Source organism: Cibotium barometz, chromosome 29 (assembly GCF_041138505.1).
Source record: "Cibotium barometz isolate CiBa-2024 chromosome 29, ASM4113850v1, whole genome shotgun sequence".
Lineage (NCBI taxonomy): Eukaryota > Viridiplantae > Streptophyta > Polypodiopsida > Cyatheales > Cibotiaceae > Cibotium > Cibotium barometz.
Window position 1 is genome coordinate 7,257,206 of NC_141074.1, and position 72,089 is coordinate 7,329,294.

Sequence of the window (72,089 nt, forward strand, 5' to 3'; positions counted from 1 at the left end):
ATGGTCCTGTTCATCCTCTCTGCTGTCCCGTTTTGTGGAGGATCATAAGGAGTAGAGAGCTCCCTCTTGATGCCTTTAGCATCACAAAAGTTCTGAAACTGTTTGGACATATACTCTCCACCATTTTCGGAACGCAAAGCCTTCAGTGTTTTGCCAGTTTGATTCTCAACAAGAGCAACAAACTTCTGAAACACTGAGAATGTATCACTCTTCAAACGAAGAGGATAAACCCACACCTTGCGTGTGGCATCATCACTCAATAAAAGACACAAAATGTTTTGCCCCTCCCAAAGAAAGCTGAGGCATCTCACATACATCTATATGCACAAGCTCTAACAGAGCATCTTTCTGTCCAAGAGCTTTCTTGTGGGGGCACTGGAGTTGCCTGCCATAAATACAATGCTCACAAAACTGAAAACTTGAAAACTTTAGAGAAGGCAAGTAACCCAAACGAGACAATTGCTCCATTCCCTTGACACTCATGTGTCCCAACCGGCTATGCCACATAGAAATTTCTGGCAGCTCGGTTGCATTTACATTAGCATGGTGACAAACACCTGCATGCATGAAGTAAAGAGTGTCCACCTTAGAGCCTCTGGCACTAATTTTTCACTTTCCACGACCAAATGTGGTAACATAATCAGCATCATCAAGCTGTCCAGTAGAAAGCAGGTTCTTCTTGATCTCAGGCACATGCCTGACATCATGGAGCATAAGCTGTGAGCCATCTGAAAACACAAGCCTCACATCACCTCTGCCAAGAATCTTGCATGCATGGTTATCACCTAAATAAACCACTCCTTCATTGCCAGCAGTATACCTGACAAACAAGTCTCTGTAACCTGTGACATGAAAGGAGGCACCTGAATCAATGATCCATGAGTGCATACCATGACCACCTGTAATAAGAAGTGAATGGGCATCAAGTGAAGACGTAAATAGGACCTCATCCTCACTGCCACCTGCATGTGACACATTGATTTCTTCAATCTTGACTCCACTTTTGCCCTTTGGCTTTACACCTTTGGCTTCATCTTTCTCTTTGTCTTTGCCTTTTCCCTTTTCCTTTTGATCATTTTTCCATTTGTAGCATTGCTTTTTAATGTGTCCCTTCTTGCCACAATAATGGCATTCCAAATCCTTTTTGGAGCGAGACTTGCTCCTTCCCCGTTCTTGGCTTTTTCCCCTTTGTTGGGATCTCCCATGTGCATTCATTGCATTGGACTTTCCAACACAGTTGTTTTTCCTGTTCATCTCTTCTTGAAGAAGAGCACCCTCAACATCTACATATGACAGCATAGCATTCGAATTGCTAGTGGCTGTCCTGAATGTGTCCCAACTCTCTGGCAAAGTGCATAAGAGAAAAGTGGCTTTGAACTCATCGTCCATTGCCAACTTTTGATTTATAACTTGGCTGACAATACCATTAAACTCATTTAGATGGGCTGTCATAGACGCCCCTTCCTTCATCTGAAGACCTATGAGTTTCTTCAACCAATACACTTTGCTTGAGGCACTTTGCTAGGCATACAAGTCCTGCAATCTCTGCCACATTCCCCAAGCTGTCTTCTCTTCACGAATGCTGAAAAGTAAAGAGTCTGACTTAGACAACATGATAGTAGATCTTGCCAGCTCATCCATATCTTCCCACTCTTCAGCAGTAAGAGAAGCGGGCATTACACCCCTTTCTTTGATAGGCTTGTGCTGCTTCTTCTGGAGCAACACATTATAGCACTGGGTTTGCCAAATATCATAGTTATGTGAGCCTTCAAGCTTCTTGATGTGAAGCAATGAAGAGCTCTCACCTGTGGTTGCCATAGCAATATGCAACTTGTCAATGCCTGACTCCCTGCAAGTGTGCAAACACTGCACCAAAAGCACACAAAGTGCTCACAGTTGTTCTCCCAAGCTTTATCTCCCACTGCGGAAGCAAGAATGCAACTTTTCTCCCACTTTATGTGATGAAATCACCAAAATCTGGTTACTGCAGATTTAGGACAGCACCTTAAATGTGCTCTGTTGCCCTTCCAAAGTATTGTACAACAGTACCAAGTGCTCACCTGTGATGTACCAAACCTGTACCGGCAAGTACAGCAGCTGAAATTGAACCTTTTCCTCACTCAAATCAATGTACAGCCATGCCAAAACTTGCACAAAGCTGTGCCAAATCTGTACCAGCAGGTACAGTAGCAATAAATGCTCTCCTGGCTGTCCAAATGAGTGAAAATCAGACTTTTACAGTCCCGAACACTGCATACAATAGTCCCGAACAGAAATTGGGCAAAAGCCCCTTGACTGCAAGGTGATTTTTGAGGATTCAAGGCATAAAAGTCTTGCCTGCTGCTTTGCCGAGCTCAACAAGCATAAAATCTTGAAAAGCCCCTTGATTTAAGATCAATTGCTGATCATACATGGTACATTGACGCACATGAAGGCATCCAGAGTCTTTGCGATGCTTCCCCTGGCCACATATACATCAAATACATGAAACCCCCTTGATTTACAGGCACATTGAGTGCTTGTCAGCAGGCATCAACACATTGCCCAAAGCATCAACTGCGAGTGCCTGCATGCAAATCAACCAAATCGGCACAAAAGCCCCTTGATTTGCACTGCGATTTGCACTGCAATTTGCTGCAATTTTGCCCAAATGTGCGATTTCTCACATCATACAGCATGTATGACTGCTTAATTGCACAATTACATCAAAAGTCCCAAATTTCGACATCCAATTTCCTGCAAATTGATCCTGATTGTGACCAATGTCACCCAATTTTGCCAATTTTGCTCAAAAATTGAGCAATTCGGCACCTGACCTGCTCAATTGATGATTGTACCTGCTCAATTGCAAATTGGACATGCAAATTCCAAAAGATTGAAGCAAATACCTCAGGTAATTTTCTGATTTTTTGTTGCAGGAAAGGGGGGAGGGCTTCGTATTTGCTGCTGTGCAGGTGGGCAATTTTGATCCAGGTGCTTGTCTGTAAAGATGAAAGACGAACACTTCTCCAGCCACGTTATGGCGTTCAAGAATTAAGTCAGTAAAACCACTCTCCAAGTCCACGAGATCCCCAGAAACGAATGAGAAATTTTGTAGGGGAACACCACCTTCTTCCGAGAAGTCTTATGCAACACTGCCAGGAAAACCCCAGCAAGCTGGAAAATGCCTGTTTTTTCCCATTGAGACAATAAACGCCTCTGAATCAGAATACTCCAGAGCACATGCAGCTGGAAAGTCGACGCCTTTAAAAAAAAGAGAACGCTTTCGCCAACAAGCTTAAGAGACACACCATGCCAAGCGTGGCGATCTTTCGCAGACTTCTTCAGCTAGCAAGAAGGCAAGGTGTCTGCCCAAGTGGCTAACGGTTGCCAGCCTGCACCACGCATGCGCTTATGCGCCCGGTGGTTTTACGCCGTCTAACGCCCATGGGAGTGATAATTACGCCTTCGCCTGGTAGCGCTACACACTTCGCTGCTCTTCCTCACACTGCCTTATGCCTGGTGGCCACCAACGCACATAGGCGACTTCCACTATCTTGCAGCGCCCAACACTTTGCTGCCACTGTCGTGTCCTTGCGCTTCTTCTCCAGGACTCAACTCGTCTAACGCCAGCAATAGTTCTACACACGCAGCACTGCTGCCGTGTGTCTGGATGGCGACCAGCAGAGAAATCAGGGTACGACCAGCAGAATGGCTTTTAAACCAGTAGAGAAAAATCAGCACCAAGAGGGAGAGGATCAAGCCAGCTACCTAAGCTCTGATACCAGTTGAATGGGAGAAGAAGAATTAGGGTAAGGTTAGAGTTCATGTGGGAGACATACACAGAGAGAACAAGGGAGAGAGAGAGAGAGAGAGTTGTGGGGATAAGTCAACTCATCAAGATGTGAGTGTGTGACTCCCCTATCACACATGTATATTGCACTAGTACACATAGTGCACTTAGTACATTAAAAGTACTAAGTGTACTATGTACTATAACTTATGGGCTTGTACACACTATAAGGGTGGGCATAATGCCTTTACCCCAACAGCCTAGGCCTTTCAAGGGTGAGGGGGAAAACTTGGGCGAGGATGTGGAGAAGTGGATCGAAGCAACGGAAGAGTACTTTGATGTCACCAAGTACAACGAGAAGAGCAAAATGGCTCTTGCAAGGCTGAAAGATAGTAGAAACAGCCAGAGTGGCATGGAGAAACCACTGCGAGACTGTCTAGATCGGAATATCCAGACATGGAATGATCTCAAAATTTACCTAAGGACGAGGTTCTGTCCTCCCGGCTTTTTGGAAACAAAGATGAATCAATTCTTAGAGCTAACCCAGAGGAGCAGAACTATTGAAGTATATCACTAAGCGTTCGCTCTCCTTCTCAAATACTCGCCATCTCTGAATGAAGGCTGATGGCCAGGTTCATTCGGGGACTGAACGAACCTTTGAATATTTTGGTGAAGAAAGCCAAGCCAGTTTCCATGGCCGAAGCAGTGCGGATGGCAAAGGATTTCTCCAAGGCCTTTGATGTCAAGGTCCCACACCAAAGCCAACACCATCACCTTTCAAAAGGTTTTTAGTTCCAAAAGGTGATTCCAACCTTCCACCGCCTAAGAGATATCAGGGTCAAGCCCAGGATATGGAAAGTTCTAGAATGGAAGAAATATCCTTTTCCCAAAACTCAATCCACTAGAATTCAACTTCACAAGTTACACCCTTGAACAAGGGAGTGAAATGCTATTACTGTCAAGGATTTGGACATCGCATTATGGATTGTCCAACTCCTTTTTTTGGATCAAGGTTTTCAGGGCGGCAGAGAAATCAAGGATCAAGATTCCAGACTCCAGCTCCTTCCTTCCAGAGTAATCAGGTTTCTATCTGCCAAAATCAGGGAAATCCCAGAGGTAGACCCTCTAACTAACCCGCAGTTTCAAACCAAAGTAATGCAAGACCTCTACCTCAGAATAGGGGAAGTCAAAGAGATTTGTTTCCAAATCGGTCGTCCACTTCCAAGGTAGTAACGCTGGAAGTGATTGAAGAAGAAGAAGATGATGATGAAAGAGATCATACTCCACCTGCGAGATGAGGATATCTCGCGTTTTTTAAGTGGGGTAGGATGTAAGATTCCTCCCCCAGCCCCTCAAGATGTCCAGTTTCTCCCCCAGCCCCTCAAGATGTCCAGTTTCTCCCCTTGTAATCAATTCCCTTTTCAGAATAATAACAGATCTTATTTCTATCTGAGAGAGAAAATGTTCTAGAGAGAGGTAATTCAGTTTCTAGATATCTTTAGATGGAAAAATATCCCTTCTTATTAAAATGATTTCCCCTGAAACAGAAATTCAAAAAGAACTTTCCAGTGTGCAATTGGAATAAATTGAAAGTAGGTAAAAAGGACCTTAGCCTGAGGGTCCAGATTTTCTAAAAAATTTGGATTAACGTTTCTATGGACCAATAAGATTAATCCAAATGTAGGGAGGAGATAAATTAAAGAATAAAAGAAAATCTCCCAAAAATGAGTAAATACTCACATAAGATGAAGAGTTGACTAAGGATAAGGTTTATTAGTTAAAAAAGAAGAGATATTTAGAGGAAATGATGCATTTTTGACACCTCAGTGTGGTGAATTCCCCTCATGAAGAAGACGCCTATTTCACATGTGTGGATGAGTTTTAAACTCACAAATAATGAGATATTTTCATCTCTCCTCTCTCCTATTTCAACTAGATCCAAAAAGTAAGCTAAACTGACCTAAAAATGGTCAAAAAGTGACCAAACTGATCTGAAAAATTCTAGAATCAGTTTGCTTGGTTAGAGGCTCACTTTTTCCTATAAATAGAAGCCTCCCCCTTTGTAAAAGGTTAATAGTGATTATGCACTGTTACTCTACTCCTCCACAGAGTCAAATACATTGAATTCACTTGATAATTCAATTGTTTTTCACTAAATCCTCTCCCACTCTTGCTGCAAAGAAGAGTAGAACCCTCAATCCCTCAAGCCAAAGGAAAGCTTACAAACTCCATGTAATCTTAATTCTTACTTATTGTGAATTTTAAATCTATGGTTTTCTTAAATTTTTTGATTTGAAAATGTTTGAATTAACATCTGATGTTATGCCTTGATGGAAAGGCCACCCCCTTCTCTTCTTTACAATTCAACCCTTCTTAATCCTAGAAAGTTTAATTAAATGATTGATTAAACTCTTTTCATTGTTTACTCTCTTGATTTTTAAAAAATGGAGTAGATTAGAGATATTAGAATTCAAATTAGATTAATTCAAGTCATAAATTGAATATTAAAATTGAGAAATGGTCAACCATACAAAGGAGGTTATGGCAAAATTTTCTTAAATTTTGTGGAACTAAAGTTTATCATTAGGTTATTCTAAAAGAGTAATTCCTTCCGTTTGTGCATTCTAAAAGAATTATTTTTATTTCAAAAGTGTTATTCCCATTAAAATCGAATTTATGCATAGAAAGATGCATAAAGGAATTTATTTTTATTTCAAAAGAGTTATTCTCATTAATTTTGATTTTATGCATAGAAATATGCATAAAGAAATTTTTTTTATTTCAAAAGAGTTATTCTCATTAATTTTGATTTTATGCATAGAAAGATGCATAAAGGAATTTATTTTTATTTCAAAAGAGTTATTCTCATTAATTTTGATTTTATGTATAGAAAGACGCATAAAGGAATTTATTTTTATTTCAAAAGTGTTATTCTCATTAAAATCGAATTTATGTATAGAAAGATGCATAAAGCATTTAATTTTATTTCAAAAGTGTTATTTTTCTTAAATTTGAATTATGCATAAATAGATGCGTAAAGAATCCTTATAAAAAAAATTAGGATCTTCTTAAATTCTATGTTTAAATTCTATGAATAGAGGTGATAAGATGTGAGATGAATAGATGTGATGAGATAAGATGTGAATCAGATATAGATGATTGGATAGATGTGATGAGATAAGATGTGAATCAGATATAGATGATTGGATAGATGTGATGTGAATAGAAGTGATGAGAATATGAGATGAATAGATGTGATGAGATGTAATGCAAATCAGATAGATGATTGGATAGATGTGATGTGAATAGAAGTGATGAGAATATGAGATGAATAGATGTGATGCGAATCAGATAGATGATTGGATAGATGTGATGTGAATAGAAGTGATGAGAATATGAGATGAATAGATGTGATGGGATGTGATGCGAATCAAATAAATGTGAATGAATGGATGAGATGTGATGTCATGTCATGTGAATCAGAATGTAAATGAATGATATGAGATGTGAGATGAATGGATGAGATGTCATGTCATGTGAATCAGAATGTAAATGAATGATATGAGATGTGAGTGAATGTATGTGATGATAAAGGATGTGAATCTGTATGTGAGGAATGGATGTGAATGTGTATGCGAAGAATGGATGTGAATGAATATGTGAAAGAATGGATGTGGATGTATGTGAAAGAATGGATATATGGAACTTCCGTGGACTCTTCAACATTAGGTAGTTTGGTAGAAGTGCTCCACCTTGTGATTGAATGAGCGCTAGGACCACCATGGAGAATTATTGGCATGGGGAAACGGTAGTCTGGATCTTCATGGCGGCTAGACATGAGAGTACATTCCAAGCTCACTACTGCATAGGCTTCTTTGTGGTGAAAATGTCAGCTAGGGCGGCAGGGGCATGTTGGTGATGCATTGGAGTTGAAGCAGAGAGTACATGCATGGAAGCTCTTTGGAGGTGCCTACAATTACCATGAGCTAGGGTGAGGGTGTGTTTGTGATGAATTATATTTGAAATTGAAGAAGAGGATAGATGCATGGAAGCTCTTTGGAGGTACTTGCATGGTCAAGGAGATGGGCCATACTATGAGCGAGGCTTACGCATGACATGATTCCCCATGATCTAGAGGTGTACCTAGAGGGTTGGTGAGGTTAGTTACAATAGTAGGTGCATGTGTTTGTGCATGTCGAGAGAGGCGAGAAGTGAAAATTTGTGATGGCCCATAGTGAAATATGTAGGTGATGTGTATGCATAATGGGAGGGAGGCACGGTCGTGTGTGTACTTCTCTAATACAAGGGAAGCATACTTGTGTGTGCACTTCTCCACAACATGAAGATTTCTCCAACTTAACTCCTTTCTTCGACTCTCTTTGCTAATTTCTTTGAAATTTACTTGACATCCCTATTCTTTGGGATTCAAGATTATTAGATTATTTGAGGCACAGTAATAGATTTTACACATGGATGTGCCCACATTTGCAATGGGGCTAGTCAGTATCTATCACTTGATGGATTTACTATTGGAAAACATTAGACTAAGTGTGGATCACTTGGTGGTGTGGTTGAAGAACAGGCCACAAAAGATTCTTGCAGATTTGAGAAAGGTCTAGGCGGTAATGGGTTATACCATGGGCCAGGCTTATGGCCACTATGGTCACCCCATCTATCACTTGATGGATTTACTATTGGAAAACATTTGGGATAGACTAAGTGTGGATCACTTGGTGGTGTGGTTGAAGAATAGGCCACAAAAGATTCTTGCAGATTTGAGAAAGGTCTAGGCGGCAATGGGTTATACCATGGGCCAGGCTTATGGCCACTATGGTCACCCCATCCAGAGATGTACTTGGGTGGTTGTTGCTAGTGATGAATCTCAATGTAGGTTTGTGAAAAAACAATGCTTATGTGTCTATTACATGCAAGACCCATGGATATATTGTAAGGGCATAGGGAAACGATGGGCCCTAAAACTCCAACACATTGCTTTCTTTGACTCTTTTTTTCAGGTAACTTATGTGCAGTACCTCAGGACAAGGGTTTTGTACCGAATATGGGCCCATACAAGATTGGAAATGGATTGGTGAGGCACCGTCGGGGGGGAGGCTCTTTATCAAGGGCATGGCATAAGATCTAAGTGAGAATATGTACACAATGTACCTTGCCTACTGGGTTTTTGCAAGAGCTTTCGAGTGCAGTGATGATGAAGGCTTCGGCCCAATTTGTCAGTTGGCCAAAATGCAGCTTCGCGTTGTGAGGATGGCAAGAGACACCCCCTGTTGTGGTAGTCCTGAGCAAGGAAGGTGAGAAAACAGGCCCGTTGTACCCATTCTAAGATGCCTATATGTTGTCCATTGGCCATCGTTTGGGATTAGGTGTTGAACCTCGGCCATGGCTCTCTTTCCACTATGGAATTTGGATGCATGTACTAGGATATATAAGCCTCTATGCATAATATCCTCGATGAGTGGGATCCAATGAAGTGACCATCTAACATCTCAACCTCCCTTGAATTGTCTGTATTATGGTAGGACTCAATGTAGTGTAGGGTAAGAGGGAGATCCCTACCCCATGGGGATTGGTTGCAAAAGGTTGCAACCTTGTGGAGGTAATGTAAACTTCATGTAAATGGAAGACAGCATGACATTCTGTTGATGTGAGGAAACCTTAAAGAGATTTTTGAGGGGGATTTTGGCATGAAGTACAGATGGTGTGCAGTATTTCAAGGTTGAGGGAGCAAGAGTTGTGTTGAATGGTGAGGGACATCTTGGCGAGTGGATCCAAAAGATTCAAAGGCCACTTTCTAGGCTTCCTAAACAAAGGTGATGATGTGGATGTGGTGTTATACATGGAGAAAATGTATACCATCTCCTTATGGCTGAGGAGGACGACCAGTTCTCCTCAAAATCGAGAATTTTCTTTTGAACTCCAAAGGAGGTCTGAAATTGAGTGTATTCCTACCAAGACCATTCAAGGTCACTAATCCTATATCATTGTTATCTACTTGTGATCCAATAGAATCAAGGGCATCTGCACTAAGTAATCATTTAACAGCTTCCCTGTTGTCACATTATGCAGCTTCTGTAGCTACATCTTTCGAGCTTGAGTTTGTACATCTTCACCAAGGTGTCCCAAGCCTCCTTAGGTGTTTATGCATCCTATATATGCATAATTATGGAGTTTGTCACACTATAACAGACAACTAGTACATCACCTTTGTGGCTCTTTTATGCTATGCTTTATATGTATGCACTTGCTATGGGGTGAGATTTTCTTTAGCAATCTCTTGCTCCTTTCCATCACCTATGATGAACTCCCAATATCCTTTTTCCATTAGGAAACTAGTCATCCTGAACTTCCATGCTTGGAAGTTATACTTATCTAGCTTCTTACTCACAACTTGGGATAGATTGTCAAGCATGATTACCAACATCTTACCAACTAGTGCTTCTAAATACTTGTACACTTGTAGCAAACTTGCGATCTCCAATAGAGCAGCAACATACACCTATTATACTGCAATTGCAACAGTCACACAAACATACATCCACCAACAACCTGTAAATCTCACATTCTTTGAACCAAATTTCCTTTGTAACTTTGATCTGACCAAAACTTGGGCATACATAGTCAAAATCAACACTTTCAAGCATGAGTATTTATACTATACATCTTCAATCACCAAGGTGTCCCAGGAATTTTTGTATCATGTATATACATAATCATAGAATCTGTCACACTAATAAATAATGAGTACATCACCTTTCTTGCTCTTTCATGCTATGCTTTATATACTTGCACTTGTTGTGGGGTAGGATTTTCTTCAGCAAACTCTAGATCCTTTTCATCATTTGTATATAATGAACTCCCAATAGCCTTTTCCCATTAGGAAACTTCCATGCTTGGAAGTTAGACTTATCCAGCTTCTCGCTTACAGTCTAGGATAGACTATCAAATGCACCAACTTACCTAAATAGTGCTTATAAATACTTTTGCACTTATAGCAAACTTGCGATCTCTAGAACAGAGCGATAGAGTCGTACCGCACACCTATTATACTACAATTGTATATGAAACATTCACATAAACATACATCCACCAACAACTTATAAATCTCAGATTCTCTGCACAAACTATTCTACAACCAAATTTCTTTCACAACTTTGCTCTAACCAAAAATTGGGCATACATAATCAAAATTAACACTTTTGAGCTTGAGTGTTTATACTTGTACATCTTCACCAAGGTGTCCCAAGGCTACTTAGGTATTTTTGCATCCTGTTTATGTATAATCATAGAGTGTATCACACTAACAGACAGTACAACACCTTTCTGGATCTTTCATGTTATGCTTTATATGCCTACACTTACTCTAGGGTGGGATTTTCTTTAGCAATATTTGGCTTCTTTTCATCACCTATGATGCACCCCCAATATCCTTTTCCCATTAGGAAACTAGTCATTTTGAATTTGCATGTTTGGAAGTTATACTTATCTAGCTTCGCTATAACAATCTGGGATAGAGTGTTAGACAACTTACCAAATAGTGCTTGTAAATACGTCTACACTTAAGCAAACTTGTGATCTCCAACAGAGCAGTATCGTACACCTATCAACATTCGTTCGCTAACATCCTCCAAATGTTAAATTCTCTACACAAACTTTTCCACAACCAAATTTCTCCACAACTTTTCTCCAACCGAAAATCGGGCATACATAGTCAAAATCGACACTTTCATGGGATGCCAACTATGGAAATCTTACAAAGCCAAAACAGGCCCGAAACGCTTTGAAATTCTCATTGTGTCTCCTAATCATTGTTCTCTAGCTTAGATGCTATGTGTCTCTAATATTTTATGAGAAAAATTCAAGATGCATTCAATTTCTGGGAGGTCATGACTTGATGTGAAGATGTCTTAAGCTTTGCTTTGGTTGGGTCTCATTGTGTCTCCTAATTGTTGTTCTCTAGTTTAGCATCACTACGTGACATTACAAGGATAAAGACAGAACCATGTTTAGCCATGGTCCTCTCATCCTCTTCTACCGTTTTTCATCTCATTATATTTCCCCTATGTCTTTGTATTTTGACGCTTATGCAAGAAAAGTTCTTGTAATATGTTGGGTGGCATCAAAGAATGGCATGCTTTTGAGTCTCAATCTCATGCATGTTACATACTTTGGCTTCCTGTAAATCTCAATGATTTTGCATGGGTGCTACATCTCTGCAAACCTCGTTGACAAGTCAATACAATGATGTATCCAAGCATTTTCATATGGCTTATGAAAATGTTAAATGCATGAGATTAATGATTCCCAATGTATCCTAGCCTCTAGATAAGCTTGGGTGCTACCTCTCTCCAAGCCTCGTAGCATTTTGATATGGCATATGAAAATCCAATTCTGATGCCTTTCTACCATGCTCCAATCAATTGATTGGCCTAAATAGTGCGCTATATGATTGATCTAACTAATAAATAAAAGACAATAGACTTTGTGTGTACATGCCAAAAAATGTGTATAGAAGCTTTCCTCTAAGCATGCTAAAGATGCATATCTCTTGCCTCTTTACTAATTTCATATGGAATTTGGTCCAAAGAGTGTCAATGTTCTTGCAGAAGAATGTAAACATTTTATGGCTTTGATTTCCTTGCCTTCTATGATGTCTCTTCACAATGTATCTTTACGACTAGACCCTCTAAAAAGGCATTGAAAATAGTTTATGGGTTTGATGGTGTTCTTTAACCAAATAATTGGGCAAATGCACTCACTGAATAGTTGGGCAAGAGTCAATGTAGTAGTTAGAGAATCATAAGTGCAATTGTAGGCTCTCAATGGCCTGGTTAACCAACTCAAGCTCAGCATATGTTCATATATCTCCATATATAAAAGAGAGTAAATTTGGTGGGTCAATCTCGAATATAATAATGGTTAATTTTCTCTCCCAAAAAGAGGGCTCCAAAAGATCGCCAAGTCAATGAGTGAGGAGCTTAATTTCCTTACTTACCCCCACTTTTGAATGAGTCTATGTCTACTAGGAGAGTCGTGAAGGTAAATAGAGTTCAATGAGGTGTCTTTTGTCCATTGGCTAAAATTATGTCATAAAATTAGAGTGAGTGTGTAAATTTTCTTGAGGTTGCTGTATCACTATTTTAGGGGTACATACTTTTAATAGTTGAAATTGTGATTTTTACAAAGTAGAGCTAAAAATAGTATCGCTCCAATGTGGTCAAGCATATGCATCAAAATCATTGAAAAATGTTGATGTTAAAGTGCCCTAACGAAGGCTTGTAGTGAGAATTCCTTAGGTGTCACTAATATGGCTACCTAGCTCAATTGCTCTCCTTCCTTTTGTCTAACAGAGTGTCTACACTCCATCTCCATGGGATGAACTTGTAGATGACACTACTGGATTTCACTATTTTGCTTTCAACACTATGCCTTGACATTCCTCATTGCACAACCCATTGTAAGAGGTAGTGTCCTCTCGGGGTTTACCATTCACTTTGAGGGTTTGGGAGGAGTTGGAGGACTCCCTAAAAGCAAGAGATATATAAAAAGTAGCCTTACGTGTGATTAGCCAAGAGCTATTGGGTTTTACTCAAATAACTTGTGTTTAGAGGATACTACAAGTAGTATTGAAATGACTTTATAGCATAGTACACTCGTTCTGGAGATCTCCAAATGGTGAAGACACTGCCTTGACGGCCCTGTACTTGGCCATGTTCTTCAAGTGCTCATTCTCCAAACTGCACGCAGTCCAAGAGGGGTAAGTAATGATGATCACATTCAAGTTTTAAACAACAACAATTTTTGGACACCAGCCAGCCAAATCTTTTAACTAAACATGTCAACCCCTCATGATTCATCAACTATGGAATTGATAGATATATGTCCAATGATTATCAAGTCATAATTATAGCGTAGTCATGCCTCTATGAAAAAAGATTTCTTTCATGGATTACAGGGTTGATATCCTTATGGGTTAATATGGCAGGTTCTCTCTTATGGGACCCAGCTTGAAAGCTGGCAACTCGACACTCGACAGTTTCTAGGGGTTCTAGAGAGCTAGTAAGTTAAATTGGCGATTCAGGAGATGGTACTCCTGCTTGCACTGATTGCGCTTGCCATGGTTTGTGGATATTGCAAACTCAGAGTCTAGCAGCTTCTCCTGAGAGGAGGAGGCAATGGGTGTGTAGCCTAGCGGAGTGGGTTTGGGCCCGAGTTTAAATCCCCACAGGCTCCCGGACGACATCTAGGTCATTTGCCGACATAATTGTACCGTCTTCGGGGAGGAGACCAAGCCGCCTTTGGTCAAGTTGCTACCAAAGATGGATCTACTCTAAGGTGGGGTGGGTGGGGGGGGGGAGAGAGAGAGAGAGAGAAAGAAAGAAAAGAAAGAAAGATATATTAACGTCTCCTAAAGGCCAAAATGGCCCATGAGACCAAAACAAGGTACAACTGATGATGATGATGTCTCATCATGACAAATCTGAAAGAAAGAATGAAAATAGTAACATCCTAAGAGAGCTAAGAGCTGAAAGCTGAACCGCTGAATCGTTCGCGGTAAACTCCTCTGGTGGCGGTAATGATGGCTCGAATCTGCCGATGGTGAGAGAGAGAGAGAGAGAGAGAGGGGGGGGGGGGGGGGGGGGGGGAAGTCAAGAGAGGACAGTGGTCTCACCGAAAGAAGTTCCATAAACCACGACGGAAGACTTCCATTGATGCAAACAAGAAGTCAACCATGTTGTGATCAATCCAGTTATCCTGCAGGTGCAGCACTGAGAAGAGCCAAGCTAGCCGCAAAATGGTATTGATACCCTAAACATAAGCAACATGAAGCTCCATTAAACCCTTCCCCCACCTGCTGCTAACTCGCTCACACAGAAAAAAACATTGATTAAAGGTCTGTTTTATACCACAGATACGAAGTAAATATATCTTTGTCTCAAGATTAACTTGTCTCGAAGCCAACGGTTAACTGACTTGTGCTGAAGTAAACCCCAGTCAACGATTATGTCCCAATAAAGCTGATAGCATGTCGCAAATGCTGATGAGACCACAAATACTGTAAGCCACTTTCTAGAGTTATTGTTTTTGAAGGTAACCCTGGTTACAATTGCCACTAAGGCTGATAGATATTTTCCCCCATTTGCAATTTGTGACAGATCACCCTCATCTAGCCATGTTCTCAGGCACTGTTTATTCATAAGCACAACAGCATGTTTTAGCCTTAGTTGTATGACCACTCTCATCTGCCCTAGCTATGCTGTGCACAAGAGATATTTTTTTAACTACCTGCATTAGCCTCCACCAGTATGGTAAAACAGACACGAAATACGACAAATTTTGGAACAGCATGTTTTCCTTGCAAGCCACACTCTCCTGTATCTTCAAGTGCCTACAGATGTAGTAGCACAAAATCCATGCAAAATTTTGAAAGGCTGTGATCTGCAAAATATGACTCCAAAGCTTCATTTAATCTTTTACGAGTAATTTTGCAAATCTCATACCATCTTTGGCTGCACTTTCAAGCGTACCTGGCTTGTAAGTTGATCAGCAAGAAAAAAATCAGAAAATGTAACCTGCATATGTTTATATAAATGTGTATTTATGTTTGCCCATATCAGGATTAAAATAATTAATATAGGAGAAGAAAACAAAATTTTCATTGATCGATAGGCTCTCAACAAAGTCACCGTTAGTCACCGTTACGAGCAAGTATCCTTTGCCAACGATGGATACCCTCAGAGATGGACTCCATGGTACAAGTATTCCACCAAGATTGATGTTAGAATGGGATACCATCAATTTGGATTAGGGAGGAGAATGTTCCCAAAACAGTGTTTCATACAAGAGATTCTGGGTTCTTGGTTTTACCATTTGTTATCACTAATGTTGTGATAAATTGGTTGTCATATAGTGGTCCATATTGAAAACTATACACAAAGGTGAAGTCTTTTTTAGGCTTCATACAAATCTTTCAAACATTTGTCTATAATTATACAAAACTAGCATTTGTCTATAATTATACAAAACTAGCATTGACTCTATTTAATCTTTTGAAAGAAATAGGAATAGATGACTTCTATAAGGTAGTTATATATAGACATGTTAACTGGACAAAGTAAATGGACATAAGCTTTAAGGATTTGCAGCATCATGACCATTGCCTCTATGTTGCATATAACGTTTCCGAGTAATCCACTTGTGGTTAAAACCGATGCTAGCAAGTATGCAATTGGTAGTGCTGTGTTTCCGAAACAACATTCTTTAGATTTTGTGCTGGAAAGTCTACAACATTGGCAAAGATCCCTTAAGAATTAACCCCTGCCAACTTCCAATACGCTCAAGGGATTCATCACGTTACTAATCATTTGACATTCTAATTTATTCTAAAGAATCGAGCTCTAAAAACCAATTATGAACTCAAAGAAAGTGACCACACCCTTGAGTCTAACCCTCTCAATAAAATTCTTACAAATAATCATCTAACACAAAAGATTTCCTTAGAACTTTTTACGCTCGATCAAACGATGGCTTGCTAGATCAGCTTGCAGGTGCCAAGTGGTTCAATTAGTTGGATCTTAAGTCTCACGATCATCACATGCAGATTTCACCCAACGACATTCGAAAGACCGCATTTTAAATGTCATTTGGGTTGTGTAAGCTCCTCCTCGTGTCCTTTGGGTAGACCAATAGCCTAGCACCTTCAACAAGATAAAAACTTTCAGCCGTATTTGGAATACTCTGTCATTGTGTTCTCGGACGACATTCTAGACTTCACCGAGTCCAAGGAGGAACATCATGGCATTTGGAGTTGGCCATGCAGTTCAGCTTCATCCAAAGGAGGAGTTTTATGTATCAAAGGTCACTTTTCTCGGCCATGTCATGTCCTCAGATGGGATTTTGATGGATCCCTACCACAAGCTTCGTATTTGTGGGCTTGACTATGTTTTATTGGTATTTTCTGGAGCAATATGCTCGAGAGGCGAATTCTCTTACAAACGTTATGAAGGAGGATTAAGGGTTTTGTTGGACCCCAATGGAATAGGGTTTTTTCAAAAAGCTCGAGGTACTCATGTAATCAGCTCTCGTTCTTCGACTTCCAAATTTGAACAAACCATTCACCATATTCTATGCTGCCACTGGTGGTGGACTTGGAGCCATATTGCAGCAACACGGGCACCCGGTTAACCACCTATGAAAGTTAAAAGCTCCGTGGGCCAAGTTGGGATTTCCACATATGACCAAGAGCTTTTGTGGTGCACGCCCTTTGTTGATGCCCTTCGCACAAGGCCATACCCTGCACAACAATTACTTTGTACCTATGAAGGTTATATACGGGGAGGATATTGATTAAAGCACCGTATAGCAACTGCATGCACAGCATTGCTTCAAAGTATGTAATTTGCTATAAATGGTTGTACTATAAGGACTTCCTTAGTGTGGTCAAGGACAGCCATTTCCAGTAGAGGCTTCTACAAGCAGCCCTTGGAATTGTTGTTTCAGGACATAAGAACTTGACTAGACTCTTATTCTCGCCCCAAACGAAGCAAGACATGCATAAGTATTTGCAATTCTATCAGGTCTGTCAGACATCCAAACCTAACACCAAGAAACCGGTCAGAAAGCTTCATCCGTTGCCAGTCCCCAAGCCGCCATGAGAGGACATTTCTATGGATTTCGTAGTTGGGCTACAAAAGAGCCAGAGATTTCAAAATGATTGTATTTCGAATGTGGTGGATCAAATGCCTCATCTCATGGAATCAAATGTGGATGCCCAAGAGGTGGCCAGGTTGCTCATCCGTGAGGTGTTCGGTTGCATGGACCTTCTAAGAGGACTCAAATAGGGTTCCAAAGTTCACAAATGCATTTTGGAATGCTGTGTTCTATGGTATGGGGATGAAGTACAGTTCAGTGTCGCTTTCCACACCCCGGCAGATGATCAGACAAAGAGCATGAACAAGACTATGATTGCTATGCTTCGATGTTATTGTCAAGAGCATTAATGTACGGCCCAATTAATGTCTTTCAAGATCTATAAAACCTTTTCAATATCCTTCTCATGATGTTCCTCTATAGCTGAAAATACCAATATGTCATCAAGGAATATGAAAACACATTGGCCAACCAATGGTTTAAAAACAAGCATATTATCCGATTGAACGTGCATCTGCATTAGTGAAACCAAAAGGCCTAACCACAAACTCATAGTGGGCACGTTCCGTTTGGACGGCGGTCTTAGAAATGTTCCCCCTAAAATTATCACAACTAGTGATACCCAATCTTTAGGTATCTTAGCACAATTTAGCCCTTCTATAGAACACTCATGCCTATGTGGTAGGGTTTAGAGAGAGAAGTAGTGAATAGATACACGTAGCACATATAAGAGTCCTAAACTATTGTCTATATTATGTACAAGAAAGAAGTGTAACAACTGTACTTCAAGTACAAGTGATGATTGTGAATGAAGACGTCAATACACACCCACATTGTGCTATAGACCTCCTTGGCTAACCCTCCTTATGCCACAGAAACATTATGTAGGCTCACTGGTGGTGCCTGCCCTATTGAAGAACCATTGGTGGTGCCTGCCCGATAAAAGAAGAATCCAGGGATAAATTCAGAAAAAAGACTTTTTTGAAGCCACAACGTTTTACAGCTTGTATATCAAGAACTCCTTCCTGATACATAATTAACAGCGGGGTGGGGTGGGGGAGGGGGGCATTATTCCAGCCCAAACGTGTACACAATTTTTATGTCCATCTTTATAGCGTTGTGAATGTTGTTGTTGTCATTCCGTTTTCGTTCATTGTATCAATAGTGATTTGGTTCCAAGATCCTTGCTCCCGTGTTTCATAGCCTCTGAAATGTGACATTGAGCTGCCCCATTGAGATCCTAAGTGCATGTGACATGCATGTTCTCAAGTAACCTTGCATCTGTGAAGAACTGGCTAGGGTGCATGGCTATTCTAGATGGGAGCATCTCTGAATGTTCTTTTTTTTTTCCCTGACTGGCCTTAGGCCCAAGATCCTCCCGTAGTTACCAATTTTTCACCACCCATAGGCGCTTTTTTTCCGCCCATAGGTAATGCCTCCAAGGAAGCACGATGTGGGGTTTCGAACCCAGGACCTACTGGTGGTCCTAGACAAAAATCTCTACCACTTAAGCTATCACCTCATTGGCAATTGATCAATGTTCTGTGGCCATATCTGATAGTTTTGTTTCATTTCCTATGGGAGTGATTTATGACATACTCCATTTCTGTATGAAGAGAGATGATTCTTTTGACATCCTATTGAGAGGAGGAGAGGGAGGGGGTGGGGAGGAAGGGAGGGGGGGGGGGGGCGCGGGGGGGAGTGGGATGTGAGGGGGGAGGAAGAAAGATTTTATGAACATCTTCAAAAAGATCCAAAGGGTCTTTAAGACCATGAAATGGTACATGTGATCCATGTATGAACTGTAACTCAGAGAGAGAGAGAGAGAACCTTGTATAGAGGAGAACATATAATGTGCCATAAATGTTGAAGGAATGTAAACCGAATTGATTTGCAGCAAACATCAATGGGAAGAACAAGAAATAGACAACAAAGTACCTGCAGTTTGGAGTTCACGTGAACAACTAAGTAATGTAATACAAAGACCAGATGTGAGATCAAAACTATGGGGAGACCGCCGGGCTTGAGAGGAAAGTTGAACCACTATGCATGAACAAACTGACATACTGACAACGCCCTTCCTTTCAATAACAAGCAGATAGGTGCACGTAAGTGCCCAAGTTAGTAATATGGGAGAAACTCACGAGCATAATGGTGAGTGGAAGCGCTGAAGTCTTAGCAGCACTGCTATAGAAGACAAGCTGCATAACCATACCACCCAGCAGTATAGTCGTAAATGCTGTGCTCAACAGTAGAATATCACATGACCCAAGTTTCTTCCCTGGTGCAGACTCCAAGATGACTGCATGATTGATGTGAACCCGTTTCCAAATAAACACATTGAAGCCATACATGTACAAGTGGAGAAAGAGCAGACCGAGTGTGCTGCATATGTATAAAAACAATCAAAGTCAGAGTCTTGTTATAGACTTGATTCACTAGGGTCTTTAATGAGCTATCCATGCAAAGATTCTCTTGAGTAGATATACTTGTTTCATATTTGACATTTAACAGAAAGTTTACCTAGTAGTGCAAAAATCAAATTGTGGGTAGGTCAATCCAGCAGGCAGCTTCCTTTGGTGCTGTATGGTGATAAGAAGAACAAATATCACAAGAAGAATGATTGAAGATCCAGAGAAGAGCCCTGCAGATATAAGACAGTCTCTTTGAAATTCTTGTAAATGTCATGACTGACATATAACCAAGATTATAGGTCAGGATCCAGTTGAAGCTGATTTATAATCATAGTCATGCTTCACTCTAGTAAAGGGCTGGACACAAAAAACTTGTATCTGAACAATCTACCTAAGAGAAACATCAATTTGTGACTGTTGCTTTGTCGTGTCGGCTTCAGGTAAGCAAGAGCTTCACGGCGGTTATTCTTAGTGAAATGTTGTGTAAACAGGGACTCCACCTTGTCCATTACCTTCATCACCTGCAAAGTATGAGGATCACAAGTCACATACAATGACAATTCATGATCATAAAAAATAGCAATAATATAGATTGGTTGAAAGAGATTTGGCACTAGCCCATAAGCTTTTGTGTTAATATGTGCAGTGTGATCATTACAACCACTGAAAGATCTTAAAGCTACACTCGCAATAGGCACAATACCTGTTCAATACGAGAAAGTACTGATAAGATAAGGTGTGTTAAGTACGCAACTTTTTATAGTATAAATACACATTATGGTAGATTGAAAACATTTGTGTAAACATAATACATGTGCAGGTTACATGGGAGAGTATATGGCATGCATGGTTGAGGCATAGGGGCCACCTGAAGGTCTAAGACAAATAAGAACTTCAAAGTTTATATAGAAGCTTGCACGGTTTGTACGGCATATGGAACGCCCCGTACAGTATGCGTATGGTATGCAAAGTATTGTACAGATCAAGAGGATGAGTGTGAGTACGGAATGCAACTATGCTGGGTTTTTACCATGATAAACTTGTGTACATGGTTCTATAGGATATGAAACCTGAAAGCTGAAAATGAACAATAATCTGAGAGTCTAAACACCTCCATAGAAAGAGAAACTGAAGCAGTAAGTTTGGCTTATTGCAAAGCAACTCAAGTGAACTCAGAGTGGCTAGTGTGCATGTGCCCAATCACCATTGCCCTTATAAGAAGTTGAGAGAGTGGATTCATCATGCATGTGTTATGATGGTCCGTTCACCAGAAGCTGGATGATGACAGACGTTTCAAGTAAGTTGGCAGAGTTGCACTATGGAGCCAGGGTTTCAAGTACCTGACCAGAAGTTAGATGAAATTACCAGTGCTTGGAATAAAGCATTAGGCCATGAATTTCCTTTCTGGTTTTTTTTCAAATTAAACCTGCTTTTGGGTTGTTTTAGAACCTAAGTCGTTAATCATATTCCAATTGACTGCTCTTTTAATCTTTTGAGATACTGAGTGGCAGGATAATCGGTAAAAATCGTTTACATAAGATGCCTGAAGCGACTTCCGCATCATGAAGAGTCTGAACATGATTGTGGGGATCCGTAGGGCGGTGAACCTAATGAGGATTGGTCCACCAATTCTCCTCCCAGGGTGTGCTCCTCCTTATAATGAGAAGTTTGATCTTCTAGATCCAATGCATCTTTGTCTGTCCATGACAATCCTTCCACCAACAGGAAAAAGTCTGGGCCTGGAAACAAAGCAAAGTCTGAATTCTTCTCCTCCAAGATGCAAGTGCTACTATAGGATGAAGGCCCTGAAGATCTTTTGCACCTTTTCTGAGCTGTCGGGGCTAAATCTATAATGTCTGGCTGCTAAATTTATCTCCAAAGGTGGCTGTATGGATGCTGAAAGAATACGCTCACATGAGAGAGAAGTGGGCTTTATCAATAAAATTTATTTTACAGAGCAGAGTAACACCTTCCCAGTTTCTCACTCAGGAGAATGCTGGCCATTGTGGGCATGGAGAAAGGCCAGAAGCGACTGTGAGATTTAGGGATGCACACAGGTAGATCAGGTGCATGCATGTGAAGGGTTTCAAGTTCTTGATGTACATGGCCTATGAAAGTATCAGGCTGGAAATTGGAAGTTTGGTTCTGTTGGAACTCCATAGCAACCAATGACAATCATGATTCATGATTGAAGATTTAAACCCTTCATCGAACTCTGAGTCTGAACATGCCTTTTTCTTTTATAGTTTCAGCAGCGTGCATGTTCCTTTACCTTGTGACAAGAAGCATCTGACCTCTAGGCTCTAGAGACTGGGCTGGGCCATGACCGATAACCCAAACAGGACAATATGCTCTATGTGATGTAGCCATGTGGCCGAAAGTCTGGCATCATCACGACACATTAATTATACAGCAACAATTTTTGTGATGAAAAGTGGTGATTTCACATTAGTATATGATTAGTCCAAGAGATAGGGCCCTAACAATGAGTACATAAACCTTAATCCCCTTGGTAGTCACAACACAGGCATCTGAGGATGCCTGTGTTGGAGAGATTACTAGGCATCCCATCATGTGGAATGATTTGATCCAAGATGAGCATGAATAATCACCATATCTCTAGGGCTATATAGGTCTTCTACTTTTGGAAGAGACTTTGAAGCTCTAGTAGAAGCTAGAAGATCACCCTCTTTCTTTGGTTGATAGCTCATGCAGTCGCAAGCTGTCATAGGTGCAGCAATGTTGTTCCCCTGTGGAGTCCAGTTGGCATTGTAAATGTGAGAGACTCCTCCCAAGGATCACCTAATACACATGCATAAACAAGATTAGAGAAATAAAAGGGGTGCAAGCAAGCTCACCACCCAACCGTAGGTTCGCGTCGGTAAATCTCCCCTGAGCCAAGGGCTAAGGTTCTCCACCCCCATGAGTCCATGTTAGTCAGCCCTAGTGTCCCATACCACTAGTGCGTGCCCACATGGGCCCTCGGTAAGACTACCCATGCTCTGCCACATCCATGGCAGGAGTAAGCCTCCTAGTCTAGGTCCTGATTATTGTCCTCCTGGTCCAGGTCCAAACCATAATAATCAATAATCACCCAAGACTCACTTATATAATGCTTAGTCTAGTCTCATAAATAGCCAATAGCCTTGGATTTATTAAATATAAACCTTAGCCACCTCAATCCGCCTGCTTTTCCTAATCCCAAGGCTCCCCTAACCCTATTGGATTAGTCCGTAACCCCAAGGGTTAGTGCTAGGTACATAACATTCCTCGCCACTTAGGACATTTCCACTCTTGGAAATAAATGAAGAAGAATCCAGCTACTTGCATCAACTATTTGTAAAATAAGGTTTATACATGTCATCCACATAGCCAGTTATCAAGGAACTAGCTCAACTGAGGTAGTTCCTCCCACATATGACTGTGGGAACAAGACAAAAAAAAAAAACCAGAACCTTCTCAAGTCCCTGAAGAATATAAACCATCCCTTCAATCCTCCAACTCCTCATGGAATTGGAAACCTAAAATCGTCGAGACAATTATCTGCTAGTTTTTTTGTTTTTCCGGGAAAAAGATCCTTCAATTAGTTAAAGACAAAACAGCCACAAAAGGGCTAAGTACAACCACGACAGGCTAGATACAAACTCGCCTCATATAAGGGCGGGAAACAAATAATCAAAGGGGAAGAGATGCTTCTCCTCCAGCTGACCGCTCTGTGAGGAGAAGGTTTTCTCATACAGGGGGAGGGGGGAGGAAAAATAAAATAGGTGGTCTGTAATGCCAAATGGGGTCACCGCCTCTATCTGTGAGGAAAGGGCTAGGCCTCCAAAGTCTCAAGAAGGCTTCCCGCCGCTTCCGCGTGCGGTCAGAACCTCCCTGCAGCTTCCCCCCACTGACCGTGGAGGGTGTGAATGATATCAAGCCATATGCTCCTGATGGTCTCGGCCGGCGGAGTGTGGATACCCTCGATGGCCTCGCTGCATCTAGCACACCAAATGTGCCAGGCTGCTATGCTACTGCAAATCTCCCATCTCAGGCATGAGCCTGGTCGCCAATCACCTGCCGGTGGAGCTGTGACTGGTACTACTGCAATACGATGGTGGGAGACCCGAAGGGCTAGTCCTCCCCTATCCTCCTCATAAGTCCTGCCCACTCTAGCCTCAGTGGCCCAAGCGACAGTACCCCAAGTGATGATTCGGGTCGATGTCCTGACCATGGCGAAGATGCGGAGAATCTGCTGAGCCTTCAGGCAATCCCAAAGGCAATGTCGTTGAGACTCCTGGGGGTGGCAAGCTGCTGACCAACCTCCGACTGCCAGCCAAGTACCGACCGCCAAACTCCTATGTGCCATCAGCCAAAGAAAGAGAGTGATCTTCCTCAGCCAAAAGCTGTCCCAAAGCCTCTTCTAGAAATCTGAAAGGAAGCGCTGTGATAGGCCTTGAGACTGCCAATGTGCTGCTGCTGTCGGTGTGCCATCTATCTCAAGCATCTAGATCCTGTGGCCAAGCCACGATGTATATGCAAAGAAGGGGGCATCCAGAGTCCCCTCCTGATCTACGGGATCATGCCAAGTCCACTCTCCGGAGTCCCACTGCAGCCGCGTGAGAGGTCGGCTCTCCCAAATCCATAGCCATCATAGTCTCTCCCTGGCCACCTTGGCCGATGCTGGATCTATGTGCCATTCCCGTGCCCAAAAACCAATCACCCTCACCCTCTGCAAGGTGCAGCCTCTGAAATCCTCCGAGGGGTGCTCTGACCTATCTAGTCTGCCATGGGATCCAATAGAAAAAGTGAGCAGGCCACTATCCTCACCTACTCCATGGACTGCCACGAGGATATCGTGTCTGGTAAACACGCCTAGCCACACCCGGTGGGGGGGGTCGGGTCTGGAATAGGAGTCACCCACTCCTGAGGAATAGCTGAGTCAATGTCGATGCAAAGCTTGTCTCTACCCCGGATCCCCATCAGGCCTCTCTCCTGCTCCTCCTGAGGTAACTGTCTATGTGCAATCCAATCTCCGAGAGACCTGGCTGGTCCCATGCTCAAGGTGCCCCAGGATATATGCGGACGGACCCCTAGCATGTGGCCACTAGGTAAACGGATCAAGGGTTCCAGACCAAAGGCTGCCAAAGCTACTCCCCTCCTGAGGCCACTGGAACAACCTGTCTAAGGGCTGGCTTGAGATGATCCCAAGCACGAATAGACTAGCCATGAATCTGTCCTCAAAGGCAGGACTGAAACCACGGGCTCGCGTCTCTGCGAAGATCCATCTAGTACTCTGCGGCCACGGGCCTCCAAGGCTCAAAGTGCGGGCTAAAATCCGGACCAAGAGGAAATCCTTCCAAGGCTCACCACCGGGTAGGAGTCCTCTAACAATCAACTTGCCCAGCAGGGCACGGCTCTATATAGCGGGATCGATGGGGCCAAGCCCCCCTCTACTATGTGGCTGAATGATCACTCTCCATGCCACCTTAGCCCTAGCTGGCCTCCCATCACTTCCGGCCCACAAGAAGTTCCGGATCAAACGTTGTACCTGGCCAATACATGCCCGAGAAAAGGCCCAGCACGAAGTGATGTACCACATGGTGGCAAGTCGTACCTGGTTCACCACCACCACTCTACCTACTAAGGATAGCCTCGCTGAGCTCTGCTATAAAAGCTTCTTCCGAATACTCAGAATGAACGGAGCGAGCTACTGCTCGGGAGGGATATCAATGCCAACCTCGCAACTAGGGTAGCGGATTGGAGTGTCCCTCAAGATCCATTGGAAAGCCTCAACTGGTTGCCAAGTTGGGGCAAGTGCTGAGCCTACCCAAAAACCACACGACTTGTGCCAGTTGATCTGCGTTCCTGATGCACGGCAAAACATCTCGATCGCCTCCACGAATCTCTGGAGATTCCCAACATCTCAACAAGGTAGGTTGCTATGTCATCTGCAAACTCTGAGTCCAATAGCTCCTCCTGCGTGCGGAGGGGAAGGCGCAATCCCTGAAGTCCGGTCTCTTGGGCGGAGAGAAAACTACTCATGCCCTCGGCGACAAATAGGAAGAGGTATGGTGCCAGAGGACAGTCCTGTTGAACCGAGTGGGAAAGGGGGAATCTGTCTCCTCGGGCTCCCTGAATGAGAACCTGGCTATGAGATGCTGAATATAAGTCCTGAGACTCCATGAATCCACTCCATGGGGAATCCCATCCGGCTCATTGTGGCCTCCAAAAAGCTCCAGTCCACCCTATCATAAGCTTTCTCAAAGTCTAGGAGTAGCACAATGAGGTCATGTTGCCACATCTTGGCCGAAGTTGTTGCCTCCCAAAAGGTAAAGATGTTGTCCAAAATGCTCCGATCCTGAACAAAACTAGTCTGAGTGTCGTGGATCAAGTCTGGGAGAGAAGGCTGAAGTCACTTGTTGCTGATGACCTTGGCCAAAATCTTATAGGCCGTCCCTAGAAGGGTGATGGGTCTCCACTGCCGGATCTCCAATCTATCACCACCCTCCTTGGGAATCAAATGTATCAATCCCTCTGTAAGCCTCTCTGGCATGGCACCTGTCAGCATAATCTCATTGAAGGCAGCGTGAAGGCCACCTTTCATGAGGTCCCAATGGCGAAGAAAGAAAGAGATAGAAAGCCCATCCGCCCCCGGGCATTTGCCCCTGGGTAATGCCGTCACCGCCTCCGCCAACTCCTCTCAAGTGAAAGGGGTCAATAAGAAAGACCGAAGGGAGGGAGGAACCACCTCTCTCGTGTGCCTCCAGGCTCTCTCGCGCGCATCCATCACCTGGAGGGATAATGGGGCACCAGTGAGAAGAGATCAGAAGAAATCCGTGGCGATGGCTCTCACATGTGGGAGATCAAAAACAATAGCTCCATCCTGGCCACGCAGCCTTCAAATAACATCTCTCCTCCTGTGGGGGCCAGCTATCTCAAAGAAATCGCTAGTAACTCTGTCACCGGCCTAAGTCCAAAATGAAGCCCAGGCATGGTATCTATACTCCACCCTCCTCTCCTCAATGGAGCGAATCTCCGTGCGGGCGGCAGCAATCTGACTCTCAATCCACGGGCTGCCTGGGGAACTCTCTTGAAGGCGTTGTAAAGAGGCTAGGCCCCTTCTGAGACTCCTCTCCTGCTCCCGAAATCCCTCCAATCTACTCTAGCTGCATCCTGTAAGAAAATACTAATCTCTCCCAGGCCATCATCCAAAGTGCACGTTGCAAAGCCCGAGGAAAAATCCAATCCCGCCCATTTCTGCTCGATCCAGCTGCAGATCGACAACTATCTACTAGTTGCCACAAAATACCCATCATTTTTAGGATATGGTAGATCCATGTACCTAGGGGACATCATACCTCCCTCTCAGAGACTCCCAACTATAGCACCACAATTGTGACTCCTTCGAGCTATCAAAGTCTCAAGGACGATTGCCTAGAGCCGTATGCAAAGAGCATAACCTCCAAAACCCAATCCCACCCTCTCCGTTTACCCATTAGACTAAGGATGATCAGAAAAACACAAGTCTGTCGAATCTATGGATGACGTGCTGTAGGAGCATCACAACATAAGAAATTTCTCCCCTAATCTCAACACATCCGGCACAGACTCTATCATACAACCAATTCCGAATATAGTACTGATTACCTTCCACTCTATCCGGTGGAATGATCCCTGAGTCCTTGTCTAAATCAATGGAGCTCCCTTCTTGGACCTACTGCCAATACCGAATGAAATGCTCATAGCCTCTCAAGGAATCATGCAAGTCAACACAAAAGTGGATAAAAGATTCATCCACCCAATCCTAGCAACCCCATCCAAATTACCCCTCCGATTTCCTTATCAAGTCTTGCATAACTCTATCTACCATAGGGTAACTACCCCCATAAGGATAAGACATAGCAAAATTAGAAAATATCTAGACACACCTAGAAACTCTTCATGTTGCAAATCTTAGCATCCCATACCACTAGGATACACACCATATAAAATTTCCTCGAGACTTTTAAAGCCCAGTTAGGGTGATCAATCCTTTCCCAACTAAGTCTTGGTTCACTACACCTCCACCCCATATCATGGTCTACCCTACGGGTAAACCATTGGAATGTTAGAGAAATAATTCACACATGTCCACACATCTGACAACTCTTGTGGCTAACACTAACCATTAGCAATCTTCGGTCCCCTAACAATGACCCATACATACATATCCAGTTGTTAGGACTGAAGATTGCCATGCTTTGATAACAACTGTGAAGGACTCCTCCCAAGGATCACCTAATACACGGGCATAAACAAGATTAGAGAAACCAAATAAAAGGGGTGCGAGCACTCAGCAAGCTCACCACCAACCTTAGATTCGCGTCCACAAACCTCCTCGGACCTAGGGGCTAAGGTTCCAATCCTACAGGCCATGCCAGTCAGCCCTGGCGTCCCATACCACCAATGCCTGCCCACAAGACTCACTTATATAGTGCTTATTGTTGCCATAAATAACAATCCAATCATAAATAATCAATAACCTTGGATATATTAAATCTAAACCTTAGCCACCTGAATCCGCTTGCTTTCCATAATCCTAGGGCTCCCCTAACCGTGCTGGATTAGTCCCTAAACCCAAGGGTTAGGGCTAGGGACATAACAGTAAATGGGGGATGCATAGAGGCTTGAAGATTATGCAGAAGATTGCACTGCTTATATCTCACATCAGGACAAAGCCATGCTATCTCACTTGGGGTACAGTGACCTGGATTTTCTATGAAAAAGGCTCCACCAATCATGCCATGTATGTGACAAGAGGCTCTCTTCATACTATATCTCATAAACTCAGTGTGGACACAGATTATGCAATCATAGGGAGCTTAGATGTAGGAAAGGTTTAAAGAGCTCATTGCACTAAGGGCATTAAAGACACACAAACCTCCCATTTGTGGTCTATCCGGTCAGATACTACCCATACTTTATCCCCCATTTGGCAACAAGGATCCTTCAGAGCTGCAAAAATAGACCTGAAGCTTCCCTGCATACTCAGGGAGATAGCCCATTCTTGTCAGTCAATGCTTTGGATTGTTCAGAACTACGATTTTGCAAGGCTATTTGCACTTTGTTTTTTGGAGAAAAATAGATGACAGAAAAAAACTCACTTTACACACTCAAAATGCAGCCCCTTATACATTATGTCCTTATAGAAATTTCCTCAAGGAGTTTCATTCTCCTTAATTGTGATGCACTATTGCCAGATTTCGAGCATACCCTGATTCATATTGCACCAGCAATGTTTCCTTGGAGTACCATAAGGAGGTTCTAGTAAAGTAGCTCAACCCTACACTATGATAAGTAGCAGCAGCAACTGTCTGAGAAAGATACTCACCATACTTACAACATGAAATGGAACAGGAAAGACTGCTCCTGGGCTGAGGAACCAGCGAACACTAGGACAGCCTGGACAGCTACTAGGAAATGGCAACCAGTTAAGCACAAGGCCCTTAAATACCTCTTGATGTGCGTTTTCAGGTATCATAGCTTCAAGCCTATCAATGCAAAGCCCAAACAGTGCGAGAGAGACACCCTCCAATAGGAAGAAAAGCTGACTATGAAGTTAACTTTTTCCTCAGGACACATAACATACATACTTGAAGAAAACAGAGGTAAGGAAATGATATATCTCAGTAATGTTGTAGCCTGCCTAAAATCAGTCCTCAAATTGTCTGATGCTTTCTTTTCAGAACTAACCTTATCAGAACTGGAAAAGTATGAGCATTCTACTGCTCTGAGATATACATCGGAAGCATTCTGTCCTGTAATCTGCACCACAAACACATAGAACCCTTATGTGTTTACTTAGACGTTAAAAAAGGTAGCTGTAATTTTCCAAGCAATAAGCTGTTCATGCACATGCAGAGTTTCTTGTTTAAGGTGCTTTTACCTTGTCGTACTTCTTTAAAATCTTTCCAAAAGCTGCCGAATTGAGGGAGCTGAATACGCAATCAACAACAAAACCAACATTTAAATATGCCAATAGGGAATCAATTGCAGCCATACATGTAGAAAAATCCTCCACCTATGAGATGTATCCCCTAAATAGTTGTTTCAGTCTTGGCCCTTCTTACGAATTCTAGCCCTACCTTCTTTGAAGAATTTCCTTACCTGTAGTCTTTCAGTCGTCCAAGGCTTCTATATAGCTCCGTAAAAGATCCCCGCAGCACTTTTTCAAAACGGTTTATCTTGGACTTGGACATGTAGACAATATCTGATCTCTTGCCCCCAAGCTCTGTACCTTTGTCTATGATTATATTAAAGTGGCCTAATTAGACAAAATTTTGTGCCAATGAGATCTCAAATTGGTAAAGCATTTCATATAAAAGGGCTCTACATACCGAGAGTAACTCTATGATCACCATCTTCATCATCCGCTAGTGAGGAATCATCTTTTCTTTTGCACAATAACCCTCCTCTTATTTCAGTAAGGATGTCGATCTGCCTTTGGAGCTGGCTTGCCCAAGTGATATATTCCTGCTCTTTCCATCTGTAAAACTTGTTCACCATATTGAGTTGTGCATCGAGTCTTTTGAAAAACAACTTTTGCGCTTCAGTTCTAAATGCAGCTCCAAGGAGCTCTGTCTCAAACAAGTCCTCTCCTGCACCACATGCATCAGATCTGCTATGGTGTATGACCTGTTTCACTCAGCACAGAAAAATACAAAGCTAGTGAGGTTTTGAGCTTCCTGATGCATTATGATTGCATTTTGGGATCACAAAACATGCCATCTTTGGTGAGTAGCTGAGGGAAAGGAAAAAGGGAGGAAGAGGGAGGGAAAGGGAGAGGGGGGGTGGCAGGGGGGCACATTAGCTTACCATCGTTATCCTACCCTGTGACCAAAGAGACCACCTGTGGTGTTTGAGCTGCCTAAAATTTTGCATAGGGCTTGGAAAAGAGCTCAGAATATGTTCCTGAGGTATACTGTGATTGTGACTAGGCTTCATGCATTCCTTATGTTGCATATGTTGGTGCTTCTCACAAGTTTCTCTTATTTGTTTCAGGTCCTGCTTCAATTCCTTGTAATTAACATATGCCTCCCTCCACTCTGGCACCAGTTGCTCTCTCAATTGTTTTTCAAATTTAACCATCGTTAGTGTTTTCACGACGAGGAGGACTGGTTGTGCTTCACGTCCTCTAAACCTGGATGATCTGCATAGGATTAATGTTGGAGAGAGCAGGGCCTCGAAGCTCTACGCAAGGTGAACTAGGACACAAGGAGCTGCCAATAAAGGGATGACTTATGGATGTTTTCTTCACTTCAATCTCTTGCAGATGTTGGTGGTTTTGAATTTTCATTTTCATGTTATCCTCAGCATGATTTGAATGCTGTTCTTGTGAAAAAAGCATGGGTGATGCAACAAGGGTCAAGCATGAGAGTATGCTGATATGAGTATGATAACATCAATACTCAAATCCAATACTCTACACTCTTTTCTTTCTGCAGACACAATGAAAGAACGAGCCCACTGTCCAGACAGAAGCATCAAGGACCCATGGGAGTAACATCCAAAACCATAGGCGGAGTTTTGAGCTTGGGGAAATGCGAGATTTCTTTTGCAGGAGGGGGGGGAAAGGGGATCCATGCGTTTAGCAAGTGAAGGAGGGGAGTGTTCCCCTCCCCCTAGGATTCTGGCTTTTTGCATAGTATGGTCGGTTTTGAGATCAAATGGGCTCTCTCTCTCTCTCTCTCTCTCTCTCTCTCTCTCTCTCTCTGTGGCACACAGACACATACAGGGGGTGATGGGGTGGTACCTTTTTGCCCTGCGTGCGTTTTCCCGCAGAAGAGGGAATGGTGGGTGAGTACGAACCATTCACGCCATTTCGCTGTTGTGCCTTGCAGAATGCAAGGCCTTTGCTGCTTCTTCACGCCGCGCATGCTTTCTCCTTCTTCTACTCTTGCACATGGTGGTGGTGATGAAAAAAACACCCAATCCGTCATCACTCTCGCACCTGCGCTTGTGCGGTAACGTATGGGTGGCGCTGTTCCTCCGTTCTCTCTCTTTTGCAGTCTGGAGAAAAAAGAACCTCTAATGAATTATTATATATTGTTATTCTTACCCGAAAAAAGAACTTACCATACACATTTAATAAGCATTTGAATTTGAATGATTGATTATGTAATTAAAATGTTCACAAAGTAGAATTCAAGGCAGTAATTTCAAGAAGGAAACAAAAAATCAAATAAAGAATTTATTAGGCTCGCTAGCGGAAAGTGTTTTAAACGCTCTCTTTTCTTCCCTAAATATTGGTTGGGGCCTTAAATAATATGCTAAATACAAAATTGACTAATTAATGCGAACCAGCTAAAAATTTGATATAATTACAAAGCTTTCTACAAAGTTATGAGCCTTTGGAATGTCAAAATAGTAATTTCCTTTTTTGGCATGAACTCTTTCTCTTTTTTGTTTTTTTCGTAATGGGTAATATATATTAATTACGAAAAAACAACACATACAGAAGGTCAACAAACACCAAGGAAAAGAGCTGCCACAAGAGCAAGCCTCTCAAGCTCTCTACCGAGGAGGCCCTAACACTATACGCGTAGCTGCACACTAGGGATCAGCATGCTCCCTAGTGAGATGACCAACCGACACTATACGCGTAGCTGCACACTAGGGATCAGCATGCTCCCTAGTGAGATGACCAACCGACACCAAAGATAAAAGTAGCCCTCGCAGATGGCCTACATGGCCATGAACTCCATGCTGAGCATCAAAGAGGAAAGCATTCCTCATTGTCCACTTATGCCATAAACCCCAAAATCTCATGAAATCAAAGAGCATGTCGAAGTGTTGAGGATGGTGGCCGTGGTGCTACCCGAAAACCTACTGACGTGGAGTTAGTGTAGCAGATGTCATGGATCTCCAGATAGCTGAAAGATATGTCCAAATATGTCTGGCCACTGGACACACAAGGAACCTACGATGACTATTCTCCGGGTAGGTAGTGCAGAAGAAGCATGTACCATTAGAGATGTGTCTTTTACGAAGAGCATCCACTAATGGCAACCCACCAATCATCACCCACCAAATGAAGACCTTGGCTTTGAAGGGAAGGGCTGAGCGCCATCCCCGAAACACTGTCGTTTGCAACCAAGAAGCTGTTTTTCGTAAATGCCATTTTTTATTTGCATGCGGATGCGTCCACGATTTCTTTTTGATCTGCATGCGATAAACATCACTTTGCGAAAGCATGCAAAGAGTCACACGTCCCAATAATGCCCAATCCTCCCATGGATTTGACTGATGTAGATCTGGAATGGGCTCAAAAGCAGCCATGCAACTCTGCAATTGATCCCAAATCTCCCTCTAACCACATGGGACATGAAAGAGGCTCGCTGATCGAAAGGAAATCAGTCTGTTTTGTGAGGCAAGCATGCAAAGAGTCACACGTCCCAATAATGCCCAATCCTCCCATGGATTTGACTGATGTAGATTTGGAATGGGCTCAAAAGCAGCCATGCAACTCTGCAATTGATCCCAAATCTCCCTATAACACATGGGACATGAAAGAGGCTCCTCGCTGATCGGAAGGAAATCAGTCTGTTTTGTGAGGCAAGCATAATGTTAGACAAACACACCACACGCAATCTGGCCATGCGGTTGAATTTGGGGTGGATTTCATCTTGTCAGACCATGTGGTCGCACGCAATGTGGCCAGAATCTCTGTCCGAAAGGAATTAGCTTGGTAGTGGGAGTCCGGAGATCTCCAAGCTGCCATCTGCAATACCTCCTGCCATGAAGCTACAAGGTGGTGAAGTATGGGTGAAGACCTAATTTTAATATGTTAATCCGCATTAACCACATGCCACCATGAAGCTTGAATATGGGTATTACCATGATGTATGGTTGTATCCTCTATAAGGAATGTTACAATATCAATCCATGGCAACGAACAAGCGCATATATCTTGGAGAAGAAACCATCTTCTTGCTACCATATGCATTCACACATCCAGTATAGTTGCACCTCCCATTCTCTTCGGCAAGAAACCCAATGCAAGCTAGCTTAAGAAATATTCTTTTTCCAAAGCATGAAACGAATAGGCTGCACAAGTGCAGTCAATGTTTTGTTGGTCCATGGCAGCAAAGGCAAGAAGTAAGACACCATCAGAAGCATTATTGCCTGCGCAGCTTTAAGTCTAACATGGAAAGGCCAAGCCTGGGATTTCCAATAAACAAACTTATCTGCAATTTTGCCTGAAATCTAGTGAATGAGCTGCTTTCACCCCAATTGGATACCCCAAATGTTGGGTGACGGTCCCACGTGACACAATCTCCCCCTGCCAACCAAGATCATAGATATCCCTCTCTGTGCACAAAATGAGGGCTGATTTGCACGCATTAATACATAAACCCGAGGCTGTAGCAAACAAAGACCAAGCATCCATCGCCTTATGCAAGTTTTACTTATCAGCCCCTTGAGAAACATAAAGGAATGATCAGCAACAAGTGCCTACCCAACAAATTGTTGTCTAGAAGGCAACGAAAGTCCAAAGAGCTCTCCATTAGTGGCCAAATGCGAGAGCATAGTTAACATTGGTGGATGTCTAGCAAGAGCAAACAACAGAGGGCTCAATGGACATCCTTGTCTGACTGATTGGGTGAGAGCTATCGTATTCGTGGCCCCACCATTGATCATAACTCAGGATTGAGACCCAAGACCAATAGTGAAAATCAATCTGGACATGCATGGACCAAAGCCCATAATGCTCATCGGCTCTGCAAGGAAGGACCAACTAAGATGATCAAAAGCCTTCTTGAGATCCAGCTGAACCGTGACAATCTCTTGACGTGCATATTTTGCATAGTCATTAAATATATTATGCAAAATGTTTCGTCCCTTGAGAAATCCATATTATGCCGGATGTATTAATGTTGGCAGACACTTGTAAAGACAGTTTGCCATGACCTTTGCAAATATTTTATGCATGCCCCCCATCAACAAAATAGGCCTCCAATGCTTGAAGGTGAATGGCGAGGGTATTTTAGGCATCAATTTAATCAGCCCAAGTATCCAAGAGTATGGCATGCATCTAGAGTGCCATACTTGCTGACATACAGCCGCCCCAAAGGACCCTTCAATTGGTCAGCATATTTAATAAAGAACTCATTAGTAAGACCATCCCAACTGGGGCTTTTATCCTTTGGGCAAATGCGTCTCTCTCTCTCTCCCCCTCTCAAAAATTGGCATAGGTGTACAAACCATTGAAAGTAGGATTTTCCCAATATCTATATATGTAGCCCTAAGGGCAACCAAACTCTCTCTCTCTCTCTCTCTCTCTCTCTCAAAATTGGCATAGGTGTACAAACCATTAAAAGTAGGATTTTCCCAATATCTATATATGTTGCCTAAGGGCGACTGGAAGACAAAGCTGCAAAGTGGCTCTCTCTCTCTCTCTCTCTCTCTCTCTCTCTCTCTCTCTCTCTCTCTCTCTCTGTGCATGTGCGTGTGCGTGTGTGTGCGTGTGTGTGCACATGTGCGCATGCATGAGAGGTCTTTGTTTGAGTCTATTAGATGGGCTTGTGTATCTCACATAGACAAGAAGAGACAAGGTGGGGTCAAAGGAGAAAGGACAAAAGTGGGGGGACCACAAAAAGTGCAAGACAGGGGGGAGAGAAGGGGGGGAGGGGGGAGTGGTGGTCCTACCTTTCAAAGATTAGACCTCTGTATACATTATTTAATGCATGCAAAGCAACATTAATTAATGCATACTAGATCAGTTAAGTGAACAGGCATATTGAATCACCAAGCCCCAAGTGGCACATATGGACTTTTAAGCTCTCTACGCTTTCTCATATTCACAAAAAACAAAACTTGGGCTTCATGTGGAATTGGAGTAGAATGTAATAAAAGTTGGCATGCACTAATGTATAGAGTTTGTGGACATCTAGCTTATCCTACCTTAAATTACAAACAGGCTAGAGTTTGTGGACATCTAGCTTATCCTACCTTAAATGACAAACATGCTAGAGTTTGTGGAGATCTATCTCATCCTACCTTAAATCACAACACACTAGAGTTTGTGGACATCTAGCTTATCCTACCTTAAATCACAAACATGCAACTATTATATTGTGTGAAGCCCTTTAAAGGCAAGCCAAAAACTTGCATATAAACCCTCCAACTATATAAAGGAGAACAATGGCATCTTTAGGCGAGAGAGAGAGAGAGAGAGAGAGAGAGAGAGAGAGAGAGAGAGAGAGAGAGAGAGAGAGAGAGAGAGATGCCATGAATAGGCCAAAAGTCGGAACATCGAAAAAGAAAAAAACACACCATGAGAGAAAGGGTTTGCATATGACACGAGCCCCACTAGTACAAATGATAATGGTGTATCCAAATATGAGTGTGAAGCATGTGTCATCCTCTTCATATGTAGAGTATCAAGTTGCAATATCCACCTCCCTAATCACTTCATCTCTATCACTAGAGTATGTCCCTCTTTATGCCTACTTCTTCATGTCTGACAAATAGGTTAAGCAACCTCTCCATCAGCACAGCAAAGCAAAAACATTATCTTTCACACAAACTACAGGCTCCATCTCAGCACATACGATTAGGCCACAAGTATTAAATGGACAATGCTCACCTTGTTACTCTTGTCCCTCTTCATAGAGTCATTGTTTATGCTCTCTTTATGCTTAGGTTAGCCCACTTTTCAATAAAACACATGAGCATTTACCTCCAACTAAGGACATAACTCTTGCACAAAGAATGTAGGTACAACAAAGATGGATCTAGTTAATCAAATTGATAAGCTGGCGTGTAGACACTCAAAGTCCAGTCCTCAAGATCATCACCCTTACCTTGTCATCGGTATGGCACAAGTGCATTGGCTATGTGAATAACAACTGAAGTCTATGCAGGTCCGAAATATTGTTGCAGGTTTGCCACCGAAGTTTAAGATTGATAGTATGCACAAAGTATGCGAAGCATGCCATGTTGATAAATAGGCCAAACATGCCTTCCCACATGAAAAGCACATCAATGCAAGGCCATTGGATGTTACACATTTTGATGCTTCCCACATAAAAAGTATGTCAGTGCAAGGCCATCGGATGTTATACATTCTGATGCCATCTTGATAAACAGACTAAACATGCTTTCCCACGTGAAAAGCACATCAATGCAAGGCCATTGGATGTTATACATTCTGATGTATGGGGACCGACCAAGACTGCAATAGTTCATGATCACACTAGGAAAGTGTGGGTTCACTTTATGAAAGAGAAAACTGTTGTGTTTGCTCACTTTAAGAGATTTATAGCCTTGATTAAGAAGGAAAATGATATGCTGACCAAATGCCTAAGATCAAATGGTGGAGGAGAATATTACTCTAATGAGTTGAGTGATTTCTTGAGAAAGAAGGGAATCAAGAGGCAATTCACATCATGCAGGTACACTTCCCATAGAATGGTGTTGAAGAAAGGAAAAACAGGCACATTGCAAAAGTTGCTCATGCCTCTTGATGTTTGAAAAGAATATTACTCTAATGAGTTCAGTGATTTCTTGAGAAAGAAGGGAATCAAGAGGCAATTCACATCATGCAGGTACACTTCGCAATAGAATAGTGTTGAAGAAAGGAAAAACAGGCACATTGCAAAAGTTGCTCATGCCTCTTGATGTTTGAAAAGAATATGCTGGTTATTTTTGGGCTGAAGTAGTAGCATTATGAAGAGGACCCCCACCGTAGTAGTTATTCATAGCATGATTCCTAAATATAAGTTTATAGATTTAAAAAACCAGATGTAGCTCCCTTGAAAGTGTTTGGATGTATTGCATATGTGCATGTTCCTAATAATGAAGTGAGAACCAAGTTAAATCCAAAGGCGAAGAAATGTATCTTCATTGGTCGGATGTATTGCATATGTGCATGTTCCTAATGAAGTTGAAAGTGTTTGGATGTATTGTATATGTGCATGTTCCTAATGAAGTGAGAACCAAGTTAAATCCAAAGGCGAAGAAATGTATCTTCATTGGTTATGCTTTGGAGCAAAAGGGTGATATAATCCTACCACTCGTGAGATGCGAGTAAGTAAAGATATTGTCTTTGATGAGATGAATAGCCACGGTATGCACTAGTCAAGGAAAGTAAAGATATAGATGTAAGAAGTAATGATGTTGTTCCACATGTAGAGAAACAAACAGAGGTGCTCAGTGAATTTGGAAAGTCCTCTAGCAGTGCATCTAGTGTTACTCCATGGTCAGAGGCAAGTTAAGGATAGATGTAAGAAATGTAGATGCATCATCTCATGGTACTACAAGTACTAGTACACATGTATCACGTAAAGGAAAGGAAAAGGTAAATCAATCATTTGTGCTTGTTGTCAACAAGTCACTCTTATGTGGATGGTGACTCTATTGGCTCCAAGTAGAGCCTTGATGAGGAGCTTGGCATTCTAATAGTGGTGGTTATTTTCGATGCATGGAGAACCAAGGTTGTTTCCGATAGTGATCCAAGTCTACGCATGTCTACTTGAGTTAGATACCCTACAGACATGTTGCGATATGATGGACATATAGCCCATCACTGTTAAAGAGAATGCAGGGGAGAGGGAGAGCTCGAATTCCTTGGAAAACACACATACATAAGAGAGTGCAAGTCATAAGAGAGAGAGGGAGAGCTCGAGTTCCTTGCAAGAAAACACACATACATAAGAGAGTGCAAGTCATAAGAGAGAGAGAGATGTATGGCTGAATTTTATTCTCTGTATTCTTCTCTTCTCTACAAACATACAATTAAAAGATAAGAGTACATACATAAAGAGAAAGTACTCTCCTACAATAACATACAATGGTCGGTCCATAGTCTGAATTCGACTATATGAGCTAGCACTATAAGTATGCCATAACTCTAGTACTCCAAAGCAGTTATCGCACATTTTAGCATCCCCACTGGCGGCATATCAACCATAATCTCACCAACTATGCTAGTGGCAAAAGTGTGGAAAGCCATCACCCAAGCGGGTCACCGTAGCATTAGTTGAGCTCGATATCTCAACACTGCCCCTTGATCTCAACTCCACACACTGCACTCCAAGTAAGCTTCTAAACCTGTCGAGATTTTCGGTGCCCAATGCCTTTGTGAAGATGTCAGCCACCTGATCCTCTGTGCTGACATATACCAGATCTACATTACCTGCTAGAACCTTCTCCCTCACATTACCTCACAACAAAGTGATAGTGCACCTCCATGTAGTGTGGTATAGTGGGCTACTAGCCAACTGTATGCTACTTATGTTGTCACAATAAATGACAACTTCCCTATATCCGGCTCACCCATATCATGAAGTAGCTTCTGAAACCAAGCTACCTCATAAGCTGCCCCCATAGAAGCACCCCTATACTTTGCCTTTATACTCAACAAGGCAACTGTTGTGGCTACTTCTTGCTGCTCCAACTCATAGCAGCACTCCCAAATGAGAACATAAAACCACTGGTAGATCTCCTGTTTGCAACACTACCAACCCAATTAGCGTCTGTATACCCATGTTGTATCTCTATAACAACCTCATAGAAAATTCCATAATCAATTGTGGACATTATGTATCTGAGAATCCATCTAGCCGCGTCCAAGTGTGGCTTCCTAGGAGCCTGCATAAACTAACTCACAATTCCAATAACATAGCTCAATTTTGGCCTAGTAATGGTCATGTAGATCAAGCTGCCCGCTATGTGCTTATACGTAGTAGGGTCCTCCAAAAGCTCACCTATATCTGCAGAAAGTTTTATGTTCTGCTCCAATGGCACTGCAATAGGCTTACATCTTGTCATGCCATACTTGGACAACATGTCCAAGCCATACTCTCTACAACAATAACATGATGACATGAGGTGATCTCACACCTCTATGCCCAAGAAATACCGCACCTCACCCAAATCCTTCATCTCAAAATTTTGCTTTAAAAGTCTCTTGACATCATGTATGTCAGTATCACTATCACCAATGATAATTAAGTCATCCGCATAGATGACTAAGAACATGATCCCTGTATTTGTCTTTTTCAAATAAAGTGAAAAATCTGCATTGGATATCTGAAATACAACGGTAACAAGATACTCCCCTATCTTGTTTGACCATGCTCTGGGCGTGTTCTTCTTCAAACCATACAAGGCTTTGCATAACCTACACACAAAATCTGGGTGTGCATCACTCTCATAACCTGGTGGCTGCATCATGTAGACTCCTTTAAATCACCATGCAAGAAGGCATTCTTTACATCCATCTGATGTAAAGACCAACCCTTTTGCTGGCCTGTAGCCATAGCAATGACAGATCTCATGGTTGCCATTCTTGCAACCGGGCTGAATGTCTCCTCATAGTCAATGCCATAAGTCTATGCATAGCCCTTGGCAACCAATCTTGCCTTATATCTACTCACTGAACCATTAGCGTTATGCTTGATCTTATACACCCACTTACATCCAATTGACTTCTTTTCCTTAGGTAAAGGCACTAACTCCCATGTTGCATTTGCATCCACTACTGCCATGTTTGCATGCATGGCATCTTCCCAATTCATATTTGCATCCACTACGGCTATCTCCGCATGCATGGTGGCATCTTCCGATTTCTTATTTCTAAGTGCCTGCTCAAAACAAGTAAGCTACAACTCATGTATTTATTTAACCATGTAAACATAATGATGGGTTGTATATCCATCAAATATCAACCTGTCAATAGGGTTACCTAACTCTCTAGACCTGCATACACCCGGATCAGGTGTCCTCAAAACAGCCCTAGTTCTTCTTACACTAGGAGTAACCAGAAATGGAAGGCCAAGCTCCTCATCAAGGCTCTACTTAGAGCCACTAGAATCATCATCCACATATGAGTGACCTACTGACAAATCAGGCACAAAAGGTTGATCTACCTTTTCCTTCCTTTTGCATGATATATGTATACCTACATCTATCCTCAACCTACCTGACCATGGACTAACATTGGATCATTCTCTACCTTTGGATCCCACTTTGTTCTTACTTTAGGAACATGCACATATGCAATACACCCAAACACTTTCAAGTGAGACACATCCGATCTTATGCGTGTAAACTTCTCTTAAAGCGTCATACCATGAACAACTACAGTGGGTTTCCTGTTCATAATGTCCACAATAGTTGCTAGTGCTTCTGCCTAAAAATAATGTGGCATATTCTTTTCAGCCCCATCAAGGCACATGCCACTTCTGGAATGTGCCTAGTTTTTCTTTCTACAACATCATTCTGTTGTGCGGAGTGTACCTGCATGTAAATTGTCTCTTGATTCTCTGCTTTCTCAAGGAATTGTTGAAATCATTGGAGAAACATTCTCCTCTACCATCTGATCTTAGGAATTTTATGTGTATGCCTTTTTCCTTCTTGACCAAAGCTTTCAATCTCTAAAAGTGAGCAAACACCTCACTTTTATCCTTCATGAAGTAAACCCACACTTTCCTAGTGTGGTCTCATCAAAATGAATGTAACATAATACCTGTAACCTGCAATTGTTGCAGTCTTGGTCTGCCCCCATACATCTGAATGTATAACCTCTAATGGCCTTGCACTGACATGCTTTTCATGCGGGAAATCATGTTTGGCTTGCTTACCAAGTTGGCATGCTTCACATACTTTATGCATACCATCAACCTTAACCTTTGGCAAACCTAAAATAATATTTTGGACTTGCATAGACTTCAATCGCTGTATATTTATATGACCAAAGCCAAAGCGCTTGTGCCATATGTCAATATATGCAATGACACATGTTCCATGTGTAAACATGGCTGCCTTTATCTCAGGCAGCCATGTGCAAACATGGCTGCCTTTATCTCAGGCATGTTCACATCTAAAGTAAATACTCTGTCATTTTTGTTACCATTTGCAACCAAGAGACACTAATTTTAAAGTCTTCCACAAAACATCCTTGAGGATTAAACCTCACTTGTAGACCTTGCTCAACCATATGTCCAATAGACACCAGGTTCTTTATAATATTTAGAACATAAAGTACTTCATTTTGCCATCTTGCATAGACAATGGAACTTTACCAACATGCGCAATGGGATGCGCAATATCATCACCTATTTCTACATAACCCGGTTTTCCATTTTTTGCATGTCTCTAAACCTCTCACCACCATTACTGGTCATGTGATTAGAGGCATCACATGAGCAAACACCTCACTTTTATCCTTCATGAATTAAACCCACACTTTTAGAGATTCAATCTCTAAAAGTGAGCAAACACCTCACTTTTATCCTTCATGAAGTAAACCCACACTTTCCTAGTGTGGTCTCATCAAAATGAATGTAACATAATACCTGTAACCTGCAATTGTTGCAATCTTGGTCTGTCCCCATACATCTGAATGTATAACCTCTAATGGCCTTGCACTGACATGCTTTTCATGTGGGAAATCATGTTTGGCTTGCTTACCAAGTTGGCATGCTTCACATACTTTATGCATACCATCAACCTTAACCTTTGGCAAACCTAAAATAATATTTTGGGCTTGCATAGACTTCAATCGCTGTATATTTATATGACCAAAGCCAAAGCACTTGTGCCATATGTCAATATATGCAATGACACATGTTCCATGTGTAAACATGGCTGCCTTTATCTCAGGCATGTTCCATGTGCAAACATGGCTGCCTTTATCTCAGGCATGTTCACATCTAAAGTAAATACTCTGTCATTTTTGTTACCATTTGCAACCAAGAGACACTAATTTTAAAGTCTTCCACAAAACATCCTTGAGGATTAAACCTCACTTGTAGACCTTGCTCAACCATATGTCCAATAGACACCAGGTTCTTTATAATATTTAGAACATGAAGTACTTCATTTTGCCATCTTGCATAGACAATGGAACTTTACCAACATGCGCAATGGGATGCGCAATATCATCACCTATTTCTACATAACCCGGTTTTCCATTTTTTGCATGTCTCTAAACCTCTCACCACCATTACTGGTCATGTGATTAGAGGCATCATAATCCACATACCATATATCTTGAGATCCTGACACATCTCCTGTTATGGAACTGAGCGCTTTTGTCATCACCACCCTATTTACTAGATGATGCATAGTTACCTTACTGCAACTTTCCACTTAATAGCAATCGTCTTTTTATTATAGTCCTTTGCCATGTGCCCTGGTTTGCCACAATAATAGCACTCTATGCTATTTGCACTCTAATTTCTTTGCCAACCACCTCGGCCTCTTTGTCTCCCCCTACCTCTAGACTGGCCCCTTCTACTTGTGTATGATTGTTGTTGCTCGAATCATTGGACTATTGTTGTTTAGAATTCTGGTTTCCTTGTCTGCTCACCACCTTGGCCTCAACCACGACCTCTACCTCTACCTCTACCTCTACCTGAATTAGACTAGAAGGCATGTTTTGATGTGTTCTTGCTTTGTGAAGAAGAGTCCTCACCTAGAGACTCTTCGTATATGATTAGCATAGATGCCAAGTCACAAAAGTTGGTAATATTCTCTCTGACTCCAATGGAGGTCTTAAATGGCTTATACTCTTTGCCAAGTCCATTCAAACATACACTCACTAAATCATCATCTTCCACTAATGCATTGATAAACCCAAGGGATTCAACAATTCCCTTGATCTTTAAAGCATACTCATTGGTAGATATGCTTTTCTTCTCCACAATATGCAGCTCTTATTTTAGCTATAGTTTCCTTGCCTTTGTATTGGTTTGGAACATCTGAACCAAGTTCTGCCATACAACTGCTAAAGTGTTGGCATCATGTATGCGTCCTATCATTGTGTTTGTGACACTAATCAAAAAGCTAATATATGAATTTCCTTGCACCTTGATTCCAATCCTTGAATGCTTTTATATCTGCTAGAGTGGCATTCTCTTTAGACAACTCTGGAGGCTTCTCAATGTCTCCTTTAACATAGTTCCAAAATCCTTTACTCATCATAAAACTGGTCATTCTGAACTTCCAGGCACAGAAGTTGTTCTTGTCCAACTTCTCACTGATATGGTCAGTCCATAGTGTGAATCCGACTATATAAGTTGGCGTTATATCTATGTCATAACTCTAGTACTCCAAAGTGGCTGTCACATAGCCTGTCTCATCACTGACAGCATTTAACCACCCATGATCTATGTCATAACTCTAGTACTCCAAAGTGGCTGTCATATAGCCTGTCATCACTGACAGCATTTAACCACCCATGATCTCACCAACCATTCCAGTGTCATAAGTGTGGAAGCCATCACCCGAGCGAGTCATCAATGTCCTCTGTAGAACTAATTGAGCTTGATATCTCAACAACTATGCTTACATGGTTAAAGCAATATAAGAGATAGAGCCCACTTGTGTTAAACATGCTTTTGAAAATTAGAAATGGGAAAATGCCATGGGGATGAGAAGATGGTAGCATTAGATATAAATGTGACATGAGAATTAGTGCCTTTATGTAAGGATAAGAAGGCAATTGGATGTAAGTGGGGACACAAGGTCAAGCATAACTCAGATGGATATGTGAATAGGTATAGTGTTATGTTTAGATATATAGCATTGACTATGAGGAGACATTTAGCTTGGACGCAAGAATGACAATCACGAGAGTTGTCATTGCTATGGTTGTTGCCACCAGTGAAGGGTTGTAAAAGGGATGTAAAGAAATAGTTATTGCATGGTGATTTTCTAGCCATTAGGTTATAAGAGCAATGTAGTCTAGATTTTGTGTGCAAGTTACATGAAGCCTTTTATAGCTTGTGGACCTTTTTTTGACGAGCATTTGGAAGTGATTTTTTTTTTTGGGCGAGATCTGCATCTGTGGATTTTACTTATGTGGACTACTCTGATGATGTGGCAATTGACATGTCCGTGTCAACATTTAATGAGTTCGTGTCAACATGTAACTTGGCATGGACATACATGCTATCATGTGCACCATGGACATATTGTATCATACACATGATGGTGGCCATGCATGATGTTATACATCATAGCCTTGAATGGTCCACATGATCCATACATATGGTCATCCCTCATGTATAGTTCATGTGATCTGCATATAATCGGAATGGGTTTCTATATACTTCCTTCCATGGCCTCCTTTGTTGCATGGTCTCTCTGTACATGGTCAAAATGTGTTGTCCGAGGTCTTTACATGCTCTTTATTGTCTCGGTGTGGTGTGTACAGTTTATATGTCTTGTACATGGTCAGAATGGGTTGTATGTGATCTCTATATGCTCGGTCTTCTCACAAGTGCCCTATATGGTTGTCCACGTGGTATGTATATGGTGGTCGGAATGGATTGCCGAAGATCTTTACATGATCTATACCATCTTAGTGTGCTTTGTATAGTCCATGTGATCTACATATAGCTGTAATGGGCTATATGTGCTCTATATGCTTGGTCTTCTTACATTGTGCTATGCACAGTTCTATACATGGTCGAAATGGGCTACTTGAGATCTTTACATGCTTGCTATCCTTTGAGTGTGGTATGCAGGATCCATGTTGTCGCGTACATGCTACTTGAGATCTTTACATGCTTGCTATCCTTTGAGTGTGGTATGCAGGATCCATGTTGTCTCGTACATGCTCGTTGTCATTTAAGTGTGGTCTGCACGATCCATGTGTCTTGTACATGGGTGGAGTGGGCTCTATGCAATCTCTATATGCTCTCTCTTCTCTGACGGTGTGCTTTGTATAGTCCATGTGGTCTATACATGGTTGGAATAGATTGCTGAGATCTTCACATGCTTGATGTCATCTAGATGTGATCTACACAGAGCATGTGATCTACATATATTCAGAACAAGCTTTCCATGATCTTTACACACTCGTTGTTGCCTTGGTGTGGCTTGTATGGTGGATACGACATGTGCATGGTTAGAATCAATTGCTCGAGATCTTTACATGCTTAGTATTATCCATATGGCCTTGGATGGCCCATACGGTTTGCACATGTGTGGAATGGGTTGTATTGTCTATAGATCATGGCCTTGGTGGTCGATATAGTCCATACATCATCTATGCAATGGGTTGTGTGGGATCTTCACATACGTAGTCCCAATGTGCTATGTATATAGTCTAGTGATTCACATATGGTCAAAATGGGTGTCTATATGCTTGGCCTTCTCATGTTGTGCTCTGTTACATGGTCCATGTGGTGTCTTTACATGGTCAAAAGGGGTTTCCCGATGTCTTTACTTGCTCACTATTGTCTTGGTGTGGTTTGTGCGGCCTATATGTCTCGTAAATGGTTGGAAATGAGCTTTATGTCATCTCTATATACTTGGTGTGGTTTGTGCGGCCGATATGTCTCGTAAATGGTTGGAAATGAGCTTTATGTCATCTCTATATACTTGGTGTGTGTGTTCTATATAGCCCATGTCTAGTCTCTATGGTCTTTTTGGTCGATACACTATGGCAATAGACTGATGCACATGATCTTTATGCAGTTAAGGTTGTCCTCGTGTGGTCTACATGATGTGATCCACATATGTTCAAAATGGGTGTCTATATGCTTGGTCTTCTCATGTTGTGCTCTGTTAACATGGTCCATGTGGTGTCAATACATGGTTGAAAGGGGTTGCCTGGGGTCTTTAGTTGCTCACTATTGTCTCGATGTGGTTTGTATGGTCTATATATGTCTCTCGTACATGGTTGGAAATGGGCTCTGTATTATCTCTATATACTTGATGTGTATGTTTTGTATAGCCTGTGTGTCTGGTCTCTATGGTCTTTCTAGTTGGTACAATATGGTGATGGGCTACATATGCGGTCAAGGTTGTCCTTGTGCAGTCTAAATGGTCCACAAGCTCATTGGTGTTTATGATCCGCATAAGGTGACAATGAACTACATGTGATCCTTATATGCTTGATATAGCTTATATGTGTTCAAAGAGGTTCATATAGATCAAGAATTATTGGGATAGCATACAAATGATCTATACGTGTATGATCGAGATGGCATACAACTGATCTATATGTGTTTAATATAGCCCATGTGCTATGCACATGGTTTATAAGGTCTATGCAAGTGATCTGTACATGTATAATTAGGATGACATACAAGTTATCTATATGTGTTTGTTAACCCATTCTTAGGGTTAACAAGAGCTACTACCATTCTTACATCAAGGAGTCAAGGTAGATACACCAAAAGGTCATACATTCAAGATATGAAACAATGGTGTCCAAATCTACAACTTGGACGAGCGCCCGTAATGGTTCGATGGAATATCTATGGTGATTCTCACTTCAAGAGCATGTGGTAGTAAGTTAGGATGGAGTCTCAAGTGATGTACTTCATGGTGGATACATTATGAGAGTAGTCATTGTAATAGCATTAGGCCTCTTATGAACCTAAAGTTAGGATGAAGTCTCAAGTGATGTACTTCATGGTGGATACATTATGAGAGTAGTCATTGTAATAGCATTAGGCCTCTTATGAACCTAAAGTGCCCGGCCAGCTATAGTTTAAGTGAGTGTGAACACTTATGGCCATGTATATAAGTGAATATCTCTCATAATACACGGACTCTCCCATTGTGCAATAGAGTCTTTCTCTTGCTAATCCTCTTGCTAATATCTCTCTCTAATACATTCTAGTGAGTGTGTGTGAGTGATGAGGTGAGAGGAGGGACGAGTACACGTAGTGCAACGTGGCAGTGTGATAACGCTCGTAGGAGACGTGGTGGAATTGCTTCTCAAGGATTTATAGAGCTTGGAGACATCAAGGGTTATGAGCTTGGCCAGTGGAAAGATTCTCACGACAGTTGTGGTTCACCAGGTAATCTCTTGTTGGCAAGGAGGGTTAGGGTGAGCCATAACATTTTTGGCGCCGTTGTCGGGGAGTCATCCCTTGGCTTTTTCCATCATTTTTCTCTAATCTACGCAATACCCATTTCCCATTGTCTTGATTAATGGTTTTTCGTGAAAAAGATGTGGTTTTGATGGAGATTTTTGTGTGACTTGGTGTAGAATAGCTTTCTTTTTTGTTTTATAAAGAATGTTTTTTTGCTTAATTTTTAGCTTAAATCGTTGTTTTTTTGTTTCTAATATGGTTTTTAATGTTCCTAGGGTTTGCACATAGAGTGTATTAGGCATGTTTGCATCGATTGCCATCAAATAATGCTATGGAATGCAATTTTTAGTGATTTTTAGCTCTCTTTAGAGTTATACATAGAACTAGAATCAATAATTTTTGGTTGATTTGTATGTTTTTTGTTTGATTTGTGTGCATTAGAGAGTTAGCAAGCATTAGGAGTAGCTTAATCCTTTATTTTTTTTCTTAAAACCAATAATAACAAACCCTTGAAATCGACTAATCTTTCTTAATTGACTGATTTTTGTCATTAAGGGTGATTAATCCAATTCAAGAGGCAAAAAATTTAGATTTTTTTTTGGGAGTTGCAATTGATCATCTAAGTCAAAATAAGTGTTTTTGGGTGTTTTGGGAGCATCTAGATGTATCAAAACATCTAATTGCATCAATTTCTTCATCAATTAGAGGAATTTGGCTCTCTTTTGCTTAATTTTGCAAGAGAAGAGATTAAAATTAAGACTTTAATTAATCTCTAATTATACATTAAACTACACATTAGTTGATGCACATAGCTTAGCATGGAATTAGTCCAAAAGGGGGAAGGATTAACCTTTGACTAATTTCTAATCACTTTTTTACATAACTCATTAAGGCTAATGAGCATTGAATGAGAAGATGCCAATGAGTTGTCAAATTGTCCATTTTGGGGGTCATTTATGAAGGGCGTAAAGGGGTATCATAAAAGGGTTGATTTTTTTAATTCCCACTTGCCTTTTTTTTAAAAATGCCAATCTCTCCCTAATTTAAAATTCAAAAAATATCCCCCCTAAACAAGGGAATTCAAATCTCCCTCTAGGCCAAAAAAAAAAATTGTACTTGAACTTTCACACCATGAAGGTTTCCTACGAAAAACAAAAATCGTACCTGAACTTTCACGTCGTGAAACACCTGAACTTTCACGTCGTGAAATAGTCGAACTTTCACGGTGTGAAAGTTCCCTATGGAAAAAAATCAAACCTGAACTTTCATGCCATGAAACACTTGAACTCACACCGTGAAACAGTTGAACTTTCATACCGTTCCCCCAGGAAAAAAACCGGACTTAAACTTTCACGCCATGAAACACCTGAACTTTCATGCTGTGAAATAGTCGAACTCACATCGTGAAAGTTCCTTGTGAAAAAAAAAAATGTACCTAAATTTCACACCGTGAAACACCTGAACCAACGCCGTGAAGCAGTCGAACTTTCATGCCATGAAAGGGGATCCGTTGGCAAAAAACAAAAAAAAAAGACTAGAAAATAGCTCTGTTTGGAGGCTCGTATCTCCTAAATCGTGAACCCAATAAACGCGCTCTAGTGTTCATTGAAAAGCGGGTATCGAGCTCTTCAAAATTGGTCTCGAGTGTCCAAGGACAAAATCCATCATTTTGGCATCTAACCAGTAGCCTCAAAATTCGACCCAAAAATCGAGACAAAAAACGGTCCTTAAAGCACACCCAAAACAGCGCGAAAACAATTGCAAACCATATTCAGGATACTTTTTGAGGGTCTACATGACAAAATCATGAAAAACTCAGAGAGACTAAGTTGTAGTACTTCAAAAATACTACAACTCTCTCATACAGAGTTTTTCCAAATTCTTTTTGGAACACCTTAAAAAACGCGCTATGAAACAGGGAAAATCTTCTCGGGAAAAAAAATCATCTTCAAACTATGATGGAAAATAGGTTTTGAGACCTCCTCTTCCATCTGGGATGCTACTTGCATGTATTTTTTTCGAAAAATATCTCTAAGAGATTGTTCACTTGCACCTAAGCTAATTAGGGTAAACGGACACTCGTTTGACCCAACAAAGAGTACGTAAGGCCTCCTGAGGCTGTATAATGGGCTATAAGAAAACCTTTAAAAAATTGCTTGCTCATTAAAGGATCAATTGGCAGCGTCAAGACATGGCGACGATAGCGGGACTACGTGGGCCAACACTCTCACTAAACCCAATGGCTGACATCTTTGAGCCATTGAGATCCATGCCTTAAATGCACCTCCCAATACCATTTGCCATGCCTACAATAAGCGTATCATCAGGTTTAACACCCACTATCACATCAATTCCCTTACCTAGCACTATCATAAGCCCTAAGCCTTTAGACATGTTAGGTACCAACCCTCTACAACCCCTAGATTCCCACACCTTGGATATACTAACTAATCTACAAAGGGCGGTTGCCCAAGGACTAAGTGAGTCCCTACCCCACAAGAGCACTCACTCACAGCCTCAGTAACCCATAAAAAACACAACCATACATATTTCCAAAATCATGGGCAAATATGATAAAATAATTGATCCTGTTCAATTCATACAAATGTTTGAACAGAGATGCGAAGCCTTTGGAAATCCAAACTGCTCCAACAAGGTACATGCATTGAACCTATGCTTAGTGGGAAAGGCTAGCCGATGGTTCATCACATTGATGCATGCGATCAAGACAAACTTTAGGACTTTGAGAACAACCTTTATCCATGGCTTTTCAAGACAAGGTGATCTGTGGAGTGCAACAAAAGAACTCTATTCAATTGAGCATAAACCAAATGAAACTAGTAGAGACTTTATCCTTCGGATAAAACTCTTGGAGTCACGATGTGAGGAATGGGAAAAATTAAACGATTCTCAATTGAAGACATGTTTCATGATGGGCTTAAAGAATAATAGCTTACACAACTTCATCATTGTATCCAATCTCAAAACATTTGATCGATGTTGTAAAGAAGCAATACGTTTAGATGATAACATAATGGAAGATGATCATGATATGAAATGTTCCTCATCTAAACCAAGTGAAGCAATGGTTAAAGAAAAATTGATCTCAGAATTGTCATTCCCTAAATTCTATGCAGCCTTGCTTAAAGAATAATAGCTTACACAACTTCATCATTGTATCCAATCTCAAAACATTTGATCGATGTCGTAAAGAAGCAATACATTTAGATGATAACATAATGGAAGATGATCATGATATGAAATGTTCCTCATCTAAACCAAGTGAAGCAATGGTTAAAGAAAAATTGATCTCAGAATTGTCATTCCCTAAATTCTATGCAGCCTTGCTTAAAGAATAATAGCTTACACAACTTCATCATTGTATCCAATCTCAAAACATTTGATCGATGTTGTAAAGAAGCAATACGTTTAGATGATAACATAATGGAAGATGATCATGATATGAAATGTTCCTCATCTAAACCAAGTGAAGCAATGGTTAAAGAAAAATTGATCTCAAAATTGTCATTCCCTAAATTCTATACAGCCTTGCTTAAAAACTTACAACCATTATCTCTAGGAGAGGATGAGCTCCTCCAAAACTAAACATCCATAATGCCTCTCCAAGTGATGAGTGAGATGCCTTGTGTGTCCAGTGCAATCACTACGACCATCCTAATCCCCGTTATGTGTACAAAGCACCTATTTTTTTGTACTGCATATATTGTAAAACCTTGGTCATCACGACACATCCCAATGTCCCAATTCATCTACAATCAACTCAAAACCTCCATCTCTCGTGCAGTAAACAGAAACAGTCCAAAGGGTAGAAACTGCTCAGGAATCAGTTAAGCAAACACTTCAGTGTTTCTATTGTCGTGGACTGCACAAGGTGGTGGATTGCACAATTTGGAATACTTCCATGCCCACAATCACTGACACCTTGCAACCCCTATGTGAACGATGTAGTATCAATCACATATTCCAATATTGCATGAGGCAAATTGCTTCCCTGTAACCTGTCTCACAAAATACAACTCTTAATATCTTAAGTGTACAAAATGGGAAATTATCCACGGTACCCTTGAATGTGCTTACACGCTTACAAGCCAAGGCACGAGAAATAGTAAAAAAAGATTGCAAAAGAAAACACTTCTAAATGGGTAGAAGAACATGGTTTAAAGCAGAAACCAAAAGAGAAAGCAAAACCTTCTAAACCCAAGAAAAACAAGGGGCAACAAAGTGTCAACACCAAGGTTGAATTAAAGGATGGAAAAAAGGAGCTTGTTGAGGACATAAACCCAAATGAGCCAAAAGCTACACATGATGCAAAAGCACCCACCACACAGGCTACCACTGAAACCACAAAACCCATGGGTAAGACAGAGAACAAAAAAGCAAAAAAAAAGTTCATTCTCGTCGTATGGGCAAACATAATGAAAACTTTACGATCCAAGGAAAGTCAGAACATGATACAAGTTCTAGTACGTCACATAGTGAGGATGAAATAAGTTATGATTCATCACTAAGTGCACCTCATAGACCAATCAAGAGGCTAGAACCTGCCCAACCACCCTGACTTGAAAATCACAATCACATGACATATGCAAAATGCAAAAAGCAAGCTCAGAAGAGCATGCTTAGCATTGTTGAGTGTCATACAAGATCACTGATTGTGATTGAATCTCATAATGCCAGAAGCAACCAAAATACAAAACCCGGAGGAGTACCGCTTCCCCTTTCAAGAGGAAGATGTAATCTCTACAGAAGAGTCATTAGAGATAGATTGCACGGATTATGCGGTTGAAAAAGCACGTGAGGAATTCAATGAATCCCTTACAAAATTTAAGTAGTCTCTCAAATCCTCATTTGGAGGAGTGCTCTTCTCTCATGGTGAAACCAGCCTAGCATCAGCACTTGCACCTTTAAAGGCTAAACATGAGTTATACCAAGACATCAAGAGCTACATAGAACAGGACTGCGAGGATTCATAAGTCTCCAAACAAACCTTAGTTAGAATTGTTAGAGAACCAAGTGTGTCATTGTACACATTGGATACTCTTAACAAAGTTGAGAGCCAAAAAGAGGATAAAAGTGAGCCATAACAGTGTTCAATATAGCCCATGTGTTATCCACATGGTTTATGTGGTCTGTATAAGGTGGGAATAGGTTATAATATGTGATCTTTATAGGGTTCAAATGTCATTAACACATGCTCTATATGGTTTATGTGATATACATATGGTTAAAATGGGCTCTATATGATCTCTATATTCTTGGTCTTATTATGGTCCCCACATGATCTCTGTACACAGTCAAAATGAGCTACCACATTTTTACATACTCGTTGTCATGTTGGTGTGGTCTATATGATCCATGTGTCCTCTGTACCTGGATGCTCTCTCTTCTCACGGTGTGCTTTACATGGTCCATGTAGTCTATACATGGGCATAACAATTTATCAAGATCTTCACATGCTTGATGTCATCTCGATGTGGTTTGCATGATATATATAATTTGCATATATTTGGAATAAGCTTGTAAGATCTTTACATGCTCATTGCTACCTTAGTGTGGCTTGTATGGTGTGGGTACAACACGTAGAATAGACTGCTCGAGATCTTTACATGCTTAATATCATCCATATGGCTCTATATGGTCCATACATGTGTGGAATGGGTTATATCGCCCATAGATCTTGGTATGGCACATCATTTGTGCAATGGGTTATCTAGGATCTTCACATTCTTGGTCTTCTCTCAGTGTGCTCTATATAGTCCATATGACTTTGGATGGTCCATACATGTGTGGAATGGGTTATATCGCCCATAGATCATGGTATGGTTTGTACATCATTTGTGCAATGGGTTATGTAGGATCTTCACATGCTTGGTCTTCTCTCAATGTGCTCTATATAGTCCATGTGATCCACATATGGTTGGAATGGGTGTCTATATACTTGGTCTTCTCATGTTATGCTTATTGCATGGTTCATGTGGTATGTATGTGCTTATATAGCATAGATCCTATGTGGTTTATATGGTCCATAAAAGGTGGGAATGGGGTTGGATATCATGTTTATACAGTTGTTATTGGCCCTGTATGGTTTGTATAGTGTATAGAGTATAGTGTATAGAGTATATGTATGATTTAGATGGCCTAGAAGTGATCTTCATGTGCTCATTATAGCCATTAATGTTTCTCATTATAAGTGTTATCTAGTTCATATGGTCTATATGATCCCTATTATATGGTTATGGATTGTGTTCATAACCTATATGGTCCATATAGCATGTGCATTGAGATGGCCTCCAAATAAAATGCATGTGCTTATTATAGCCCATGGTTGGGCTTGTACTGTATTTATGGTTCGCATAAGGTGGCAATGAGCTGCATGTGATCTTTATGTGGTTAGCATTGTCCCAGTGTGGTCTACAAATACACCATGTATATATTCCAATTGTATATAATCTTGATATGCTTGGTTCCCCTTGAGGTGTACTCCATACAATTCATGTGATTTGTATTGGGTAGATTGGGTTCTACGTGATCTCTATGTGCTTGGAGCTCTCATGGTGTGCTCATCATGGTTCATGTGGGCTATATATGGTCAAAATGGGTTATCCATGATCTTTATATGGTTGGCATTGTCTCCACATGCTTAGTATGGTTAATATGGTCGTCACATTTTCAAAACAAGCATCTCAAGATGTTTATATGCTCGATGTCATTATCCTAGTGTAGTATGTATTATCCATATGGCCCGTGTGGCCTATATGGTCGATATGGTCTGTGAGGGGTGTACATCAAGACTTGCTGCTCAGGATCTTTATATGATGAGATGGTCTAGCCTATATGGTTGGAATGGGATGCATGTGATCTTAGTATTTTCCCTATATGGTTTGTTATGTGGTTTGTAATGGCGGTCTAAGTGGAGATCACGTGTGTGTGGTGGGTCATTTATTCCTTATGGTCTATATAGCATACATAGATGGTCCATATATTCCTTGTGGTCTTTATTGAATATATGGTCCGCCTATAATGTGCTTGGTAATTAGTCAATGTACATGCTGTGAAGATTTGAGCTTTGTCTATATGGTCAATATGGTCTGTACATTGTTGGAATGGGCTGCATGTGGTATTTATGTGGTGATATTGTTCTTGTCTCTTCTGTACCATTCATATGATATATATGCATTATTAGAATGGGCTCCATGTGATCTTTATGATCTTAGTATAGTATTTGTGTGGCCCATATGGTTCATATAAGTTGGGAATTGGTTACATGCAATCTTTTATATAGTTGGTATTGTCCCCCATGTGATCTTTGTACATATGGTATGTGCATCATTTGAATGGATACATGTGATCTTGATATGCTCATTATGTTGTTCCTGAGATCTTTATGTGGTGGTATTGTTTTTCTCTAGTCTGTATACACCATGTAATCTATGTATTATTAGTATATATATGCACCAAGTGTTGAGATATCAAGCTCAACTAGTGCTACGGCAGTGGACATTGATGACCCGCCTGGGTGATAGCTTCTGCATCTACACCACTGACATGGTTGGTGAGATTATGGGTGATATGCAGCCACTGGGATGATAGGCTATGTGACAGCCATTTTGGATTACTAGAGACTGGCATAGTTATAGGACCAACTCATTTAGTCGGGTTCACATTATGGACAGACCCTTGTATGTTGTAGTAGTTGAGTACTAACCCATATAGTGTGTACTCTTATCTTTATGTTATGTTGGTTGAGTAGAGAAGAAGAAGATAGAAGAAAATTCAGCTATCCATCTCTCTCTCGTGTCTTGCTCTCTCGTGTGTGTGTGTGTGTGTGTGTTTGCTTGCTAGGGTTTGAAGCTCTCCCTCTCCCCCACATTCTCTTTACCAAGGCACATCCTCAGCATTCAACCCATCATTGATGATGTCACTCCACAAAAATTGATCATCACAAATGCATTAGCATACTTGGAGTATATCTTCTCTGGATCAGAGTCCTTAGAGGTCAATCAACACGCTAGCTTAGGAGGATTTCTTCCTTTCAATAATTCTTGTGCTAGAACCATGTAACTAGCACATTATGGTACTAATTATTTCCTACATCACTAAACTTACTATGTTTTTGGCCATCATATTCTCTTGGTATCAATCTTTGATTGTTGGGAGGCAATTAGGTAGAGTTTTTTAACCAATGGTTACTTAAGTGAAAGGGGGGAGACATTGAGTGGCCAACCTATGGGAATTTGAATTTTCATAGAGAGAGAGAGAGAGAGAGAGAGAGAGAGAGAGAGAGAGAGAGAGAGAGAGAGAGAGAGAGAGAGAGAGAGAGAGAGAGAGAGAGAGCTAAACTCTACATGGCTTGGAGTTGCTGGCAGGAGTGGCCAACCTATGGGAATTCGAATTTTCATAAAGAGAGAGAGAGAGAGAGAGAGAGAGAGAGAGAGAGAGAGAGAGAGAGAGAGAAGAGAGAGCTAAACTCTATATGGCTTCGAGTTGCTGGCGGGAGTTTAACATTTTCATCGACGAACGACTTGGAGTTGCATGTACCAAACGACTTGGGATGCCAAGAGTTAAGCTTTGTTTTTTGCTTTTTTTAATATATAAACGAGGGAAATAGAACCAATGCTATTGCTATCCCTCCCCCCTTTTTTACTTAAAAATCCTTATACACACACTCTCTTTCTCTTCCTTTTGTACACTCTCTCCCTCTCTCTTGCTTCTCTCTCTCTCTCTCTCTCTCTCTCTCTCTCTCTCTCTCTCTCTATTCCTCCCTCTCTCCCTTTCCTTTCCCTTGCTCTGTGTGTGTGTGTGTTTTAATTATCTCTCCCTTGCCCTTGGGGAGAACACTTGAAGTATGGTGGTTAAGAACACATACCTTTGTCATTTTGGCCAACAACATGTTGCTCCCAATGTCCCTGGTATGACTAGACATTCCATCGAAGAGGAGGGCTTTGCATTGGTCATCAAAACTCCCCCTCACACACTACATAAGAGCTAACATGATGTTGTGCTTGGGTTTTCCATGCTAAACACTTAAGCTGGCATGGTCGACATACATGGAGAGATGACATTGGGCCTTCAAATGGGGGGTAAGCATGCCATAACTCTATGGTAGTGGGTCACTCCCATGCTTCCCTTAGTCAAGTAAGCATCATCCATGAGGAGGGCAATATAACCAAGTCAAACATTCCCATTGATACTCTGGAAATTTTTGATGTGACAGTAGACTTTAAGAACATGTGCAAATGGTGGCACAAGAAGGAGTCGAAAGGGTGTCATGGTGCATGACACATGTTGAGAAAAAAAATGTGTGGAGCAAGGGGGGAGGAGCATGCACATAAAATAAGCCTAAGGTTGATTTATATGGTCATTTGTAATAAAAGGTGAAGGCAAAGGTCAAAAAATGGCACATGCCATGTGAGAATTTATTGACACATGGGTGGCACAAGGGGGCACACAAAGCATGGATTGGGGCTCCATGACGAGCTATATAATGATTTACTTGGATCATTCTAATGCAAGAGATTTATGTGGGTTTTTGGTAAATTGTTGTCATTATCTCGCTATTACTTTAATCTCATCTTGTGTATTATCTTAATCACTATGCTTAATCATGTCTCTCATTTGCTTTGATCCACCATGAGCTCAACCATTCTTGATTTTCCAACATGGTACCAGAGCCATGCCCCTTCACTTATGCCATCTCAAGCTAGTAGTTAAAATATGTATCACTAAACTTTTACTAATTACTCACTAATCCATTTTCTCCACTCTAGGTTTGGGTGTTGCTCTATAAGTATGTATCATCACATTCAATTTTCCCCTTGATTTGAAGGGTCACATGTTCACTTGAACATTGGCAATTTTTCGCATAAAACCAAAGAGCTTATTTTTTGCATAAAACCAAAGAGCTTATTTTTTTTAAGGTTTTCATGACTGATTAATAACTTGTATTAGCACTAATCACTACATTCAAATCACTCTTATAGTAAGATTAGACACTGACCTTGAGTGATACTCAAGTGTTAAGACCGTATCAAAACCCTAAATGGCCACTTTATTTATGATTGAGATACTTAATGGGGAGTCCTTCCACATATGGCAAGTCAAGATCAAATTTATGTTAATGAAGGATTCACTATGGGGCATTGTAAATGGAAGGGAAAAGTGTCTGAAGCATGAATGGGGATGAAAAGAACAAGTGGTCAAGTCAGAATAAAAAAGCATTAGATAAGGTTTGGATTGCACGAATTCGAAGAGGTTAGTGTGATATTTATGTGAGGAGGCATCCAAACCATTACCAAAGTGCACGTGTGAGTGTCTCTTTCTGAGTCATGGAACAAAGTATGAATAAAGTACTCGACGATACAAATGGTTAGAATTAGTGCTAGAAATAAAACCAAGTTTAGGTGTGACAGACTTATGATGTTTGGCTTAAAAAATGCACCTACTACCTTCCAGAGAAAGGTGCAGGAAATCTTCTATGAATACCTGTAGACTTCATGAAAGCTTTTGTGGATGATTTCAGCGTATCTAGAGATAAGGCAAAGAACATTTATAATTTGAGGCTATGTTTGCAAAGATGCATAGATACAAGGCTGAAGTTAAATCTAACCAAGTGTGCTTTTGTAGTAGTAAAATTGGAAACACTATTAGGACATATTGTGTCAGCCCAAGGATTGGCTATAGATCCGGCAAAGGTGCTCCCCCACCACCACCAGAACATTAAGAAACTTGAAAGATTCCTTGGTAAGGTGAAGTGCCATGCAATATTTTTAAAATATCTAGCACATGTAGCTTACCCATTATATGCACTTACTGAAAAGGATGCAAAGTATGAATGGAGTCCGGAGTGTTAGAAGGCATTCCATTGGATGAAGAGAATGGTGTCATATGCACCAATGATGATCAATCCGGAATGGAATCTAATGTTCCATGTTTATGTAGATGCTTCAAACAAAGCAGTGGGGGCAGTGCATTGATGCAGGAAAAGCAAAAAGGTTATATGCAGCCCATACATTATGCCAACAAAGCCCTCATAAGGGTGGAAAGAAACTATTGAACAATAGAGCTTGAAGCCCTTTCAATGATCTCGTTGTGAACAAGTTCTGATACTATCTCTTGGGAAACAAATTTGTTTTCCATGTGGACCATTAAGCCCTCATTTATATGGTGAAAAAAGCTTTTCTGGTTGGAAAAATGATAAGATGGATGCTCGTACTTCAAGAATGTGAGTTCACCATTCAGCATACACCCAGAAAAGAAAATGCAATGGCGGAATTTCTATCCAAACTAGATTTTGGAGAACCTACCTTGGAGGGTGTAGAAGATCAACTCCCAGATATACCAACCTATTCACAGTAGCAGCAATTGGAGTGGAAGAAAAGTGGTATTATGACATGATGCAGTTTTTGGAAGATGGGATTTTTCCAGAAGGGTACACCGCTAACAGGAAGAAGAGAATTTCCCCAAGAAGCACAAATTTCACCATGATTATTGGGCAGCTCTACAAAAGAGGCATAGACTAGATCCTATGTAGATGTGTCCCAGATCATGAGCAGCAATCAGTGTTAAGAGAAGCACAACGTGGTATCACCAGAGGATACATAGGTGGAGAATTAACAGCATAGAAAATTTTGCAAGCAAGCATATGGAAGCCAACTATCATGAGAGATGCCAACAGTGAATCAAAGAACTATGATATCTGTCAGCGAATGGGTCAACCCAAAGATTCTGATAGATTTCCCATCTCAGCCAACTATCATGAGAGATGCCAACAGTGAAGCAAAGAACTATGATATCTGTCTCAGCGAATGGGTCAACCCAGAGATTCTGATAGATTTCCCATCTCATGTATACTACCGCTATCTCCATTTATGAAGTGGGGATTGGATTTTGTTGGACAAATCAAGTCACCCACAAAGGCAGCTGATGTGAGTACATCAATGTGGCTACTGACTATTTTACCAAGTGGCTGGAAGCTAAAGTTGTAAAGAGCAACACCGTAGAAGAGGTGGTGAAGTTCCTCCTCAAATACATCATTGCTAGGCATGGGTTGCCAGTGGAAATAGTCATTGACCAGGGCATGCATTTCATGAACAAAGTAATGAAAGGGTTGATGGAAAGATACATGATCAATCACAAGAATTCCTCACCCTACTACCCACGGTGCAACGTCCATGCGAAATCGACCAACTATTGAAATTCTGGTGCCAAGATGCACAACTTAGAAAGGGGAAAAATATTCATGTGAACAAGCCCTAGATGAGTGAAGATAAAATGACTATGTAAATGCCCAAAGGACAAGTTACCAAAGAATCTCTACAAATACAAGTGGATAGAGAAGATGCTGGTGACATAAACAATTATGCATTCGAGAGAAATGCCAAATGACCTTTGGGAAAGGTAAGGATAACCTTGTGATGAGGTGGAAAGTTAGAGTGACCTTTGGAGATATGGAAGAGCCTAGAGCTCAAGCATAAAAGAGCACATGAGTGCCTCATTGTAATATGCATTATCATTAATTAAGCTGATGTTATTTTGATTTACTTGCTTGAGTTCATTTAAGTATCTTTAGCATTTGATTAAGTATATTTAACATGATGTTGATTATCTATTTTGAGCCTCCATAGCCTACCTTGATCCATGAGTTTTAATATGGTATCAGAGCAAGGTTAAGTGCTAGGCATGGTTAGTTGCATAAAAATGATCAAAAATTGCTTTAGTTTATTACCTTTAGTCTTTCTAGTGCATAACACCAAAGGAGTATGAGATGAAGGCTCGGAGCACAATCTCAATCAGATGTGTACCGCCCTGAACCATGAACAGGACAGAATGCTAATGAATGCCACAGCTAAAGCCAAAGATTTAGAAAGAAAATTATGCATGCCCATCCTTTCCAAGTTGCGCAAACACAATGCAAGGGAGCCAACTATGAGATTTTGATATGAGGGCCACAAACCATTTATAGTGAAGTGTCCATAATGACCATGCCCATGCCCATGCCCATGAGTAATCATTCCAATTAGAGACACTTGTAATTGCCAAGCACAATCAGTGTCCTTTGACTTCACTCGTCGAAGTCTTGGGATTGCTATTTCAGCAAGGTCTAGGATCAGGCATTGCAAGCCCTGATAGAAACTCAAGAATAGATGTCTTGCAAACCGCAATAGGTCATTCATATCCTAGAGGAAGATGATGATGTAGATAGGGAGCTGGAGAAAACAACAATAGCAACCACAATAGCAATAACAATAGCAACAACAATAGCAACAACTACTAGGCCAGGAGTCCCCCAAAAAAAGTGATTCAAGAAAGGGAAAACAAGTAGAAAATGAAGACCAAAATTTGGTAAAAGCACTAAAGGCTACTATTTGGAAAGCAAAACACTGGGAAAAGGAGGCGAAGAAGTTAGCTAAAAGAAATAAGGCATTGCAGCAGGAGTTGCAGGACACTACACCCTCCAAGGAATATGCAAATATATTGAGAGAAGTTCTCCAAGACAGATACAAGGCCAAACAGTAGGCAGAGGAGTACAAACAAAAGCTTGAAAGGAGCACAACATTTGAAATAGACATCATCAAAGAGCTGAACACACTGGAGTTGGAAATGTAGCACTACATGGAGAATGAGAATCAGCTCAGAAAAGAAGGGCTTGGAGATTGGGATAACTACAAAGCTACCATGTAGATGAAAATAGAGGAGGCACGGCAAGTGGCAGAAAGAGTACAATAGACCCAGAAGACAAGGCTATAGTGGAAGTTAGAGCTAAGGGAAGCAAAGGAAGAAATGGCTAGACTTCAAGCAGAACTCGCAAAGGTAAAGGCCGATGTTGAGCTAGCCATAGAAAGCACAAAAATGATATCACCCAGAGTACTATGAGAAAGGAGTGCGGAGAGCTGTTGGTTGAGGTCCTGAAGTTGCATGATACCAACCAAGCCCTGCGTAGAAAGAAAATGAGCACCTCAAAGACCGACTGGTCAAAATAGCTCAACAGAGCTCCATGGGCCATCCTAGACAATCCATTTTTTGAAGCTTCACATGTGATGTTATCTGAGCTGCTGAGAGCTAACAAAGAGCTACCACCATATTTTCAGAATGCAAACACAATAAGATCCATGCTTACCATGAAACCTCTTCCTCGGGAACACCCATGCTCACAATTCTTGTTCTCACCTAGAGGGAAGGAGGATGCTTCGTCTAGAATGCAACCACCTATAAATAATAGTGTCTGGAAGTGGGACACTGGAGACTCAGAAGTAAAAAAGGTACAAAGCTCACCTGGATGATCCAATGGAATATGAAGAAGCTGTACAGGTTGAGTGGAGGCCCATACCAATGGCCGAAAAGGAAATTCTAGGAAAACCCCCACTCAAACTGGTGGTAAAAGTTTTTGATCATAAGACAACGTAGTCTGACACAACAGGGGTCTGGGTTGCTTAGAAGAATAGGCAGAAAAATTAAAGAGGATGTAGAAGCATGCCACCTACTTCGATGATGTATACATCTAGGACCATACTCCCCCAGAAATGTTCATAAGATTCCAAAAAAAAAATATCAAGGAAACTGGTTCTGGAGAAAAATATCAAGCACCGAACATGCCAGGTGTTGCGCCTAGTAGCTTAGTGGTGACAAGGCGCAGGCAACCCACTCCACACGTCCTGAGAACCACCTCGGTATTGCATGTGTGGAGATGGTGAACTGTAACCACCAGAGACCCGTTTTCGAGAACAAGAAGACTAAGTGTAAAAGGGCGACTGATCACTATAGATAGAGACAGAAGGGAGATATGATGTTAGACAAAAAGAGTGATAAACACTCAAATAGAATGAATGTATGAAGGGTGCCATCATTGTATGCTCTCAACTGATAGTTGATAGTTTGTGTCATGAAGCTTGTTATAGTGATAGCACACAGGAAATGGTAGTCTGTGTTGGGAAATTGCTATATATTAGTATGCAGTACTTCCGGAATGTAACTAAGAGAAATCTTGCAATTTCATTATTCTTTTGTATTACTCTCTCCACTATGTGGATTAAGTATGCAGGTCTCTATTTTACTGAACATGCTATGTATGTGTGGGAGAGTGAGTGAGGTATTCAGTGGAGAGGTGCAGAGTGAGAATTGCGAGAATGAGGGTGAAGGTTTTCTTAGTAGAGTGGTGTTCTATGTGTCCCCGTGACCATTTGTGAGCTCGTGTTTGTACCTAGAAACTCTAGTGGGGTGACTGCACATCTCCCATGACATTGCTTGACTGGTCTATCACCCCATACTACTATCTTGCCATTCCATTGAGAGGGAAATTAGTGAGAAATAGCACCACATAACTCGATGTAACTTGATCGAGTTACATGGTACACCGTGTAACTCCATCGAGTTACCTACTTCTCCCTTGGTATGCATGCACATCATGCATACACCCAAAAATTGTTGATATAGAATGCATAATTTTAAAAAAAAAGCATTTTCCATATAATGATCGAGTTACGTGGAGACACTATGCACGATGAATATGTGCTTTTTTAATGCATGGAATGTAGTAAACAAAACACACATTTTTCACATAACTTGATTGAGTTATATAAAGACCCAATCAATGGTTTGACATGTGTCCCATGTTGCCCAATTTGTTTTCCACAATTTTCACCTTACTCGATCAATTATATGTGGAGAGCCAGTCACCAATTGGAACATGCCCCTCAAGGTCCAAAAATGTAACTCAATTGCAAATAGATGATAGCATGACTGTCCATATGTAGCCCCAAATCTCCAAGTTCTGGGATCCCACTGCCCCCTCTGTGCACCGGATTCCCAGATGGTAGCAGCAGCAGAGCGGAAGCAGCTTCCTCTTATGTGGGACAGGGTTTCCTACTCGAGGCCTCGCCCTCAAATGTCCGGGCACGAGACTAGGCTAGTGGTGGTCATTCCAAAAACCGAAACCAGGAAAATTTCCCATGCCCAGAAAACGGGGACGATTCCACCATTTATATTTTCTTAACGAATTTTTCTAACGAGATCAAGATACTGAACTAACCTTCATCTGAATAAACCAGATAGAAGTGAAACTATTACAGACTTAACTTGAAGGGATCAACGCTTTTTTCCTAATTGAATCAGGCATAGCCGTTGATCTATTCATTTGAGAAGTCTTCAGGCTTTTAATTAACTACTTGAGTTCTAAGCATAATCCTATTAATCAATTTTATTATTAAAACTCTTCTGATTCTAGCCTAACCCCATCTGGTCCATGGGTTAGCCACCGCCCAACCACTGGAATAGTAGAACTAGACAAGTACTCATCCACCCATAATTGAAAGCCTTTCTTAACTTTTGCTTTAGAATACAGATACTCACACACTCCTCTTTAAACTTTAATTTATAAAATAATCCATTGATAAACAATTACTGGGTACAGATGTCTCAACTCAAAATTTCCATTCAGTCCTTGTTTCTCACAAAACAATATCACTCTGGACTCTCTGTTGAGACCAGCAGGTCAGCAACGAGATCCAGCAACGAGATCCAGTAATAACAGATTACAATAAGTTTCTCGTCATCATACATATATATCTTCTTTGGAAATAACACTTTTAGAATAAATATATTTCTACTATGCATTTTTCTATGCATAGAATGAAAATGACACTTTTAGAATACACAAACGATAGGGATTATTCTTTTAGAATAATCAAAGATGAAACTTATTTCACAAAATTTTAGAAAATTTTACCATAACCTCCTTTGTATGGCTGACCATTTTTTAAATTTTCCTATTTTAATTTACGTAATTTTACCATAACCTCCTTTGTATGGCTGACCATTTTTAAAATTTTTCTATTTTAATTTACTTAATTTTTTCTATTTTAATTTACTTAAAAATTAACCCCAATTGGTTTTAAGCACTCTAAATTAATCAATTTTCACTAAAAAAAGAGAAACAATATGAAAAGTTTAATTCCAACTATTAGATCACTTAACTAGGATAAAGAAGGGCTCATTTTAAGAATGAGAGAGGGGGAAAGCCTTTCCAACAAGGCATAGCATCGATTTTTCATTTCAACAAAACAAAAATTAGAAAACCATTAAAAGAGTAAAGAAAAATATAAGATTTCTAACTTACATGAATTCTGGGAGCTTTCCTTTGGCTTGATGGTTTAAGGGATCTACTCTTGTTTACAACAAGAGTGGCCACCAAATCTTTAGAAGAGGGAATGGTCAAAAACTAGTGAATTATTAAGAAATTCACAGTTCTTTACCTTGTGCTTTCTTGGCACAAGAAGCACAAGCATCACATGACCCTTCTTGATGGACATCCATGGAAGAATATTTTAATTCACAACAACAATGGGCGATGTGGACCATGATTTAGACCTTAATCCAAATGGGTTCACCCATCCATATCCAATCTAAGCCATAAACTACAAGGCTCATCTTTGAACTCTGGCCATCCATCCTCAATGTGAGCCCAAGCCGGTGAGTCGATGGGAATCCTCATCATGCCATCGGTTGAACAATGGTTCACATGCCATGTCATTAACTCAGCCAATGGATTGACACCAGAATATATGTTGAATGCAAGGCATAATAGGAAAATGCCTCAATACCTTTTGTGTATTTTTTGCACCTTGTAAATCCTTCCTATAATATGATCCTCTCCACAAATTGGACATTGTATGACATTGGCAAAGGCACCCCTAAATGGTACACAATCATTATGGCATGCATGAATTCGAGTGTAATCCATTAAGCTCCAATGTCACTCGACATTCACGTACACAAACATTCTTGCATCTTGCATATGAACAAGGGATTCTTCTTTGCAACCACTCTGGATCTCCAATTAATGGGTGACCCATCACTATCTCAACTAGAAGACATCTGTACTACCAGGGCAAAACAAGTGTGCAATTAAAAAACTGAATATGAATACACACACTAAATCCAGCAGTGTCAATGGTATATGCATAGGTTTGCTCTCTTGAATTTCCCTAGCATCACTATAAACGTCGCTCTATAAGAGATGCTATAAGCGCCACTAGGCATCCTTTTTTGTGGCGCTTATAGAGCGACATTGGGAATATTACTTTTTTGAACCAACCAACGCCTATCTTTCTGCCCCAAAACATTCCCTCCACTCCTTTCTTTGAGTGACTACACTGACTTCTCCCCTCCATCAATCCAGCACTATCACATGCATTTGCCCTCTTTATATTCTTCGTCCTCTTCCCCTTCCTCTTCCTCTTCATCTTACTCTTTCTCTTTCTCCTTATTCATCACCATATGGCTATGGTATGAGCTATTGAGGGTATTGATGGTATTCTTTTGTTATGTTTAACCCTAATGCATTTGTTCTTCCTTCTTCTTCCTCTTCCCCTTCCCCTTCCCCTTCCTCATCCTCATCCTCTTCCTTTTTCTCTTCCTATTCATCACACTACAAGTGATGGTGTGACCTAATGATGATTAGGGTTTTCTTCTATTATGCTTAACCTAATGAGATTAGGGTTAAAGTTTCTTCTTCTCCTTCTCCTTTTATGAGCATGCTTAATGTGTATTGGTCTGATGTATTTCTCTTATTTTTGGTAGGTAGAGTTCATTAAATGTGTTACTAATCACTCTTTTGCCATTTTATGTTGTGTAGGTCTTACACTAATCCTCTCCTTTGGCTTGACAATATAGAGGTAAGCTCTCATTTTTTGTATTCTTTAGGGTTTTGTATTACTTGTGCAAGCTTTTAGGGTTTTGTATTACTTGTGAATTAGTCTTTAATCTTATGTTTAATTTATTGATCACTTCATTCAATCTTTTGTTTGTAGGTCTTTCACCAATCCTCTCCTTTAGCTTCACAAAAAAAGAGATAAGCTTTATTTTTCTTTTAAAATAAATCATTTATGATTTTTTTCTACGTATTATTGCACGCTTGGGTGCCTGTTTATTAAGGTTAGTTTAGGCTCTATGCATCGAGCGGCTTAATGCATGTGTTGCATTAAACTTAATGCACATGCATTAAGCTCTAAGCTAGATGCATAGAGCATAATGCATCTAGCATATGCTAATGCATAGAGCTTAATGTATGCATTAAGCTCTAAGCTAGATGCATAGAGCTTAATGTATGCATTAGGCAGTGACATATCAACTCTAGATATATGCTGCCACCATAACAGGGTGAAAGCACCTAGAAATAGAAAGGGGCTACCCCTCCCTAGGTCGCACTCCCTATCTATTGACAAAAGGTCTAAAATTCCATCTCTAATACCAGGCAGTTTGAGCTTAATGCATGCATTAAGCTGAATGCATGAATTAAGCTCTATGCATAGAGCTTAATGCATGTGCATTAAGCTTTAATGCATGCAATAAGCATAATCAGCTTAATGTATGCATAGAGCTCTATGCATAGAGATTAATGCATGCGCATTAAGCTTTAATGCATGTATTAAGCATAATACATTAAGCTTAATGCATGCATAGAGCTCTATGCATAGAGCTTAGAGCTCTATGCATAGAGCTTAATACATGAGCTTAATGCATGAATAGAGCTAAACGCATGAATAGAGCTAAACACATGCATTAAACTCTATTCATAGAGCTTAATTCATAGATCTCTATGTATGCATTAAGCTCTATGCATAGAGCTTAATACATTAATCTCTAGGCATGCATTAATCCTTAGGCATGAATTAAGCTCTATGCATGTATTTATGCATAAATATCTATACATGCATGTATTAAGCTTAATGCATAGAGCTTAATGCATATATAGAGCTTAATGCATGCATTAAGCTTTATGCATGTATGCATACATAAAGCTTTTTTTATGTGGAGTGCTATACATAGATGGAGAGTATAAGCTTTTTGAATGTTTATACTCTCTTATGAATATAGCATATATTTCTTATGCTCTCTTTTTCTATGCTTAAGATATTATCTCTATTCATAGAGTTTACATGTGTAATGACATAGTCATCACAATGCTCGCTAGACCTCCTATGTTAGAGTTTAGTGAGATGAATAGTGACATTGCATGCTAATGTAAGGAGGTCGTGCAAGTATTATATGAAGTGGGATCCTCTCACATACTAGAGCATACAGAGGCTCTGTGCATTTTTAGATGTTGCCATCATGGTGCATAAAGCTTAAAGCATGTGCACAAAGCTTAAAGCATGTGCTTTTTTTCCTCATAAATGTGTTACCAATCCCTTTTTTTCATGTTATGTTTTGTAGATCTTGCATTGTTGTCCCCTCCTTTGGCTTGACATTGTCGAGGTAAGCTCTCTTATTCATGTAATCATTTATGCAAGCCCATGTTCATTGCACCCTTGGGTACCGAGTTTAGGGTGTAGCATAGTGCATAAGGCTTATAGCTTATGCATACGCCTTATGCAAGCTTTATGCATAAGGCTTATGCGTAGAGCTTATGGATAAGACACATGGATAGAGATTATGCATGAGTCTTATCCATAAGCTCTATGCATAGAGATTATGTATAAGACTCATGCATAGAGCTTATGGATTAGATTCATGCATAGAGCTTATGCATGGATGGATAAGACTCATGAATAGAGCTTATGCATAAAGCTTTCATAAGTCTTATGGATAAGACTCATGAATAGAGCTTATGGATTAGACTCATGCATAGAGCTTATGCATGGATGGATAAGACTCATGAATAGAGCTTATGCATAAAGCTTTCATAAGTCTTATGCATAGAGTTCTAATGCATTCTTGTGTTATTAAAGCTTTGAGCATTCTTATGTTATTTAAGCTATAAGAATTCTTGTGTTAGAGCGGTAAAAGAAGGTCTACGTCCTATCTACATAGAGCAACTCGAGTATCTCGAGCATCATTCCATGTCTTGAGGTAAACTCTAATGTTCTTATTCATCTCATTTATTTGGTTTGCACTGTGCCAGGGTTTCAATTTTTTTATTCTCTTATGCTTTATTTGGATTTCAAGCTTATGGCTTATGTATAGAGCTTATGCATAAGGCCAATGCAAAGAGTTTATGGATAGAGATATGGAGCATTATTGTAGGCCATTTAGAATGTTGGTTAACTCAAGTTAGGAGTGGTTATCCGCGAGTAGGTGTCTATAGTGGAGGGGGAGCTCTTGATCTTTTTACTATCCTTCTCTTGTAAAAGAGAAGTTTCCTTTGGCTTTAATAGTGGGCAGTGTGTGGAAAGTCCTCAAAAGCTAGGATCCAAAAGGGACAGTATCCCACCATGCTTGTCTAAGCAATATTCTAGAAGGACTTAATAAAGTTCTAATGTGTTCTTGTGTTATTTAAGCTTTGAGCATGCATAAGGTATACACATAATAGATTTTCTTTTTCAGTCCTCCTTATTCTATAAACATGATAGCCTCATTTTTATAATGTAGACATGTGGGGGACGATCTAGACTCGAGAAGCCCAGCAGCCCGTCGTTATTCATTGATGATCCGAACATGGAGTGACTCTCACAGGTGGCTGCTCATCTGTCACATTGATATGGGAGAGAGAATATGTGTAACATTTTTGATCCACCCTCGCTTCCTTCCACAATTAACCCTACACCAATGGCGGGTACTCCGATGGGTGGTTCTACTCCTGGTTACATACTCCTATACCCATGTCCACTTCCATTGGAGGATCTAGTCCATTTCAAGGTGCTGGGCTTTCACATGGAGGTTGCTACCAACCCACTCCACTCTCTTCTGTCGCACCTAGTCCATGAACTTGTACCACAACCTCATCAGATAGGAGGTCGGCCTCTTCTTTTCATTCTAGTTCTAGTGGGGGTGGTTGGTGATTATTTTGGGGAAAGTAATAGATTTACTTCCAATTTCGCATCAGAGGATGTGCATGCACAATAGGTGGTGGATCCAAATACCTACAACCCTACGACACTTCCTTACCATGTGAGGAGGATAGATGGGAGCATCATTGAGGAAAGTAATAGATTTACTTCCAATTTCGCATCAGAGGATGTGCATGCACAATAGGTGGTGGATCCAAATACCTACAACCCTACGACACTTCCTTACCATGTGAGGAGGATAGATGGGAGCATCATTGAGGATAGTAAGGGGAATCATGTCATAGCACGCATGCATCACCTTGTAAATGTTAAGTTTAGAAACATTTGGGGAATGGACTGGAGAAATCAAGACAATACATTCTAAGTGTATTGAAGACAGAGTTTCCTGTGCCACACCCTAACTTACAATTTAATGACCTTAAGATGCTCGATCGTATGCGGGGACATGTGAGTCACATGAAATCATTAATTGCCAAGGCCATCAAGCATGGTGGCATCAAGTGTGGCGGCATCAAGCCGCCAGGAGAATCATAGAAAGATTGGAAGAAGGCCAAAAAATGTACCGGAAAAATCTTGATCTATTCGAGTAACAAAGCCAAGCAGCCCGAGTACGCATGCATAAAAGAAGGGTTTCTCATCTGGATCGGGTGGAAGCCCATCTTTCCTTTCTCAGTTTGTAAGTATTTGAACTCTTAACATTTTGCATTCAAAACTTTGGTTTCCAAAGAATTAAATTACATATAAGTTATTCTTTTTTAATGTGTTTTTAACATAGGAAAATGTGGTGGGCCGTTCTCCTTCTCGTGTGAGGAGTATGACTTTGCTTATCGCAATGGGATCTCAACCACATTTGAATGGTTACAACAACAGGGTGTTTCTTTGAACTATGAAGCTATGCCCACTATAAGTTGTTTGAACAAGTTTTAGAAGTTCAAATTCCTTTGGTTTTATAAGCTTTTAGAAATTTATCTATTTTGTGTTTTAATATTACTTAATCTTGTGTGATATAGGAAGATGACAAAGAGGCAATAGACGAGGAGGAAGAGGATGATGATGAGGAGGAGGAGGAGGAGGATGTTTAGAGACCGTCCTATTATGTTTTATGTTGTGTAACTCCATAGTCGAGGTAGCTCTCTTGTTATGGCATTTTGGATGTAACTTGCCTTTTATGGCATTTGGGATTTAATACAAATAAGATTTCTTGGTTTTTCTAGATTTTTGACACCTCTAAACCATTCACCATGATAGGTCATGTGGTTAGAGGCTCCCAAATCCACATACCAAACATCATCACTGTTTGTGGAAACATCTACAGTCACTAAATTTGAATGTACAATATAACAAAAAAACGCTCACATCTATCTTCAACCTACTTGCTTAAAGATGTATAATTGTTTTGTTGCAACTTGGAATTTTTTATGTCACTCTGCTTCTTTGTGAGGCATTTTGCTATAAAGTAACCGGGTTTGCTATAATAAAAGCAATCCGTTGAATTTTACCTTGATTATTATGTTTGCCAATTTCCTTGGCCACTCTAGCTCCCTCTTCCTTGAGACTGACCTCTTTCACCTGTGTGTGTTTGTTGCTACAACAAATCATTAGACCGATGCTATCTATAATTTTGATTTCAAAAACACCTTGGCCTTGACTATGACCTCTACCTCTACCTCTACTTGAATTTGAGTAGAGGGCTTGTTTTGAAGTGTTCTTTCTTTGAGAGGAAGAGTCTTCACCTAAAGTGGTGTAAAGATAGAATGGTAACTAGGCACGCCATGAGTGTCAGCTCGTATTGAGCTTGACATATCAACAAGAGATTCCATTTTAGATCTATTTAGAGGTGGCCACGTAGTTTGTCCTATGGTTGGGAATCCACTTCTTATTTCTAGGTTTTGTCACACAACTATGATACCAAGCCTAGTTAGACTTGGGTATAGGCTTATAAGAGAAGAAACTACTGAAGTACATTCATTTTCACAAAAATTAATGAAAATAGATAATAATTAACTTACTAATGATGTTCAACTGCTCTAAAACTACTTAAATACAACCATCACCTAACTTGGGTTTACCAAGCCTAGTTAGACTTGGGTTTAGGCTTGGAAGGGAAGAAACTACCCAAGTATATCCATTTTCACAAAAATGGATGAAAATAGATAATAATCAATTTACTAATGATGTTCAACCACTCTAAAACTTTGAAGTAAATTTTCAATAGATATCTACAAAATCTATTAATTTTTTTTGATAATATGACTAGATTGTCCTCATAATTATCTATCCTTGTGTCATTTAATTAAGTACACATAATTATTTTTTGTGATAAAGATGTGCTGTAAAAATAATTACTCTTTTTGCATACCTTCATAATATATAATAATTAGCTTAAAACAAAAAGTGTATACAAAAATCACTCAATAAATCAAGTTAAGATCAACATTATATATATTTTTGGTAGCATTGGAGTTAAAACAAGGAAGTTATTATCGTACTATATACATGTTCATTTTGGGATAGTGTGTATACACTATATATTTATGATGCATAAAATTTGGTATTTAAATTTTTTGATTTTTGATCAGACATATGTTTAGGTGTATAACTAAGGATGCCATGTTTCATTACAAGACCT

At 40.7% G+C, this 72,089-nt stretch overlaps 1 protein-coding gene across 2 annotated transcripts; it reads right to left on the reverse strand.

Annotated features, from left to right (window-relative positions):
- Positions 1–12,812: 12,812 nt before the first annotated feature.
- LOC147621792 (phosphate transporter PHO1-3-like) lies at positions 12,813–31,880 on the reverse strand. Of its 2 annotated transcripts, XM_086822815.1 has the most exons (14): positions 31,628–31,879; positions 30,213–30,510; positions 29,983–30,118; positions 29,762–29,810; positions 29,569–29,640; positions 20,243–20,372; positions 19,961–20,081; positions 19,582–19,822; positions 19,268–19,375; positions 15,316–15,360; positions 15,074–15,226; positions 14,695–14,973; positions 14,460–14,596; positions 12,814–13,524 (listed from the first exon to the last, which is right to left on the reverse strand). In XM_086822815.1, the coding sequence occupies exons 2-14, from the start codon at positions 30,379–30,381 to the stop codon at positions 13,425–13,427; spliced, it is 1,740 nt and encodes a 579-aa protein (XP_086678941.1). In that variant the 5' UTR covers positions 30,382–30,510; positions 31,628–31,879; the 3' UTR covers positions 12,814–13,424. The 2 variants fall into 2 exon arrangements, with proteins under 2 accessions (XP_086678942.1, XP_086678941.1); XM_086822816.1 differs by lacking the exon at positions 19,268–19,375 and having other exon boundaries at positions 12,813–13,524; positions 31,628–31,880.
- Positions 31,881–72,089: the final 40,209 nt, after the last annotated feature.

Bases quoted from the DNA above. Each gene is read 5' to 3' on its own strand.
- LOC147621792 (XM_086822815.1), bottom strand. From the start codon at position 30,381: ATGGTGAACAAGTTTTACAGATGGAAAGAGCAGGAATATATCACTTGG. The intron at 29,641-29,761 runs GTAAAAGCACCT...TTTGTGGTGCAG, and splicing joins TTTTAAAGAAGTACGACAAG to ATTACAGGACAGAATGCTTC. The intron at 14,597-14,694 runs GTATAAAACAGA...GCTTATGTTTAG, and splicing joins ATATTTACTTCGTATCTGTG to GGTATCAATACCATTTTGCG.